This window comes from Spea bombifrons, chromosome 5, assembly GCF_027358695.1.
Source record: "Spea bombifrons isolate aSpeBom1 chromosome 5, aSpeBom1.2.pri, whole genome shotgun sequence".
NCBI classification, from domain to species: Eukaryota; Metazoa; Chordata; class Amphibia; order Anura; family Pelobatidae; genus Spea; species Spea bombifrons.
The window spans coordinates 1158810-1229482 of record NC_071091.1 but is presented as its reverse complement, the minus strand read 5'-3'; the positions used below and the strand labels follow the sequence as shown (position 1 = coordinate 1229482).

General features: G+C 51.6%; 4 protein-coding genes across 5 annotated transcripts in view; all 4 read right to left on the bottom strand.

The window, feature by feature from the left end:
- Positions 1-215, bottom strand: part of ELP6 (elongator acetyltransferase complex subunit 6) — a 3663-nt gene extending 3448 nt beyond the window's left edge. The window contains exon 1 of the mRNA XM_053468063.1: positions 95-215. Within this exon, the coding sequence (XP_053324038.1) occupies positions 95-148 (54 nt within the window). The 5' untranslated portion in view covers positions 149-215. The remainder of the gene's footprint in view (positions 1-94) is intronic.
- A 6085-nt stretch (positions 216-6300) lies between these two features.
- On the bottom strand, positions 6301-23013 carry CSPG5 (chondroitin sulfate proteoglycan 5). Its single transcript, XM_053466636.1, has 5 exons — positions 22966-23013; positions 21690-22891; positions 12012-12200; positions 10123-10279; positions 6301-6767 (listed from the first exon to the last, which is right to left on the bottom strand). The coding sequence occupies exons 1-5, from the start codon at positions 23011-23013 to the stop codon at positions 6606-6608; spliced, it is 1758 nt and encodes a 585-aa protein (XP_053322611.1). The 3' UTR covers positions 6301-6605.
- Positions 23014-34139: 11126 nt separating this feature from the next.
- On the bottom strand, positions 34140-48113 carry SMARCC1 (SWI/SNF related, matrix associated, actin dependent regulator of chromatin subfamily c member 1). 2 transcript variants are annotated; one of them, XM_053468057.1, is made up of 28 exons: positions 47625-48113; positions 46805-46924; positions 44514-44599; positions 44281-44362; positions 43556-43648; positions 42995-43064; positions 42695-42764; positions 42175-42250; positions 41671-41796; positions 41165-41280; positions 40913-41037; positions 40651-40710; positions 40280-40317; positions 40057-40175; positions 39742-39813; positions 39413-39526; positions 39181-39334; positions 38977-39090; positions 38781-38840; positions 38257-38515; positions 37884-38045; positions 37551-37612; positions 37014-37128; positions 36442-36587; positions 35929-36063; positions 35208-35457; positions 34771-34938; positions 34140-34535 (listed from the first exon to the last, which is right to left on the bottom strand). In XM_053468057.1, the coding sequence occupies exons 1-28, from the start codon at positions 48075-48077 to the stop codon at positions 34462-34464; spliced, it is 3519 nt and encodes a 1172-aa protein (XP_053324032.1). In that variant the 5' UTR covers positions 48078-48113; the 3' UTR covers positions 34140-34461. The 2 variants fall into 2 exon arrangements, with proteins under 2 accessions (XP_053324032.1, XP_053324033.1); XM_053468058.1 differs by having other exon boundaries at positions 37551-37609.
- A 5108-nt stretch (positions 48114-53221) lies between these two features.
- Positions 53222-68342, bottom strand: LOC128496827 (KAT8 regulatory NSL complex subunit 1-like). The gene is made up of 14 exons (XM_053466634.1): positions 67228-68342; positions 60877-61021; positions 60228-60389; positions 59367-59485; positions 58038-58239; positions 57641-57806; positions 57368-57526; positions 56545-56670; positions 56308-56444; positions 56094-56212; positions 55849-55903; positions 55511-55623; positions 54370-54625; positions 53222-54161 (listed from the first exon to the last, which is right to left on the bottom strand). Exons 1-14 carry the CDS (start codon positions 68031-68033, stop codon positions 53853-53855), a joined length of 2874 nt encoding a protein of 957 aa, XP_053322609.1. The 5' UTR covers positions 68034-68342; the 3' UTR covers positions 53222-53852.
- Between the last annotated feature and the right edge of the window lie 2331 nt (positions 68343-70673).

Below are 70673 nucleotides of genomic sequence, written 5' to 3'. Positions count from 1 at the left end.
AAGTCACTTCCCTGAGTGACAGCTCCCTCCATTCGAGTGCCATAGTTACTCAGTCACAGAGCAGGGGCCCTTTCCTTTCCTTTCCTTTCCTCACCCTGTCCACCGAGTCGGTGCTAGCGCCCAACAGGCTGTTCAGTTCGGGAAACATGTTCAGCCTCAACCGCCCTTCTCCCTCACATGCCAGGCCGGAAGCTTGCGTTCACACGAGGTTGCCATGGAGCGGCGGAAAGAGAATTCTATGAGGGACATTCACGCGTTCCTTGCCGCACACTGACACCTGCCGGTAAGAGCAGTCATTACACGCCATATACAGCCGCCGCCATATTTTGCTTGGTTGCTTCCGTCATCGTAATGCCATCGTGTGATTGGCTCCTGCTGTTGCTAAGGCGAATGCGCCGCAGCCAGTTAAAGCTTCTGTTCCACCTCGTACCATTTTACTAAATACAGCATCTGCAGCGTCACCCCCCTCAGAGCCGATTACCTCAAACCTCAAAACCACCTTTCCCGCCATTTTTAACTGGACTTGTTTAGTTTTAAAAGGAGGGTAATATTATTACAGCTGTTCCATAATAAAGCGCAACTGGAAGAAATGTATTTGCGGAGAGAACATGTAATACGCCAGCTCTAAACATAAACATTTTCTCCATCCTTCTATACCTTATCTTATATCTTAGAAGGGTCGGTTTAACACGTAAAGACCCAGAACTCCAGCGCCCACAGTACTCCGGCCCACTTTCTAGAGCACCAAATAATATTATTATTGAGTCACAATAAGGACGACGTACAAACTCTGAACGAGGTCCCTCGGTGCTTCCACATTCCTTTACCTACTTATACCCCAGTTTATATCAGTGGACGGAAAGTTTTAAGCCGCTGCATGTTTTTCATGACGAAAACGAAACAATATCTAAATAAAAACTAACTTAACCCCTTCAGTCCCAGGGGTTTTTGGTACCTCAAGTCCCGAGCAATTTTGCCATTTTTGGGGTATGTCGGTTCAGCGATGATTCTCTTTTCCTGTGAATAGAGCACCCATGTAAACTATATATTGTTTTTTCAAGGAGAGATAGCGCTTTCTTTTAATACCATAGTTGGATGAAAATTTAGAATGAGAAATTTAGTAAAAACTAGAGAAAATTTGAATTTTTTTTTGATAAATTTTCCCTCTGAATCCTCACAAAATTAGGTAAAGTGATGGAAAATCCCCTCCAAGTTTATCAATTCAGGTGTCCTGATTTCAGAAATACCTCAGTTATATAGATTTTCCACACTTTCCCAACACTTATAGGGAACATACTATGCTGTGTGCATTATTCATAGAATTTTTATGCTTATGGCTTAACGGGTTTGGGGGTTGTGAACGGGGGCAGGAGGGTTATACTGGCTAGATGTTGTGCTAGGGCAATCTAGGGTTTTTTATTATTATCTTTTTATATATTTATTTTTTTATTTTTTGTATTTAGAAATTTTTTTATATGGAAAGAGTGGGGGCGGTCCTGCTGTCGTCGCGGGACACGCCCCTGTTTAAGGGGTAAATGGGTGGGGGGTGCCCTAACTCCCGCTAGATTGTAAGCTCCTGTAAGTGGAATTGTTATGTTATTTACTACTTGTCCTGCTTAACCAGTCAGATATTTTAGACTTGAAGGCAGGTGTATTTATATTTCAACATATTATACAAAATGCAGTCAGAACCATCTTGTTTTCTGTAAATCATATAAAGGATTTTTTCTTTATCTCTCTATATTGCAAAATATATATTTATATATAAAATAAATGATTCGTTTCAATAGTATGAGGAATTTTAGGGAGTAGAAGCGACTTATCTCTACGAATGTAAATTCCACAGGTTTCCCAGTTTTACACCTAAAATATCTTTATAAGTCATCCCCGTGGTGTTTGAAGAGAGTTTCCTGGGGTACAGACGGGACATTTGGGGAGAGCCGGTCCAATGAGCACGCCCATTCCACTGGTTGCCATGGTGATAACACCACTTTTGAAACATTTGGGCTAATCTGGTCTCCAGGCGCTAATGAAGGAACTGCAGGCACTTTACTTAAATCCTCCCCGGCGAGCTGCCTCCCGGAATAATTCACTATGTGATTTTATCATTGAAATCCTTTGCCCTGCGTGCATTTAGTGCTTTTACGGCCTCGCTGGCGCCTGTTTAACGGCGTTATTGGTTCATTAAGCTTTCTAACGGGGGCCGAGTATTTATCGGTGATATATTCACACGTTGGCCGCGTTCCCTCGCAGCCTCCGCACCAATAATCACTTCCCAGACGCCTAGAACTTCATCTGTAATCTCTGCTGACCGTTGGAAGTATCATACCCGGGAACTCTGGAGCTGACCCTGAGACTCTTGAAAATTTAACCCTTTTAACACTCATTATGTAGCGACTCACAATGACTCTAACACTGGTCGTCATGGAAACCTTGATTGTCATTATTTAAAGATACACTTAATGGAGTCACCTGCATTCAAGCAGGGATATCAACCATAACATACTGTGAGCAAAGATAGTCAGATCTAGACTGTGTGACCCCCATAATCTGCTCCTTCACCCTGAGATTGGGGCAAAATCCCTGAGACTTCCCTGGTGTGCTCGTGTCGTAACTATCAATTTTTTTATTCACATCATTCATAATTAATTGCCCCTTAAAATTTGCATAAATATATCCAAATGTGCTTCCATTAACAAATATAAGAAGATTGACGGCCGTCAGGTACTCATAGGGTTAACTTGCATTATTTTCCAAAGTTTGTGTTAATCACTCATTCCGACCCTAAACGGATTTTTTTTTTTAACATCAGAAAAAACACAAAATAAAAATGTCTGCATTGAGTAAAGGTGGCCGCGGCGCGGACCGCCGAGGGGGTCTCCTGTCGCTCTGTATTAAGATGTCGCTCTGTATTAAGATGTTGCTCTAATTTCCGCGCTCTCTGATCTGACAGCGAGCGCCGCGCTCACTCCCTGCATCTCCAGCAGAGCATCGATCTTCGCAGCCACCCCGAGCTCCCAGTCGCCATGGAAACACAGCATCTCGGTGACCTTGGTACCGATACGTCGTTGCGAGTGCGGGCTGTGCCGCTGAACGTAGTTACAACTTCAACAATTTAGTTTGACCCATAAACTGAGCCGAGCGCGGCGCTCCTTAATCATTACCGTATGTACCGAACCCCGGGCTGTGGGATCTGGGCTGTGGAACCGGACTGTGAGACCCGGGTGTGGAACCGGACTGTGGGATCTGGGCTGTGGAACCGGACTGTGGGACCAGACTGTGTCTGATTGGACGCTGCCACCTTGGGCCTCTCTGAATTTTGTACATTTGCTGCAATGTTATAGCAGCCGCTGCGTCCGACACAATAACTGCCACCTTTTCATATTTATTACATGCGTGGCCCCCCTGCCAGTTTTTTTGGTGTTTCTGGCGATGTCGACCTGTTTGCCGCACCAAAAATATGGTCTTCGTGTGTCAAGCGAGGGCTTCGTGCCCCCCGGCCCCCTGGCCAAGCTGGTTTACAGAACGGTGAGAAAACTCATAGTGACGATCTTCGCGTAACTCCACGATGACAACATGAGACACCATTCCCAGACCTTGTTTGTGAACACCGCGGTGGTGCCTAAGCTCTGGCACACTATATGTTGCCGACTACAACTCCCATAATGCTCAGCTGTAGCTGGAAAGGCTGTTGTGGTCTCAAGCCTAATGCCTAACTCAACCCAGCACATGAAGAGCCACCTGATCCGGTATTACGTCTGATATCGTAGCCCAATCTACTAGGCAAACACACCATGTCCTTATTATATCACTAATAGAATGACTCAGTCTTAATCACCCAGCCGGACTCTCTGACTGATTAAAGTCTATGGAGGAACGGACTTCATTAGCATTGCCATAAAGCATCAGCTCAGTGTGGTGTTTGAGCCGGGAAAGTCACCCAAAATATCACATGACTGACAGCGACGGGGGCTCCGGGTCTGCAGATAAAGGGGGGTCCTCCCCGCTGCCGTATTAATGCAAACAGAAGAAATGCGCAAAGAAAAATGACAGACATGGAAATGGAAATATTTAATTTAAGCATCGCTCCCGGCATTAACACGCAGGCTTTCCACCTCCTATATCCCACCCGGACACGTCGCTGATTCATTATTTAAGGGCGATAAAATGAGTCGGCCGTTGGGGATTTTTTTGGTACTTTAATGTTTTCGAAGGTTTCAGTGGAAATGAGGACACTCGGTCCCCGATCTCCGTCTCCCCCGTCGCAGACACAAATATTCACAAATATTCACAAATAAAAAGAGGATACTTTAACTTTAAAAACGTTTTATTACGATTCTCGTCTTTTATTATCTTTATTTTACAGAATCTCCAAAAAAAGGTGGGTGAAAGTACAAAAAAAGTCAGCTGCGCACAGCAGGGTTTTTTCTTTCTTTTTTTTAGAAATCACACATGGCGGTAGAAGGGGGACACATGGCCGACTCGAGGGGGAAAAGGGGCACGCAGGGCACACACGCACACGCCAAACAACACACGTAGCATGTTCATTTCTTGTCTACATCTCAAAGTCTCCATGAAAGGCTGCGGCCCGATTGGTTAAACCAGCTTTCGTTTTTTTGCTCTGTTAGGGATTTTAATGCGGTTTCTATCGGGTTTTATATTGCTATCAGACAAAGGATCTGCTGGAACCGTGTCATACAATGGAGGAAACCTTCAGAAAGCCACCCATCAGGTCACCTCCCAACTTCCTGACAACTTCTCGATCTGGTGAGCTCACAGTGCAACTTCCTGTCAACTGCTTAGCCACTGAGGTCACACCACAACTTCCTGCCAACTGCTGTCATCAAGTGATGTCACAGTGCAACTTCCTGTCGAAACCTTCATTCAATGTAGCATGGAAGATCACATATTGTCTCATCAATCAAGAATGTCCAGCTCTCCTGTAACCAATCATCAAGACTGACCATAGGACAACATCCTGTCAGCTGCCCAATCACCAAAAAGCCTCCATTCATCTTCCTCCAAAACATTGTTAAATTTATCTTCCTGTCTAAAGACCAGCGGTCAACGGCCTCCTGGCTGGACTGTATTGTCCTCTCGACAGCTCTTGCCTGCCGCCTGCCCTGACCTGTGAGAAGCGTGGGGTTATAATAAAGTACCTTGTCTGACCTCCATCTTCTAACATCACAGATAATCTGGATTACATGATAAATAGTAACAGAGGATTTCTTAGTTCCTCCTGAATAAAGCCGTTAACCCGGCCGTCGCCTTCGCTGGATTACGGCTCGGCTCGTGGTGATTGGAGTGTCCAGGTGAAGCTGTTTTATTAACCCTGCTTTCCTTACTCAATAAAGAGGATTAACACCCGGGATTAACGCTCTAACCTTTTACGAGTTGACATCACTTTACGGCACCGTCCCCCCCGACTCCGGATTACCCAAAGCTCTTTAGTATTATTTTTAAGATGTTCCACTTATGGCCTCGGCGCGGCGTCTGCTCGGTAGATTATCTGTTGCGATAATTTATACAGAACCGGAACTTCTGACATCAGCAGACCTTGTTTATAACGTCGGATGATGTCATGTGACCTCACACAAGGTGCTGCGGTGCACTCTAATACCGGCAGCGCCCCTCCTGAAGTTGGGCTCTGGATCTACTGGATCAGAACCACATCGGTTCCCAACCTGGATTAGATTACGGGCCCTTTCTAAGGCATAGGCGTGAGACTCCTCCTAATAGAACGCGCCCGTAAGACTGTTTGGAACGCGCGCCGCTCTGTGAAGAGACGCCTCGTTATCAATTGTTTTTGTTCTCATTCAGTTAATTTTGTATCTAAAAATGTCCTGGTTTTGTGTCTTTTCTGGCGTTATCCGGTTACTTTGTATCACTGCGATTGGTGAAGTTTCAGATCACGGGGTTTATTAGCGATACTTTTATACCTGTCACTGTGTTTTGCTTTTGGGGGCGATGCCGGTCTTTTATTAATCAGGGGCCACCGAAAGCTCTACCGCGGAGCCGCCATGTCTACTAAACGGGTGAAGAAACGCAACACCTTCATCTACGGGGCAAAGCGATTCACTTCCAGAGCCGAGGACAGAAACCAGCCATTTAGAAAGTTCTACAATCAACACCACCGTATGAATGTCACACCTGTGCACAAGCAGGGACATCCATGGAACAGAACGCGGGACCCTTACTCTAAATCATTCAACTGCCTAGAAGGTTTTATCGGAATGACAATGAACGCTACGGTGACCGACGGGACATGCGAGAATACTCCGTGAATACTCGTTATCTAGATTGTTCTGCTTGAATGAAGCTTCCTCCTTGTACGACGTGTTAGTGAAAAGCGCCATAAACTGCCATCTGAGCCGCCATTGCTAGGCCGGAGCCGCTCAGGCACCTTCTCCGAGACACCGACGTTCTCCTAATCTCTGTACAAAACACAGCAAAGCATGCCGGGGGATGGGGGTCACACTAGAGGGGTGGGTAATGAAACACGAAGTCCCCCTCAGCGCTGGAGGTGACTGTGAGCCGTCCCATCACAGCCCCCTTCAGCATTGAAGAAGACGATGCAGGGGGTTTCTGGTGCTGGACGGGGGTCTTCATGTTAAGTTGTTCAGGACGCAGTTGACGTCCGCGATGTCCGGGTCCCCTTTCCCGCTCTCGTGCTTGGGCGAGAGGGAGTTCTGAATGTTGAAGGGCTCCTCGTCCTTGAGACAGGCCTTCGGGAGGTCCTGCACCTTCTGGGGCGCGTTGGGGTCCTCCTGTGAAAGTAGAGGGAGATAGTAAGGGGCAGTCAGGTTACATATAACGCGTCGAGCCGCCATTGCCGGAAGCCGGTAGTTCTACGATGTGTGAGGATGATAAATGACGTGAGCCGCCATCTTGGGTCTAGTCTTTGTCTTTATAAACATATTTCCAAGATCCCGGATCCCGGGTCGGAGCGAATCATGTGTGAAGCTAAGGGTGCGAAAAGGCTGATTGGCACAAATAGGGGGAATCCCATCCCTTGGAGCACTTTATGGGTTAAAGCTCTAACTGCTTGGGCGGCCATTAGCATCGCCCATCATATAACACGGCATGGAGGAGCGGTTTGTATTTACCCGGCCCCCATCCATGACATTTAGACAGGAGCTGAGGATGAACACGCCAGCCCGGCGTCTCCTCGCACGCTTATTACTATTATTATAGATTTTAAATGTTTTTAAACACTTTTTATATATATATTTATCGCATTAACTCATTCACTGACAGAGCTAGATCTTCACACGGACCCCATTATATAGTGTGTTACAGAACACACATTGTTCTGGGCGACTTATATGTCTCTGTATGAAGTATATTTAGGGCGGTGACACCCCGTCGTATAAATATAAATGCTGATATAAAGAAATATTTAAAAATGACTATTTTGCAGCTTGGCACTTACGTGTAAACGAGATTTTAATGTTTTTCTTTGTCGGAGTAATTACTGCAGTTAATGAAAAAAAGGATATGTGAGCGGTGGGGGGGGTCCGAGTCTAACGAGGAGAAGCGAGGGGGCTGCAGGCTAAACGGGCTCTAAACTAGGAGATCAGTAAGCAAAGCAGCGAGGAGACGACTGATTAAGGTTTGAGTCGTTACAGCAGGAAACGGCCGACTAGACGGGGGCCGGATGGGGCCGATCTGCCAGCAGGGTCTGGGTTTCTATGTAAGGAATTCTGATTCGCTGAGGCATCCTGACATGGGAACATCTACTGAGCATGTGCAGGAAGTGTACTGACGAATGCTTCCTGTTTCAGTCGAGGCAGCTGGGGGCGGAGTTAAACGACCAACAAGTCTTGCTTTCTACCTCCAATAACCTCAGAACGCCTGCACCGATCGGCATGCAGTAAAATGTATTGGCCTCCATGCAAAAAGGACTGCAACATGCATTCAAAAATAAAAGCGCAGGTTTAAGGTCTAGAGTGATGTTTTACTGAAGGGCAGGTGCATGCTGGGAAGCATTTAATCTCCTGCGCAGGGGCCATATGGGAAGCAGTTGTCAAAATATATTAAAATTTTATTGGATTTCCTTCCGAAATAACAGCTTTTGCCGTATAAATAATACAGGCGTTTGCTGCTGACGTGGGAAGGAATTGGCCAAATCACTAGAATTATGAAAAAAAATCTCCCGCCTTGAATTATTTTATTTAAAATGATGGGTAAATAGACGCAGCGTATCACCTGACACTGAATTAGAGAAGTTGGATTCATTTAACATTCTTATAAATCTGATGCGGTGCAATAAATGCGTCTGATTGCTTCTATAGCCTTTAAAGGGCCAGCGTCGCGCGGAGGGTTAACGCCGCGCGGAGGGCTAACGCCGTGTATCGATTCCCACAAAAGGTTAATCTCATTAAAGAGCGAGGTCTGCGCGCTGAGTCCGCTCGCTCTAAAGGTAATTGTTATCCCGAGGCCTGTTTTCCGCCGTGGAGTCTGGCTCTTGTTGCCTAGCAACACGGAGCTCTGCGCATAGAAACGGTCCACTGAGCATCTCGCGGTATTCGGGCCGCTCCCCGGAGCCAGACGGGGAAATGGAGCAGAGAATGGAAAAAATAATAAAAAACACACAGATCCCCCTCTTTCCGGAGGGTTTATAGTGTTTTTCATTTAGGTTTTTTATTGATCTTTCTCTATTTTACCAAAAACTGGTCAAAAAATAATTCCCCCCCTGGTGTCTATATGGTGAGTGTATGTATGATTTTCCACCCATCAGATGCCATAAAGAACCCCCGATGACCGATGGCTCTGGGTAACTAATTACCTTTTTCCTACCGAGCCCCAGGGGGTTATTAATCTCGGTGTATATATATATAGGTGTATATATGTATATATATATAGAATGCAGGAAGAGACCTCTGAGGGCCCTAAAGCTCATGCGATGACATCATTTTTTACATTTATGTATATATGGGGCGACGATGTCACCATTCCCTCCAGGTAGACGACCGGCTGCACGACGGACACACAGTGATGGAGGACGGCGGGCGATGAGACCCACAGGGAGGTAACAAGAGGGAGACATAAAGAGAGCGTATAGATACCAAGCAGACTGCGGGAGGGCGAGTGCAGAGGACGGGGGACGCGGGCTTACAGAATACAACCAAAAAATCAACAAAATGAACTTAAGGACCCCCAAATATTAGATGTTGGAGGGGAATTTGTGCTTGGGGTAAGAGCGGAGCGGCGGGAGATTAGAGGAGCTGGGAGGAGAGGGGTAACAGGGGAGCGGGGGGAGAGATTAGAGGAGCTGGGGAGAGAGGGGTAACAAGGGAGAGATTAGAGGAGCTGGGGGGGAGAGGGGTAACAGGGGAGCGGGGGGAAAGATTAGAGGAGCTGGGAGGAGAGGGGTAAAAGGGGAGCGGGGCAGAGATTAGAGGAGCTGGGAGGAGAGGGGTAAAAGGGGAATGGGGGCAGAGATTAGAGGAGCTGGGAGGAGAGGGGTAAAAGGGGAGCGGGGGGAGAGATTAGAGGAGCTGGGAGGAGAGGGGTAAAAGGGGAGCGGGGGGAGAGATTAGAGGAGCTGGGAGGAGAGGGGTAAAAGGGGAGCGCGGGAAGAGATTAGAGGAGCTGGGAAGAAAGGGGTATAAGGGGAGCGGGGGGAGAGATTAGAGGAGCTGGGAGGAGAGGGGTAACAGGGGAGTGGGGGGAGCAATTAGAGGAGAGGGGCAACAGGGGAGCAGGGGGGGAGATTAGAGGAGCTGGGAGGAGAGGGGTAACAGGGGAGTGGGGGGGGGATTAGAGGAGAGGGGTAACAGGGAAGCAGGGGGGGAGATTAGAGGAGCTGGGGGGAGAGGGGTAACAGGGAGGACTCGAAGAGTTAAGGGAGGGATACAAAGAGAAGTTGGTGTAGGGGATATTATGGGGGACAGGGCAGTAAAGGGCATAATTTAGGGGGCAAATTTAAATAAGAGAGCATACGGTTGCCATGGAGATTTAAACACTTCTCAGATCTGGCACCATCATCCCTTATTTCTCCCGTTTAACCCCTTGCTCTATGGCATTGTGGGCCCCGGGATGTCCTCCGGACCCGGCCTGCGCAGTGGGGAGGAGGCGTGGAGCATGCAGAACGGGGGAGACACGAAACGGGCGAGTTACCTGACAGATAACGTTATCATAGTAAGCCATGGCACGAGCATGGGGGGACGGGACAGATGGAGCGTCGCAAAGTTTCCTTACATTTGGGTGCGAGCCTTCGGCAATCGTCGAGAGAGAGAAATTATCATTGTGGAGCTCAGAGGGGGTCCGGTACCTGCTGGAGAGAGGCACCCGTGTGATCAGTTACCGCATGAACCATCAATGCACATCAATGAGACCCCCGCCCCCCAACGGCAGATCCCGGCACAGGAACCCGCGGACCCCGGGGATCACTTATCTCTAGACTGTAAGCTCCTGAGCTCAGGGCTCACTTGTTATCTCTGGGGGTCGTATATTACCTGTTAAGTCCTGTTTACACATTGTACAGCGCTGCGGAATATGATGGCGCTATATATATATAAAACAATAAATCTAAATATTAATAATTAAAGCGCAGAACTTCTAAACTGGGCGTCTTGGCAACGTAATAATAACTAACGCTAACAAAGTTTCTTTCGTGCTGACGTTTAGGGGTAACGGCTGTCACGGCCCCCGGGGGCCTGTGTTGGTTTTCTGGCCCACGTCTTTCTCTTTCTCCATCATACACTTGTCATCATCCTTTTCTTTCCCCGTAAAAGATGTCGCTTCCTTTTTTCTCTTGTCGATTAAACGGCGCACAGACGGGGAGCGCTCGGCGCTTGTACTTATTAATAACTGATCTGGAAGCGTGATGACGTTCCGGACCCCCGCAGCGGTTGGGGGTGGGGGGGGTCCTGTTGCGCTGTTGCTGCGTCGTTATAATGCGCGGTCTCGCTTTCTGTCGCATTCTCACGGTGCATGGACGTCGCCACCGGCCCGGGTCCCTTTCAGGCTCCTGGCTGAGCTCCGGGGTCACAGGACTGTCTGGGGTTTGTATAAAGATGCTAAATAAACTGCCCCCCCGTCCCTCCGCCTGGCAGCACAGCCACAATAGAGCCCCTCTCCCCCCGTCCCCCGTCTCAGCTTTAGTAAAGTCTTAGAAAGCAGCTGCTTCCCCCCGGGGGGCTCTTATTCCCGCGCAGGACAGAGGGGGCTTTGTCCGGCCAAAGAAAACTTTCCACCGACATCCACAGAAGATCGACTCGGCACAAAGAGCGTCCAAAACGTCCCATCAGTCGCGTAACCCTTTGTGCCCCGCGCCGGGGGGGAATAACAGAGCATCGCAGGTGATGCTGAAGCGACATTCCTCCGAAGTCCTCGTTAATCATCGACGTCTCCCAGCGGTCGCCGACCGACGAGCGCGCTCTGCCAGGAAAACCAACCCTGCTGCTGCTGCTGCTTCTCGCACCAAATTAACTCGTTTCTTCCACAACGGATACTTTTGTGTCTTTGTTACAATTTCCGCCTCATTTTATCCACACCCTGCGGCGACTGGCGGCTCATTTACCCTCCAAACGTCTTTTATCAAAACTCATTAACGTTCGTTATTAAGCTGCCCCCCCGTGAAATGCTTGACTTTAATTAGTGAAACGTGAGAAAAGCTCCGCCTACTGCAGCGATTACACCCAATGACATCATGCTGCATGTGATGCGCCTCGTGACCCGGGGAGGGCTGACGCCTTCTGGCCCAGGGGGGAAGATAAAGCTGAGTGGGTCCCCTGGCCCTATAGTAACATACACACTAGCACACATGCTTACACTCACTCACATGCACACTCACACTAACATACACTCGTGAGTGGGCAGATCCACTCAGTTTGTGGGATTTTGAACTGGGGGCCAATACACCCCCCCACCCCCGCAGTAACAAGGGTATTCTGGGGCAGAAATTGTCTCTACTCGGAATGACTCCGGAAACATCGAGGTTTCTTCTGCCCCACTCACTGCCCCTTGGGGTCGATATTCACCCCCCCGCCCCCCCGAATACTCACTTCCGTTTGCGCAGTTTATAATTCTCGGTTTTGAGCAGATAAAGTTTTTTGGCAAAGAAGACGGTCATCATGAAGAGGAGGAGAACGACCAGCGCCGCGGTGCCCACCGCCACGCACATCACCTGGAAATCCGTGATGATCGACTCGCATCTCAAGCCCTTGTGCCAGATATAATCCTGCGTGTTACACCTGCGGGGCAGAGAGAGGCCATCAGCACAAACCCCCCCCCGGGAGAAGACAACGGGGCAACAAGAACCCGCGGCAGATCGGCCCCCGTCCGGCCCGTCTGTAACGACTCAAACCTTAATCAGTCGTTGGTCTCGTCTTAGATTCAGGAGCCGTATGTCTATCCCATGCATGTTTAATACCCTCACTGTACTACCCTCTACCACCTCTGCTGGGAGGCTGTTCCACTTATTGAATACCCTCTAGTATACATCACACTGAAAGTTAAGTTTTTTCGGTGTGGTTACAGTGAGTTAGATCAGACCTGCAGCTCTAACAGACGGGGTGGTGACGATTTGGGGTAATTTCTGCAGTTTTCCCCGTTTTGTTACGTGACGGAAGCTGTTGGCTGTGAGGCGCAGCGTTATTATAAACGGGCTCTTTGTACCGCGGACGGGGATTCGCAGCGTTCGGGAGATGAATATTCATGCGCGGTGATCAGCCGGCCGAGACAAGACGACTCAGCGGAGGCTTTAAGATCCTCAAGGTGATGGAGATGAGAAAACAAACGGATTGATCCTCCTGATGAGGGGGAGAGGCGGCCGAGGGGGGCCGAATTCAAGGGCAACAGAAAGGCACCTAAGACTTTAAGCTCTATTTAACCCTTTTCACACCGCAATCTCAACAAACCCGGGGATGTCATCCCCTGCTGCCCTCCGACCGCCTGGTTACGCGCAGGGGGGCCACTTACCCCTGCCTAGGGGCTACCTATCCCCACCCAGGGGCCACCTGCTCCTGCCCAGGAATCCTTCTCTTAACATTAACCCCTTCACAACAAAGCCCGTACATGTACGTACGTCATTGTCATTAATGGGTTTAAGGACAACCCGTTGTCCTTAAGGGGTTAATGCTTGCGTTTCCATGAGACCTCAATACACGCCTTCCTCCGTTAACCCTCTAAATTAATGGGGAGGAATAATCATGGAGACACATGCTAGACGCACATAAACGGTTTATTAAGTGAAAGGTTCAGACATCTTATCTTTTGGCACAAAAAAGGATTTTTTATGCTAAATTTTAAAACTGGTCTTATCACCGTAGCAACGAACAGAATATCGCTGCTGATTGGTTGCCTTCCCTTGGTTGCCATGGTGCTGAGATCCCTGTTGTAATTTTTGCCCCATAATGACTTTGTTTGGGAACACGTTATTTATATGCGGGAATATATTATATATTATATATATATATGTTATAAATGACGGATGAAGCGAGCCTTTTAGAGTCCGGCGTGAAATATTCCCTCACTTTGCGGTAACGCCAATTACATTAAGATAGGTTAATACGGCCCCCGGCCCCCCTGGCCCCCGCCAAATGCAATTAAGATCTTGGCAGGAGTGGCGGTGGGAGCTCCCAGGGTCAGTTTGAAATCTCCAGTGATTAGCTGGCTTTGAGCTCCTGGCATCGCCGTTCTGTCTCTCCTACAAAGAACCCCGGCCCTCCGGGAAACGCGAACAATTACCCCATCTGCATGCGGATCATGGGAACGGCCACTCAGAGCAGCCAAGGCTACACTGCTCTAAAATACAGGGAAATTGGCACATTCAAGAACACTAATTATTGGCCATAGCTGCCAACACTCTGAAATTGACTGGGACAGTCCTGACACCTGGCCTTATGCCCCAGCTATTGGGTGTCCTGGCATAAAGCTGGTGGATTATGATGTCATTTTTCTATGGCGCTCCCTTTTCATTGGTGGAGATGTGTACGGCGTCACACGCGCTCTGACGCCCAGAGTTGGTAATCATGGAGCCGCCTCGCAGCAGCGATCCCTTCATCCGCTCTGCGTTACGCCACTGGGAACCTTAAATAGACTTATTATTGTTATTTGCCCCTCATCAAATAAATATTATATATTATAATTTATCAATTTCCAAAATGAAAAGGAAATCTTCTGGACTGAGGAACGTTTGGAAATCGCTTCACTGCTCATATTATATATTATATACTCTCCCCCCGTATAACTAATCCCGTCCTTATAACCCGTTATATCCTGTATATTCCTCATATTATATATTATATACTCTCCCCCGTATAACTAATCCCGTCCTTATAACCCGTTATATCCTGTATATTCCTCATATTATATATTATATACTCTCCCCCGTATAACTAATCCCGTCCTTATAACCCGTTATATCCTGTATATTCCTCATATTATATATTATATACTCTCCCCCGTATAACTAATCCCGTCCTTATAACCCGTTATATCCCTGTATATTCCTCATATTATATACTCTCCGGCCGTATAACTAATCCCGTCCTTATAACCCCTTATATCCTGTATATTCCTCATATTATATATTATATACTCTCCCCCGTATAACTAATCCCGTCCTTATAACCCGTTATATCCCTGTATATTCCTCATATTATATATTATATACTCTCCGGCCGTATAACTAATCCTGTCCTTATAACCCGTTATATCCCTGTATATTCCTCATATTATATATTATATACTCTCCCCCGTATAACTAATCCCGTCCTTATAACCCGTTATATCCCTGTATATTCCTCATATTATATATTATATACTCTCCCCCCGTATAACTAATCCCGTCCTTATAACCCGTTATATCCTGTATATTCCTCATATTATATATTATATACTCTCCGGCCCGTATAACTAATCCCGTCCTTATAACCCGTTATATCCTGTATATTCCTCATATTATATATTATATACTCTCCCCCCCGTATAACTAATCCCGTCCTTATAACCCGTTATATCCTGTATATTCCTCATATTATATATTATATACTCTCCGGCCATATAACTAATCCCGTCCTTATAACCCGTTATATCCCTGTATATTCCTCATATTATATATTATATACCCCCCCGTATAACTAACCCCGTCCTTATAACCGGTTATATCCTGTATATTCCTCATATTATATATTATATACTCCCCCCCCGTATAACTAATCCGGTCTTTATAACCCATTATATCCTGTATATTCCTCATATTATATATTATATACTCTCCGGCCGTATAACTAATCCCGTCCTTATAACCCGTTATATCCTGTATATTCCTCATATTATATATTATATACTCTCCGGCCGTATAACTAATCCCGTCCTTATAACCCGTTATATCCCTGTATATTCCTCATATTATATATTATATACTCTCTCCCCGTATAACTAATCCCATCCTTATAACCCGTTATATCCCTGTATATTCCTCATATTATATATTATATACTCTCCCCCCATATAACTAATCCCGTCCTTATAACCCGTTATATCCCTGTATATTCCTCATATTATATATTATATACTCTCCGGCCGTATAACTAATCCCGTCCTTATAACCCCTTATATCCTGTATATTCCTCATATTATATATTATATACTCTCCGGCCGTATAACTAATCCCGTCCTTATAACCCGTTATATCCTGTATATTCCTCATATTATATACCCCCCCCGTATAACTAATCCCGTCCTTATAACCCGTTATATCCTGTATATTCCTCATATTATATATTATATACTCTCCGGCCCGTATAACTAATCCCGTCCTTATAACCCGTTATATCCTGTATATTCCTCATATTATATATTATATACTCTCCCCCCGTATAACTAATCCCGTCCTTATAACCCGTTATATCCTGTATATTCCTCATATTATATACCCCCCCCCCGTATAACTAATCCCGTCCTTATAACCCGTTATATCCTGTATATTCCTCATATTATATATTATATACTCTCCCCCGTATAACTAATCCCGTCCTTATAACCCGTTATATCCTGTATATTCCTCATATTATATATTATATACTCTCCGGCCGTATAACTAATCCCGTCCTTATAACCCGTTATATCCTGTATATTCCTCATATTATATACTCTCCGGCTGTATAACTAATCCCGTCCTTATAACCCGTTATATCCTGTATATTCCTCATATTATATATTATATACTCTCCACCCCGTATAACTAATCCCGTCCTTATAACCCGTTATATCTCTGTATATTCCTCATATTATATACTCTCCGGCTGTATAACTAATCCCGTCCTTATAACCTGTTATATCCTGTATATTCCTCATATTATATATTATATACTCTCCGTCCGTATAACTAATCCCGTCCTTATAACCCGTTATATCCTGTATATTCCTCATATTATATATTATATACTCTCCCACCGTATAACTAATCCCGTCCTTATAACCCGTTATATCCTGTATATTCCTCATATTATATATTATATACTCTCCCACCGTATAACTAATCCCGTCCTTATAACCCGTTATATCCTGTATATTCCTCATATTATATATTATATACTCTCCGGCCCGTATAACTAATCCCGTCCTTATAACCCGTTATATCCTGTATATTCCTCATATTATATATTATATACTCTCCCCCGTATAACTAATCCCGTCCTTATAACCCGTTATATCCCTGTATATTCCTCATATTATATATTATATACTCTCCCGCCATATAACTAATCCCTTCCTTATAACCCGTTATATCCCTGTATATTCCTCATATTATATATTATATACTCTCCCCCGTATAACTAATTCCGTCCTTATAACCCGTTATATCCTGTATATTCCTCATATTATATATTATATACTCTCCCCCGTATAACTAATCCCGCCCTTATAACCCGTTATATCCCTGTATATTCCTCATATTATATATTATATACTCTCCGGCCGTATAACTAATCCCGTCCTTATAACCCGTTATATCCTGTATATTCCTCATATTATATATTATATACTCTCCGGCCGTATAACTAATCCCGTCCTTATAACCCGTTATATCCCTGTATATTCCTCATATTATATATTATATACTCTCCGGCCGTATAACTAATCCCGTCCTTATAACCCGTTATATCCCTGTATATTCCTCATATTATATATTATATACTCTCCGGCCGTATAACTAATCCCGTCCTTATAACCCGTTATATCCCTGTATATTCCTCATATTATATATTATATACTCTCCGGCCGTATAACTAATCCCGTCCTTATAACCCGTTATATCCTGTATATTCCTCATATTATATATATTATATACTCTCCCCCCGTATAACTAATCCCGTCCTTATAACCCGTTATATCCTGTATATTCCTCATATTATATATTATATACTCTCCGGCCGTATAACTAATCCTGTCCTTATAACCCGTTATATCCTGTATATTCCTCATATTATATATTATATACTCTCCGGCCGTATAACTAATCCCGTCCTTATAACCCGTTATATCCCTGTATATTCCTCATATTATATATTATATTCTCTCTCTGTAAAGAATCCTGTGTAATAATGTGTAATAATTTGCTTGTCTTTCCTCTTATAATGTTTGTAAAAAGCGGCTGTTCCACCGACTCTCTGCCTCTGTAACTAAACGCAGCTTTAGGAGAATCTTTCCAGAACGAATTCTGTAAAATTAAAGTGAAATTTGGCCTCATTCGTGTTTTTTGCCAGGAACATGTAATTGAGGCACTGATAGGTTGTTGCCATAGAAACGGAAAAAGCTTCTGAAACATTTCCCTTTTGTGATTGAAGAATACGACGACAGATCTGCCGGGCCTTATCTGCTTAGCGTGTCACAGCACAAGTCACGCTTTGTGTCAGCGGAACAGCAGCTTCAATAAGTGCTTCACATGTTTAATATCTATTATTTCTATTTTAGAAATGTTATAATTTATAAGAAAAATATATATTTCTCCAAAATGGAAGAAAATACTCGCTGAAGCAGCGGACAGAGAGTATTGACCTAAATCTGTCAAAATCAATCAGCGCTGGTCGATGGCACGCGGGCAACGCCTGGGGGAACCAAAATCTATACGTATATAAATGTATATGTATGTAAATATATATGTATGTAAATGTATATGTATATAAATGTATATGTATGTAAATGTATATGTATGTAAATGTATATGTATATAAATGTATATGTATGTAAATATATATGTATGTAAATGTATATGTATATAAATGTATATGTATGTAAATGTATATGTATGTAAATGTATATGTATATAAATGTATATGTATGTAAATGTATATGTATGTAAATGTATGTAAATGTATATGTATGTAAATGTATATGTATGTAAATGTACATGTATATAAATCTATACGTATATAAATGTATATGTATGTAAATGTATATGTATATAAATGTATATGTATGTAAATGTATATGTATGTAAATGTATGTAAATGTATATGTATGTAAATGTATATGTATGTAAATGTACATGTATATAAATCTATACGTATATAAATGTATATGTATGTAAATGTATATGTATATAAATGTATATGTATGTAAATGTATATGTATGTAAATGTATGTAAATGTATATGTATGTAAATGTATATGTATATAAATCTATACGTATGTAAATCTATACGCATCCGGAGCGACTATCATCGGCTGTGATTCTTGGTCTAAAATAAGGGACTGTTTCAGCTCAGACTCGCTGCGGTCCGTGGCAGAACCAGCACAGCAATTATTGGGGTCCTGATATATATAATTATACATATCACATATATATATACATGCTTTATACTTTATATATATGTTACTATCCCATATATATATATACATGCTTTATACTTTATATAAGATACTATCCCGTATATATATACATGCTTTATACTTTATATATGATACTATCCCGTATATATACACATGCTTTATACTTTATATATGATACTATCCCATATATATATACATGCTTTATACTTTATATATGATACTATCCCGTATATATACACATGCTTTATACTTTATATATGATACTATCCCATATATATATACATGCTTTATACTTTATATATGATACTATCCCATATATATACACATGCTTTATACTTTATATATGATACTATCCCGTATATATATATATACATGCTTTATACTTTATATATGATACTATCCCGTATATATATACATGCTTTATACTTTATATATGATACTATCCCGTATATATACACATGCTTTATACTTTATATAAGATACTATCCCGTATATATATATATACATGCTTTATACTTTATATATATGTTACTATCCCATATATATATACATGCTTTATACTTTATATATGATACTATCCCGTATATATATATATACATGCTTTATACTTTATATATGATACTATCCCGTATATATATATACATGCTTTATACTTTATATAAGATACTATCCCGTATATATATATATACATGCTTTATACTTTATATATGATACTATCCTGTATATATATACATGCTTTATACTTTATAAATGATACTATCCCGTATATATACACATGCTTTATACTTTATATATGATACTATCCCGTATATATATATACATGCTTTATACTTTATATATGATACTATCCTGTATATATCCTCCCCGATTCCCCTTTTTCCTCCCCTGATATAAAGACTACCCCCTTTAATCTCTGTGTGACTGCATCCAAACCCCGGTGTGCCGATAGATCCGCCATACCTCCCAAAAGCCCTGTTTTCTGCAGGACAGTCCCAGTTTTCAGGCGTTTCAGTGAATGGGAGCGCGTTTGGTTTAAGTCATCTATTGATTGTCTCCGGTCTCCGTTTGAAGCGAGGGGAGTTCTGGCGCCCGCACAGGAGTCTCTAATTAGAGAGTTTGGCCGCCATAGACGTCCCCGGCGGGGGGCATTGAGACCGATTCTTAGTTCAGTTTAACAACCCATCAAAGAAGCAGATAATCCCCCACAAATAGCTGACCCCCCCCCGTGCCCCCCGACTCCGTGCCAGCGCACCGGGAGGGGGGGTGCCTGCAGAATATTTCACAAAGAAACCCTCTGCAGAGCACCGGACGGCCCCACAGATTTTACAGGAACCGTATATAATAATATATATAATTATATATATATATAATAGCACGTAATACGGTAACGCGTAGAAAGCCACAACCTGGCAGCGGATCGGACCCATTCCGCCCGACTAGTCTGCACTGTGTCTGCTCCTCTACCACTTCTGCTGGGAGGCTGTTCCACTTATCCCCCACCCTCTCAGTAAATTAAAACTTTAGAAGATAATTTAATCGCAGAAACATTAACAGCCTTTTTAGGATAAAAGGATCGATCTGCGCGGCGCGGGGTTCAGCGAGGACTGCGGGGAGCAGCGTTTGATTTGCTGATTGCTTCGATTATTCCTCCCCGCGTGGGTCACTTCCGCACGTGGCTCGGTGACACCGGGGGGCAGATTTGCTTCCTCTCCGTACCCCAGGAGGCAGGGAACTGGGTCCTCATTGATCATACCAGCAAATGTAGGACAGGGAGGGCAAAACATGGCACACGCTAACTCCCATGGTACTCAGGCAGCCTGCAGGACGGCTGAGCATTGTGAGAGTAGCCGGTGAGCGCAGCCCTTCATCGATAAACGAGCGCCACTCATCGGGTAATAAAAACAACTATTATTCTGCTGAGAGAATTCCGAGAGAAATGCGCTAAATAACACCGGGAGTTATGTCGAGGTCCGTAGATCAGCGGGCGGGGGTGGGGGGGGGGGATTTTGGGGTACTTGGCGGGTACATTGTGCAGGACAGTCCTGATTTTGCCCCACTGTCCCGGCGAGCTCTAGCGGGATTCAGGTTCTGGGACACATGCGCAATAGCGCTGCCAGTTTGAGTGACATTCTACCTCCCAAGCTCCTCTCCCGGTTTTCTGATTTGCCGCGGGGGGGGGGTAGAAGTTGGGGGGGGGTGCTATAGCACACACAGGGTTAAATGCTAGTGTCACCTCCTGGAAGCTCAGGAGCTCCGCGTTGGCCGGCAGTGAGACCATCTCTGCCCGGGACCGGATCCAGACGCCGCAAATTCCTTCCACTTGGAACTGGCCAAAAAATCACGGAAGGGATTTCAAGAAAAAGCAGAGAATTTCCTATCCGGAGGAGAGCGAAATGTGGGGGCTGCGCAGGGACGGGGGGCTGTGAAGGGGCGGGGTCTGCGCATGGACGGGGGGCTACGAAGGGGCGGGGGCTGGGCATGCATGGGGGGATGCGGAGGCTGCGCAGGGATGGCGGGCTGCAGTGGGGCGGAGGCTGCAGAGGGACGGGGGGCTGCGGAGGGGCGGAGCCTGCGGAGGGACGGGGGGCTGCGGAGGGACGGCGGGCTGCGGAGGGGCTGAGGCAGAAGAATTAATGCCACGAGGTGTGACGGTGCGATAGATGCCAGGGCAGCCGCTGGCACAAACCTGATGATGCCGACATCCTATCCCATAGACCCAGCATGATTTAATACTGAGAGGGTGGTGGATAGGTATAACAGCCTCCCAGCAGAGGTGGTAGAGGGTAATACAGTGAGCCTATTAGACATACGGCTCCTGAATCTAAGACGCGGCCGGCGGGCGGTTAAGGTTCGAGTCGTTACAGCGGGAGAGTTTCTGTTGGATTATAAAACGTTCTTCTTACCTGCAGAAGGCGCCCATGGTCTCCACGATGTAGCATTGCCCCCCGTTGTGGCAGTACGCGGGGTAAATGTCGCACAGCGACTTACAGGAATTGTTGCGTTTGACGTATCCGTTCCTGCACTCGGTGCTGTTGTCCCCGGCCCCCGGGGACGTCTGCGTGGAGTCTTTGTGGATATCGGGGTGGATCTTGGGGTGCAGTTCCCCCCCGTACAGAATGAAGGTTTGATGCGGGACGTGCTGCCGGCTCGTCGGCCTCTCTTCCACCATCGCTGTCTTGACCTTGGGCGCCTGAGTAGCGTCCTTGGCAGCTCTACCGGTCTCCGGCTCCCTAACGCTGACGCCGTCATCCTTCAGGTCGTCGGGCTCCTCGTCGTCGTCGTCCTCGTTCTCCACGTCGTCGTCTCCGTCTGCGTAGAACGAGGTGGTGGGATAGAAGTACGAGTCGTCGAAGGGTGAGATCTCTTCTTCGTAAAGGTCCGGCTCCCTGGGTGGGTGTCTGCCGTGGAACCTCTTCGTGGCGTCCCCGCCGGGGAAGTGTCCTAGAGGTCCATGTGCATCTAAAGAGTCATAGTAATCGATATCTATGAGGTCGGTGACCGGCTGGTGGAACGGCGGATCTGAGGGCTTCGCTGGGTTGATGGGTGGAAGGCTGGCGGAGAGAGGACCTCCGGGAGTCCCCATCGCGATGTCGCTGCTCCCTTGGGCTCCTCGCCCAGCAGATCGACTCGAAGCTCCTTCCAAAAGTCCGTCGGGCTTTCCTGCTTCGGCGCTCTCCTCCTTGTTGGACCTCTCTGGTTCTGGTCCCGACGGGGGCTGCAGGGACGTTTCTCTGGAGACTTGCAAGAGGTGGTCGATTTCCGCGGAGTCTGGGCTGAGGGCCTTGTCCGTTGAAGGCCTCGGCAGTCCTTTGCTCCATGGAGCGGTGGTTCTGGACGGGGAAGCGGTGGCTCTGTCCAGAAACTCCTCCTCCGTCCACTGCTTGCCCGCGGAGCTCGTGTCTGTGATCTGACCGGCCGGCATCCTGACGTGGGGATCTCCACTCCCGGAGTCCTCCTGGCTGTCGGCGACCGAAGCCGCCCCGCGTTTCACCGGCTTCTTTCTCAACTCAATGCCGCCGGCTTCTCGACGAGCCGGCCAAATCAACCCAGTGACGGACTCCACGCCGCGGTGCTCCCCCGAGTGTGAGTGCGATGGGAGATCACACTCCACGCAGAGCGGTGACTCTCGTTTCGGCAGAGTTACCCCGGTGGAGGGGTACTTCACGGGGCTGCCTGTACTGGAGAAGCCGTTGTCTTGGTCGGATGCCGTGGTAGAAGATGTTCCATCGACAGGTCCTGTTGGCTGCGACCTTAATGCTTCGTTGTCCGAAAATGTGTCTCGTCCTCCAGGACCCCGTTCCAGATCCCTGTCAGATTCATCTACCCATCCCTTCTCTACAAGCGCAGGAAGGACCGTGCTGGACGTACCGACTTGAGGACCGGAAGTCGGGATCCCGGTGCCGTTAACGGGGTCTGAAGACGAGAGAAGAGACAAATCAGCAAATACCTAAAGCACCGGCATTTAACGAGGTCACGGCGTGCCCAGCTCACGCGACGATCGCACTAACAAAGCCCTTTGATTCACGTTGGGGGAGAAGCCGGTGAAAAAAAAGCCAATGATTTAAAAAAACAACAACAATTGTCCCCAAAAAAGCCCATTGTATGAAAAAAACAAGCGGTTAAAGATGCCGTTCCACCGACTCTGCGGAATCTAACGGTTTATAAATAATAATAATTATTATTAGAAACATCGCTCCTGCGCAGACTTTCCCAGGAATCATTCTTTCATCGTCTCCAATTTTGCCTCATGTATAGATTTTTTCAGGGAACGCTTAACTGTCACATGACACAAAAACAGCCGCTGATAGGCTGTTGCCGTAGAGACTGAAGTTTTTTTTTGGTCATTAAAGGAGCGAATGAGACGACAGAGCGGCTGAGGGTCCCGGGGAGCGGAGCGGCAGCTTTAACGGCTTCAAATATTCACTATTTTCATAATTTTTGGTTTTGAGGCTTTATTAGTACCGAGTTTGTGTGTTTTTAGCCCATTATGCCGGGGGGGGGGTCTCTAACCCTCCGAGTCTTGAACCGGTCACAGGGTGAAGCGGGCAGCCGGGACGAGGAGGTCTGTTGCATGCTGGGAAATGTTTGTTTGTGGGCCATTTGTAATAAGAAGCAAAAGAAACAAAATATCCTTCAAACCCCCAAATTCCTATTTCCTTTGCCAATAATTTGTAATTTTATAAACGGTAATTATCAGTAAAAGTGAATAAATTAACATTATTCTAATAAATCCTCTAATGAGTCATTAACCCCTGAGGGTCAGACTCAACCCCCCCCGCCCATTAACCCTTTAATAGCCGATTGGTTCTAATAACGGTCGTTATGGAAACCGTGACTGGTCAGGAGGTGAAGAGATTCCGAATGGAGTCACCTGCGTTCAGGCAGGGATTCCAGCTGTGATAAAGCAGGGAGAAAAGCACCAATCAGGAAGCTCAGATATCATTAAATCAGAGGAGGGTCGGCTCCAGACTGTGTGACCCCAGAATCTGCCCCTTCACCCCGAGACTGGGGTAAAAACCCAGAGAATCTGCACAAGACGACCTCGAGACCGGGGTAAAAAAACCTGGAGACTTTTCCATACCCTAATACTCCTGTAACAGCGAAAGTATTGGAACCGGTGCAGGACTCAGGAGGGAGAAGGCCTTTCGTGGACCTGGCGGGGATTGCCAGGCGTGTAACGTTCATGCATCACGCGTGTGCGCTGTCTGTACCAAACCTTCCCTCACTGGGCTCAAAGCCACGCAGCGTTTTCACCAATCGTTCTAACCGGCTGGCATGTAGGGGGCATCTGGTCTGTGGGGCTGTTAGGGGCCCTGAGCTGTGGGGGGGATTGTAGGAGGCCTCTGGTGTGTTGGATCTAAGGGCTAGGATGTGAGGAGGCCCTGGAGTGTGAGGAGTGGGGTGTAAAGGGCCACTGGAGTGTGGGGTGGGATGTGAGGGGCCCTTGGAGTGTGAGGTGAGGTGTGAGGGGCCCTTGGAGTGTGAGGGGCCCTTGGAGTGTGAGGTGAGGTGTGAGGGGCCCTTGAAGTATGAGGTGGGGTGTGAGGGGCCCTTGGAGCATGAGGCGGGGGGTGAGGGGCCACTGGAGTGTGGGGTGGGATGTGAGGGGCCCTTGGAGTGTGAGGCCGGGTGTGAGGGGCCCTTGGAGTGTGAGGCGGGGTGTGAGGGGCCCTTAGAGTGTGAGGCGGGGTGTGAGGGGCCCTTGGAGTGTAAGGTGGGGTGTGAGGGGTCCTTGGAGTGTGAGGTGGAGTGTGAGGGGCCCTTGGAGCGTGAGGCGGGGTGTGAGGGGCCCTTGGAGCGTGAGGTGGGGAGTGAGGGGCCCTTGGAGTGTGAGGCGGGGTGTGAGGGACCCCTGGAGTGTGAGGCGGGGTGTGAGGGGCCCTTGGAGTGTGAGGGGCCCTTGGAGTGTGAGGTGGGGTGTGAGGGGCCCCTGGAGTGTGAGGCGGGGTGTGAGGGGCCCTTGGAGTGTGAAGTGGGGTGTGAGGGGCCCTTGGAGTATGATTCGGGGTGTGAGGGGCCCTTGGAGTGTGAGGCGGGGTGTGAGGGGCCCTTGGAGTGTGAGGCGGGGTGTGAGGGGCCCTGGCATGTACTGCTGTAAATGTAATTGATATTCAGGTCACGTGGCAGCCGAGCACCCCTTACCCAGTAATCCGTTATATCTGCCCGGTGACTGGGGCATCACCGACTACCCCGCGGAATTTACCCCGACGCGACGCGCTGGGAGCATCCATTAGATAGACGAAGCCAAACGCACCGAATATCGGGGGATTTGGATTTTTCTTGTTTTCTAAGACAAAAGATGGCAGATTCTGCTGGGATTTACCCCTTTTCTGGGCAGTTATTGGCGCGCGCGGAGACCCCCAAAATGCCAAACGTACCCCTCAGGTAGCCAACCTAATAAACAGGGCGAAGATTAACCCTTTCACTGCCAGGTACAGCTAATGGTGTCAGCCGGTACCGATCCGGCGGCACGGGGGGGGGCTCGGTACCTTCCCGGTGCATCAGACGCACGGCAGGGGGAGGCTCGGTACATCTACAGCCAATGGATATTGGAGGATGCATGCAGGGAAGGGGTTAATAGGGGTGTTAATGGGGCAGAAAACATTACATGGAGGGGCATCTACCCCGCAATCTATGGGTAGAACCCCCAGTAACCTGCCCCAGAATCTGACAGCTAAATGGTTAATGGAGATCCAGACGATCCCAGTTAGGGATCCCCCAGCAGGGGATTTAACCCCAGGATCTGACAGCAGCCCCTCCGTCTAACGCATCGCTGGGTGGACTGTGGCCCCCAGGGGCCCCGGCACGGAACCCACACTGCGACATGCTCCGATCGCGCAAACATACGCCAGATCGCAGCAGATCCTTAGACCTACCTGCAGAGATCCCTCCGGGGCCGCTGAGAATCGGTGCAGAGAGCAGAGCCGCCAGGATCCAGCGAGTGATAGAGGAATCCATGGTGGGTATGATCTGGGCATGTGATCTGCTGCAGGAGGCTGGCGGGGAGGGGGTTAATCAGCGATCCCCTGCAGGATCCCGAAACAGAGAGCAGGAACGGGCTGCAGGGACATGCTGTGCCCGGTGCCCCCTACACGCCCGGTGCCCCCTACACGCCCGGTGCCCCCTCTGCCAGTGCCCGGGGTCCTCTCCACCCACTGCAACTCCGCTAACAGCCCACGGCCCCCCTCTCCAACCTGCTGTCCTCTCTCAGGTACCCAGGGTCTCTCCCTTTAGTCCGGTGGCCCCTGCGTCTGTAGCCCGGTGGCCCCTGCGTCTGTAGCCCGGTGGCCCCTGCGTCTGTAGCCCGGTGGCCCCTGCGTCTGTAGCCCGGTGGCCCCTGCGTCTGTAGCCCGGTGGCCCCTGCGTCTGTAGCCCGCCTCACACAGCCCAGCACTGCCGCTGCCAGAGAGTAATCCTTCGCAGGCAGATGGAGGGTGGGGAGAGGGGCTGAGGATGGATGGAGGAGGGGGCTGTCTGCGGGGGGCTTTGGACCATCTCTACCCTCCACCGACCGCCTTCTCCGCGCTAATCAATTGCTCTTTAATTAACCGCCAATTACTGCTCCCGATTTACGGCCGCAGCTCGCCTGGGAGGGCAGCGAATTCACCTCGGCCAACCCCGGGTGTGCGGGGAGCAGAAATGCCTCAGCTGTCCGTCTGTGGGGGTAAAGCGGCAGCCCCAGAAACCGCGGGACCCCCGTGATCCGAGGTCTAATCTCTGCAGCGAGATTGCAAGCTCTTCAGCCCAGAGCCGTCAGACACCTCATGCTCCAACTACCACCGTACGGGTTCCCGGGGTCGCACCTCTGCCCCTCGGGTGTTACCGAGGGGCAGGCGATTCACCCCCACCTGCTCCATCACACATCTGCATTAATAGGGCCTGAGGGTGGTGGGGCAGGAAGGTATTTGCCCCTCATCATACCCCCCCACCCTACCCCTCATCATACCCCCCCACCCTACCCCTCATCATACCCCCCCCCACCCTACCCCCCCATCATACCCCCCCCCCCACCCTACCCCCCATCATACCCCCCATCATACCCCCCCCACCCTACCCCTCATCATACCCCCCCACCCTACCCCTCATCATACACCCCCACTCTACCCCTCATCATACACCCCCACCCTACCCCTCATCATACCCCCCCCACCCTACCCCTCATCATACCCCCCCTACCCCTCATCATACCCCCCCTACCCCTCATCATACCCCCCCCACCCTACCCCTCATCATACCCCCCACCCTACCCCTCATCATACCCCCCCACCCTACCCCTCATCATACCCCCCCACCCTACCCCTCATCATACCCCCCCACTCTACCCCTCATCATACCCCCCCACCCTACCCCTCATCATACCCCCCATCATACCCCCCCCACCCTACCCCTCATCATACCCCCCACCCTACCCCTCATCATACCCCCCACAAGACTCAAACCTTAATCAGTCGTTGGTCTCGTCTTAGATTCAGGAGCCGTATGTCTATCCCGCGCATGTTTAATCCCCTCACTGTATTACCCCCTACCACCTCTGCTGGGAGGCTGTTCCACTTATCTACCATCCTTTCAGTAAAGTAGAGCTTAGGTGTAAATTCAGCGTGATGAGGGAATGGTTAAAGCCCCGGGGCAGTTACTGGGTGTCGGGGTATCTTCGGGCCCCCGGGGAGGCCGCGTTTGGGCTCCTGGAGTCTGGGAGGCAGGAAGTTGGGTGAAGTTCAATGTTGTGAAGACTCAGCGTGAAGATTCGTTAACAACAAACAAAGCCTCCAACGCAGCAGACGCTCGCAGACTCCGCGCCCCCACGCAGCTGGTAGAAGAGCTGACAAGCAGCGCCGCCGCGTGCCGAACCGACAGGTAGCAGTCCGTGGGGGCCAAGGAGTGGAGGCCGGATGGGCTGGTGCAGATGGCAGTGAAATGGGCTTTTCCAGCATGGAGACCCCGCAGTTCTGAGCGTCGCCGCGGGAATCGCGGGGCAGGAACCCTGTTTATTGGCCGAAGGGACTACAGGGGGCTCCGAAACCGAGGACGACGGCACCAAATGGGTTAATAACACTAACTCGTGAGTGGCCCCCGAGGATCGACCCTCTCCGGCAAAATGAACGCATTTAACTGCAGTGGGAGGGGGTAACTAGGCTAGTGGGGTATTAAGGGGCAACTGCAAGCAATACAGGGCCCTTCATTAACAAGATGCTCCCCACAAGGGCCGGGAGGACGGGACGGGGCCCTACGTGGCCATGCGGGCCGCTGTGTGGGTATCGGGGGGGGGCAGGTGGTTCTGCCCCCGGGGGTGTGTGGGGATCACGCTGGGCGGTGCGCGGCCGACCGCATTGTGCTGCACAGCTGCGCGGGGAGACAATTCCGTGGGTCACGTGGCTTCTTCCTCCCCACAGCGGGGGGGGGGGAGAGTAAAGGAATCTGCCTGGGAACAGGTTGGAGGCAACTGCCCCCTCCCCACGGGCAGATACAGGGGGGGGGCACTAGAATACATCAACCCCACCCCTCCCCCGGTATAAAGACAGATACGGGGGGGGGTTATACGGTGGATTTGGGGCAGATAGGAGGGGTAAGTGCAGCATAAAAACCCCCCAGAGCTTCCCTGGGACCCCCGGGAGGATTCGGGGAACACGATGAAGCTGCCACCATTAACCCCTTACATTCCAAACCACGCAGCCATAAGAACCCCAACCCTCTTTATTCCGCAGTTAATGTCGGTGAGAGGGCGTCATCCCCTGACCTCATGCAGGTGCAGTCTGACATCACTGCATGCTGGCCACACCCACCGCGCCAGCCCAGACGTAACCAATGGGGGTCACCCCAAGTCCGCGGTGCCCCGAGAAAAAAAAAGATTAAAGGGGATCCATGTCACCTGTGGTCAAGCAGAGACTTCCGGAGCCTCCGCATCATAAAGAATGTCCCCGGGGGTCCGAAGGAGAAGAATACGAAGGCGTCGGCTCCAGACTGTGTGACCCCAGAATCTGCCCCTACACCCCGAGACTGGGGTGAAAACACGGAGAATCTGCCCCTTCAGCCCGTTATACATAATTCTGGTGAAAAATTTGAAAATGGTCTTATCACCATAGTAACCAATGCAACATTCCTGCTGATTGGAGCTTTCCGCTAGTTGCTATGGTGATGAGATCACTTTTTAAACCTTGGAACAGGATCCGTTTCAATGCGTTACCTCCGCCCCGGAGACGGTATTCATCCGGTAACATAAAGGGTTAATTCTCCTTCCTCGGTAATAAAATACAGAATTATTCGCATTTCAGAGAAATTGGCCCAAAAAAGAAAAAATGAAATGAAATTTTCTGACACCTCGAAAAAGAAAAAGTGAATTATTCAAAGAATAAAATATTTATTCTCCCAAATGTATAAAAAAAGGAATTCTCCTGGATTAATTAATAAATAAACAATTTCTTACAGATTAATAAAGAAAATCAATAAATTCTCCCAAATAAATACATTTCCTGGATTAATAAATAAATGAATAAATGATATAATAATAAATTCTCCCGGATTAATAGATTTTCCTGGATTTTAATAAATACATTTTTACAGATTAATAAATAAATGCATTTCCTGGATAAATGAAGAAATGTCCGGGTGGGGGGGGTGCTCGTTTCATGTCGTTTGGGGTCTTTTTCCTATTCTGTCCAGAGCTGTGCGGACCGCCATTCACTGCCTGGGACACAAAGGAGCTTCGGGGGGCTACGGGGAGGGGGGGAGCGGGGCAAAGAATCCCGTGAATAGAATTAGGGTAAAAGGATGGGAAGTGGAGACGTTATGGGGGGCTTTGGATGAAAGGGTTAAATATATATATGTGCAGGAGACCCCGATGGCGTCTCTCTAGCCAGCGGTTTAATCGCATAAAACAACAAACATTAAAGCAGCTTTTTTTTGGTTTCTATGGCAACAGCCTATCAGCGTCCACTTTTGTGTCATGTGATAATTAAAGGGGCCCCGCCTGCTTTTCATATTAAGGACCCTGGAAATATTAACCCTTTAATGGCCAACTGTGAAGATTTTAGCAGCGTCTCGCCAAACGTGTCACCCAAATGACTCTAATGCCGGTCGTCATGGAAACGTTGTCATTATTTAAAGATACACTTAATGGAGTCACCTGCATTCAAGCAGCGACATCAACCGTACATACTGGGGACACCAACTGGGGGTCTATATATGATCCCAGCAGGGGGGGGTCAGACTGCGTGACCCCCACAATCTGCCTCCGAGAGAGGGGTAAAAACCCTGACAGGAAACGTCCATCCGGTCCTGCAGGGCTCCACGGTCTCCGTTTCCCGTGAGATTTCCCGGCAGTAAATCCGGTGTTTCGCACACTAAGAGCCGGTACCGGCCTGAGCTGCCGGCAGACGCCCCGCACAGAAAGCCGGCGATACATTTTGTGACTTTCTGGAGCGCACGTCGGACGCCATTTGGGGCATCCATGTTTATTTGCACGCGACGCGCGAGGACCGGTTCCGGGCGGGGAATATTTTCCGGCGAGACGGTTATTGTCGCCGAAGAAAGAGCTATTGGCGGGACGGGTCCGACTCTCAGCAGGGTTGGCCTTTCTAATGCTGCGTTTAGTTAAAAAGCAGGTGGAACTGCAGCTTCACCCACAAACGACTCCTTAACTCTTTCCTCCCCGCGGGGTTCCCTTACATTATCGCGAGGAACGACCATTCCTGCAAACTCAGCGGTAATTCGGTTATCGGACTCCGCTGCCGGTGGTCACGGCGTCCTCTCATTGGCCGCACCGAGCGGCACCGGGAATTATCACGGGGCGTAACGTATAGAATGGAATGCTCCAGTCAGGAGAAATGTTTTGTTGCTATGGTGATAAGGCCAGGATCTCTTGATGCATTACTGTATATATATAAATGTTTCGGGACGATCTGAGGGGATTAAACATGCATGGGACAGACATCCGGCTCCTGAATCTAAGACGAGACCAACGACTGATTAAGGTTTGAGTCTTTACAGCGGGAGAAACGGGCGACTAGACGGGGGCCGAATGGGGCCGATCTGCCGGCGGGTTCTGGGTTTCTAAGGCCAGTAAAGACTACGCTGGCAGCAGATGTTTTCTGAGGTTTTCATTTATTTTGGACGCGTTTGAAGCTCAGGATGTGAGGGGGGGGGGGTTGGGGGGCGAATTCTCTGCGATTCCTGAATTTCCAGATGTTTTTAGACTCGGACGTCACCCAAAATCAGTGAGGGGGGGGGCGGCAGTGGATGGGGGCCGGGGGGGCCACTATTTTTTTGTATAAAGATAATGAGACAATCTCGAAAGAAGCTTTACAGTTAATCAAGATAATTAACCCTTAACGGAATCCTAGGCAGCGGGGTAACAGAGCTGCCCCTCTCTAAGGCGCGTAGCCGGCGGATCCTGGGAGTCGGATCAGGGTTTTGGCGAACACCCCACCCTGGAGAGCCTTAAAGGGACAGACAGACCATAAAAGTCATGTGACCCCCCCCCCCCAGCTCCACAGACTGATGGAAGAAAGCAGTGAGCGGTCAGGATTACACGCAGACAGACACGCGTGGCACACGCTATGATCTTACTGCAGCGTGCGGTCTCGTGTATCCAGCAGTTACACGGGAGGTGCCGGCCGGGGCTGCCTGGACAGGCGGAGGATCTAAAAAGCAGGACGTTATTCCCACGCTTCAAAAATTGCATGAAAATTAGGACTTCCTGGCAGAATCTGGGACTGTTGGGAGATATGCATGACGACATAACCACTGGCTTTGTGGCATACACCCGCCGGCAGGACTTTGGGCCGGACACGGACACCCTGCTCAATAACCGAGACCCATCTATAAATGTGAAACTGCAGCCCCATCCGATGTCGAGTTACAACTCCCATGACACTCAGCCAGCCCTTAATAGAGCATCCGCTGCCCGCAGGCTGTGGGAATTGGACGGCTGCTCAGAGCCACCGATACAGAATATTCCATCCAACGTCTCCAAACAAGATTTAGGGATTATGACATCATCAGAATAACTTCATTTATAATAAAAATACCAATACGGCTCGCTGATTTATCTATACATTATACAGGGGCCGGTCACTGATTTATCTATACATTATACAGGGGGCCGGTCACTGATTTATCTATACATTATACAGGGGCCGGTCACTGATTTATCTATACATTATACAGGGGGCCGGTCACTGATTTATCTATACATTATACAGGGGCCGGTCACTGATTTATCTATACATTATACAGGGGGCCGGTCACTGATCTATACATTATACAGGGGCCGGTCACTGATCTATACATTATACAGGGGCCGGTCACTGATCTATACATTATACAGGGGCCGGTCACTGATTTATCTATACATTATACAGGGGCCGGTCACTGATTTATCTATACATTATACAGGGGCCAGTCACTGATTTATCTATACATTATACAGGGGGCCGGTCACTGATTTATCTATACATTATACAGGGGCCAGTCACTGATTTGTCTATACATTATACAGGGGCCGGTCACTGATTTATCTATACATTATACAGGGGCCAGTCACTGATTTGTCTATACATTATACAGGGGCCAGTCACTGATTTATCTATGCATTATACAGGGGGCCGGTCACTGATTTATCTATACATTATACAGGGGCCGGTCACTGATTTGTCTATACATTATACAGGGGCCGGTCACTGATTTGGCTATACATTATATAATGTATAATGTGCAGCGACAGCCAGCAGAGGCCGCAGGAACCGTCTCCCTGTGAATCCGGTGCATGACTCACCACTAGGTGGCGGTGCCGGGTAACGATGCTGATGTCAGCTGCTTGCTGTAATTAACCAATCACAGACGATCAGACGTCCCCCTCGGTACCGCCCACATCATCAAAAGGTGACAGTAACAGAGTACCCAGAACGCATCGTTACAAATGAGCGATTCTTCCCCATCGCAGATTTTGGCACTAATTTTTTTGGTGGATATTCAAAGGGTTTTGTTTTTTTTTTTATATAAATTTTTTTTTTTTTTACATTTTTTTTATCGAAGCGAGAAGCGCGTTCGTGTAACGCTGTAATACAAACCAAAAAAAGTCACACGAAATATGTGTTTTTTTTTTATAAAAGAAACCATTTTATTATATTTCACAAGTCTGGGGGGCCGAGATCCAGGAGTCCTAAACACGACACCTAAACTAGAGCTGAGAGGAGCGCAGCGGCCGCAAAACCCCAAAAAAACTCAAAGTACCGCCAGAGACGGCGATTCCATTTATAAAAACATTCAACCGAAATCCTAGAAAATTCAACGAGATTCCGCAGGGAGAGGGGAGGACACCGCTGGGGGGGGGACTGGGGCGGCATTGCCCCCGCGGTGCACGGCGTGGGGTAACGGGGACCTCCAGCCTCGCAGGCAGTTTTCAGAGGGTTTCCATATAGAATCACTTTTTCCTCCCCAAGTTATAGGTGGTAAATGGGCTTTTCCAGCATAACAGCTGCATTGGGTGATTCCATTTAAATGCCCGGCCCGCTGCCCCCGTATATCGCATTCATATAATATAATATAATATATATGCAACGCGTATGCGGATAACATTCTAAGACACCGCATGAGGGCACCGCAGGCTTCGGCGGAGACGCCGGGTACTTTTGCCGCCCAGTAGAGGTAGATTACAGACATTTACCCCACCCCGAGAGACGCTACCCGACGAAAAACCCCCCTCTAACGCATTTTACCCCTAAATCCTGAGAGGGGAGCGAGTCGTTACAGACTTAAATCCCCTCGGTGCCGGGCTGAGAGTCATGGGAGTCGCAGATCTAAAGAGAAAGCGGCAAACCTTTGGAGGACCCAAAACCCAGCAAAACGAGGCGACAGCCGACGGCTACGTGAGGATTTATTACAAAAGTCATAAAAATGAAGCAAAAGCCTGTGAAACGGGAGCGAACGCTACAACGAAACACGCAAACAAAGGTCGGGAGAAGAAGAGGCGGCTGAAACGTCGATGAGATCCCGGGGGGGTCAACGCACGGACCCCCGACCCACTGCGCCCCAATAAATACTCAAACCATACCCGAGAAAACAAAAAAAAGGTATGCGGAAGAGCCGTATTTATCATTTGGTCGATTAGAGACATTTACTGTATAAAAAACAACCACTCCGGGGAAGCGGCCGAGCGGTTTGAGTCCTCCGAGGGTCTGCTTAGGGGGCAGATGGGGCAGGAGGCACCATGGGAGGGGGAGTCGGACCCTCGGCGGGAGGTGGAGGCCCCGAATCTGAAAAGAAGAAGAATTGAGGAAATTAAAATCAAAACAGAAAATAAAAAACAAACGCGGGTTCCAAGCTGTTTGGGGGGCCGCACACAACGCTAATCTCTCCAATCAATGGGTTAATAGTTGGGATTCAGGGCAGAATAAGGTGTGTGCGTGGGGGGGGAGGTACCGGCAGCGATAGGTACGCCCCCCAAATTCTTTAAATTACATTGAGCTGAGAATGATGGGAGTTACTTACACATGCCATTGGGGGCCACCGGGGCCCGTGGACCAGCTATGTTGCCAGGGATTGGGGGTATGCCCGAGGGAGGAGGTGGGTGAGGTCCGCTAGCTGGGTGCATGTTGGGCATCATACGTGGGGGCATGGGTGGTCCGGACATCACGGAACCCGGTCCTGGCATCTGGCCTGCAGGACACAAGCGTGAGCAGTTACCCCACGGGGGCAATAACCATAAAACCACGAGAGCAACAACCGTGCGCAGGTCACACCATGACAACCCACCATCCCATACGCTAAAGACTACCCTGAATATATAGAGGATGGTAGATAAGTGGAACAGTCTCCCAGCAGAGGTGGTAGAGGGTAATACAGTGAGGGGATTAAACATGCATGAGAGACATACGGCTCCTGAATCTCCACCATTGGCACCAAACACTTATATTAGTGCCTCTCACCCGGCTGTGTCAGATGGGGGGGTGGCATCGGGTGATGGACCCCGTAGGGTGGTGGCTGCTGCTGCCCCATCATCCCCGGCAGGGCAGGAGACCCCATGTGACCCAGGTTGGGTCCCGGCGCGCCCTGGTGCTGCAGGCTCTGCTGCTGCTGCTGCTCCAGCTGCTGCCGCGCTCTCATCTCGGCGTACTTCAGCTGCTCCATGTGGAAGTTCTGCCGCTCGGCGAGAAGCTGCTGCCTCTGCTGCTCCAGCTGGGAGGGAAACGGAGAGAAGGTTATCGGGGGACGATTGAACGTCTATCCAAAGCAAGCGAGTTTAGCGCCGCCGCGTTCCCAGCCTCGGATTATCCGAGCACCGGAGTCCTCACACCAAGTGCAGCGAAGACGCCGGCCGCGCTCTGAAACGGTAATTATCCCGAGAAAGAAAGTCCCGCGGCAGCCATAACTTGGCCTTAACGCCACGGAGAAGCCAAAACCGGCGCACTTGGCGTCTCCACCGTGAAAACACGGCACGGATTAGAGATCGGACTCTGGACCCCCAGCAACCGCAAGACGACAAGCGCAGCGGTAGCGAGCGGCCACCTCCGATGAGCGGCCGGCGCAGGCAGACAGCGGCTACCTCCGACGAGCGGCCGGCGCAGGCAGACAGCGGCCACGGCTACCTCCGACGAGCGGCCGGCGCAGGCAGACAGCGGCCAGCAGCGGCCCGTATTCATCACTCACAGCCTCCTTCTCTCGGTCCATGATGGTCTCCAGCTCCTCGAAGTGCCGCAGCTTGATCTCCAGCTTCTTCATCTGGGTTTCCACCAGCAGGGCCACCAGCGACTTGATCTTCCGTTCCTCCACGGCGGCGAGATGCTACGGGGAGAAGCGAGGCACAGAGGAGCCTTAAGTGACGCCAAACGGGAATCAGCCAAGAGAACACTTTACAGATCGCAAGAGATACGGATACCTCACACTGCGTCCAAAACCGGCCCTTCAGCAACATCACGCAACAGAACGCTGGACAACCTGCCCCAGAACCAGAGGGGGGATCCAGCTGTCTTTCAACAAACTCCAAGCCCCCCCCCGCCATCTCAAACGGGGGCAGCATCCAGCTCTTGCCCCCCCCCCATCTCTCACACAGGGGTGGGCCCAAGGCCCCCCCCATCTCATCTCTCACACACAGAGGTGGGCTCCAGCTATCTCTCCCCCCCCCCATCTCTCACACACAGGGGCAGCTTCCAGCAGACCGACCTTCGCTTTGGTGGCAGCGGAAGCCAGGGCCGCGGCGGCAGCCATCGCGACGTTGCCCTCAGAAATGTCGTTTTCGATTTTCTTCTTGGCCGGGTCGCTTTCCTTGGCGGCTTCGATGTTCTCCTTGTTTTCCTCGGAGTCGTCTTCTAAAAGTTACAGGAATAATCGTGAAAGCGAGTCGTGTCTGATCTGCACGCTTTAAGGATTTATTAGCCTCGCATTAGCCGCGTCTCCCCCACGCAGGAATCAATCCCCTCACAGTATCAACCTCTGCCACTTCTGCAGGGAGGTGGTTCCATGCATCTTCCACCCTCTCAGTAAGTTAAAACCCATTCCATTTACGTCGGACTATCCAGGATATATTATAAGAACACGGGATAAAGATATAGCTACAGACGCCGAGAGCAAACATGTTTCTATACGCGAACGGCGGCCCTGGAGATACGCAGATCAATCCCTCGCACTGCGTTCGAGACCACCGAGAACAACCGGCCCCAGTCCTAAGGGCCCTTAGGGCCACTCGCCGGGACACCCTTTGTAAACGCAGCATCCAATCCAAACCCAAGACGTACCTGGCTTCTCCTCGTCTCCCGGCTCGGGTTCCTCTTCCTCCGGCTTCTTCTCCGTCGCGCCCTCCGGCTTCTCGCACGACTCCGACTCTCCCTCCTTCTCGCTCTTTATCTCGGCCTGAAAACATTTGGCGCACAAATAAAAAAACGTCCTGTAACCGGGCCGGGTCTCCGTATGACGAAGCAGGGCCCATGCGCAGCCGTATTACCAGGGCAGGGACCGATAGGAGCCGGGCAGTCATGTGATCGCTTGCAGTCACATGACAAAGGCCCCGGGGCTGCTTAGGAGTAGAAGTAATGGGGTCAGCAACCCACCCCCAGCCCCATTAATCCCATACCAACAGGGGAGGGACCGGGTATTTAAAGAGAATTAATGCTTATTTTGGGGCAGAATTAGAGCGACATTGCTGGGGGGGGGCAGGGTTAGGGAATCGATATAAAGACCAATGTTAAAGCAGACAGGATTTCGGGATTTGTCTATCTTATATACCCCCCCACCATATAGCTGAGCCCCCACTCGCTCCGCACACTCACACTCACTTTTTCAGCCGGTGCGGCTTCCGACGGCTCAGTTTCCATTTTGTCCTCTTCGGCGGCATCTGCTGTACAGAGTAAACGAGCGTCACTTCGGGGGAACATGTATAAATCATAACGCGGGCTAAAGAGTGCCTCGGCCGCCCGACGCACGGGATCCGCGATCGCTTTAATCTTTCTGGTTCGTAAAACCGTTAAACGCTACACAAAGTAACCCGCTGGGGTTTATTCACTAAGGAAGCTGTATGAGAAATAACATCTTAACCCCGACAAGCGGACGAGGAGCGTTTTACTTCTACAGGCTCCGCTTTACCCGCAGGCCGTCACAGAACGACTCACCCGTCTTCTCCGGCTCCTCGGGGGCGGTCCCCGCTATGCAGCTGCTCTCCAGCCCGTACGAAGGGTCCACCTTGCCCAGGGCTTTGGCCGCTTCCTGCACTTTTTTGATATGAGCCTCGACCAGTTCCAGCGGCACTTCTTCCCGGACGCGCGAGAACTCCTCTGCCGGGAGAAGGGACACGGTATGAGAGCACGGACTACACCCGGCAAGCGCCCGTCTGCCATGCGGCATTATCTCTATAATAAACGGCTGCCCGTCCGTGGATCGGTTATTGTGTTTGTTGACCATTATTCTGACGCAGGCGCCCGGGATTTAAGCGCCGTCACACGTTTGTGGAGTACGCGCCGTGGCATGTGTGTGTTTTTGGAATACCTAAAGCAGCTTTGGCGGCGGCCGCGGCCACTCTCGGGTCCACCACGGAAGCCAGGAAGGCCACGGTGCTCATGACCGGGTTGCCGGACTGGCTGAACGGGACAGGCTGGTAGGCGAGGGGCCCGAGGGACGCGTTCGAGTTCTCCAGGTACGGGTCCTCGATGGGCAGGCGCAGGAAGTGGAGGATGCACTCGTCCTGAGTGCGGCTCCCCACGTGCTCAGACACTTTGTTCCAGTCGTCTTTGTACATCTCCAGGGCCTGGAAGAGAAGGACGACAAACTGAACATCCGCACCTACAACAGCGGCAAGCGGCCCTTCGCTACACGTGCAGAGCGAGTGGGCTGCGTAATGTACATTTTTCTTAAACAAGAGGGTCGTAGAACAGTGGAACGGCATCCCAGCAGAAGTGGTAGAGGGTAATACGGTGAGGGTATTAAACATGCATGGGATAGACATACGGCTCCTGAAACTAAGACGAGGTTTGGTTCTCGCTCAGGAAGAATTAACCCATTCAAAGCCTCACCTCAAGCAGCAGCAGCGTCTCCTGCTCCATCCACTCCCGGCCAGCGCTGCCGGCTTTACTCTGCGTACAAAAGAGAAGAAACGCGGATTAAGGCAGGGAGTCCAAACCCCTGCACAGCGCATGCTCACAGGGTCCTCGGTAACCCCCACCGCAGCGAGAACACAAAGACATTAACGTTACCCCCCAACAGTCGCACCTTAGCCAGAGTCTTCTTTGAATAGACGTCCGTGCGCAGACCGAAGCTCTGGAGGTCCATCGGTTTGTCTTTGTTTTTCTCAGGAAAATGCAGCATCTGCTGAGCCGAAGGCACCTGAGAAGCAAGCGACCGGGGCAGTTAGACATGTCAGCTAAACGGCGCACGGCGACAGACGGGGAGACCGGCAAACATCCAGAGCCGTACCTGAGTGGTCCTCATATGCAGGGGCACGAGTCCGGAAGGAGTGTCGGCAAGCACGTTGAAGTGGGGTGTGGGTGGAGGGCCCATGGCCATGGGGCGAGAGTCTGCATCCACTTGGTAATTCACCAGACCCCACTGCTCCAGGAAAGCGTGGACCCTGCAGAGACACAGAGGAGTTACGCTGCGATAGGAGTTTGATGATGTCGAGTTACGCAGATGTGACATCACAACCGACCTCATGACGGCGCACACGTCTCCGGTGAGGTTCCTCCGGCACGCCGTGCTCGTCAGGTACTCCTGGGGGTTCAGGCGGTAGGTATCTATAATGAAGTTCCGGTACGCCAGGTATCTGCAGGAGTTACGTTTTAGCAAAGTTATAAGATCGTCAAGGTTACCGCGACAAGAATTAGACATTAAAATACAATTTTTATCCGATATGTTTTTTCCGGATCAGTTAAAGCCGGGAAGATGCAGGAGGCTCTCCGTCTGCTCTGGAAATAAATCCCATGAAGCTTAGCCAGCACCGGACACCGTAAAGCTCCTCTCCTCATCCCGTTTACTCACATTTCGGGGGTCTTCGACTTGTTCTTTCCGTTGAAGAATTCGGGGACGGCCCGGCGCTCGATGACGTGAATGCTGCAAAGTATTAATATTCTGGGTTTAGTTCAGAGCCGATTGGGTCGCTAGGAGGGGAATCTTTACAAAAAGCGAGGGACTTGCTGTCCAAAAGGCGAGTTTGGGGCAAAGTCACAGAAGTGGTCCTATTGCTATGGCAACCAACGGAGGGTCAGATGAGCGGCGACGTCCCACCGGTTGCCTCAGTGAGAAGAGCCCTTTGAGTCCTTCATGAGCACAGCGGACGTTACCCCGCGGCTGTACCTGTTATAATCAAACCAGGCGGCGTAGCTCGGGATGATGATGTGGTTCGTCTGCTCGGTGACGTTATCCTCCCCGTTATCCATCATCCTGCTCTGGTCTCTGCCGGGGTCTTCATCCTCCTACGGGGGGCACGAGAAGGGAGAGAAACAAATTACACGGACGCTTATTACCCAGTACAGAGGGCATTTATACCGGGGAGTCATTAAATAACAGCGAGGATTACCTTCCCGCTGGCAGCGACCGCGTCCTCCTCCTGCTCATCTGAAGACGAAAACAAGAAGAGGTTACATTGTGATCTCCGCAAATCAAGCAGACTGTCTGCCAGAGCGAGGTCCGAGCCGGAGCACCCCCGAAAACATCACACGGCAGAGTAACCGGCTCTCGGCCCCCCGGCTGGCGCGAGGATCCCCACGAGCCGATGCGTCGTTACAAGCGGCGGAGACTTCGTGCCAAACGCGGGGTATAGAGAGCGATCGGCAGAAGCGGCACCAGACTGAATATCAGGACGCCGAGACACCCATGCAGTACGTACCCAGCCATGCGTGTTCTAAACATGTTTACCACAGTAAATGAGAACGTCTAGGAAGTCCTTACCCAGATCCGCCACCAGGCCGCCTTTCACCGGCGTGTGCTCGCTGTCCTTCTTGGGATTCACTAAAAACACAAGAGTCGCAGTCAGTGCCCGTAGAGCGCTAAACACGGAGAGGACCTCGCTGTCACTTTACAGACATCTTACTCCGTGATGACATATGTGTTACATGTGTGTGTGTGTGGGGGGGGGGGCACATGACCAGTATGTAACCCAGAGCTGCAGCTGAAACCGACCGGCAGCCGTTATTTCCGGACGATCGCTCACCGTTTTTTGGCAGGATCACCTCCTCCATGTTTGGGACCGGCGTGGGGTCCTCCATATCCTTGGTCAGATCCTCCTGCTCCTCCTCGTCCTTCTGTCCTCTCCGCTTCCCATACAGATTCCCCGGCCTGAAACCAAAGCCGGATATTAAACAATCGCTGCCATCATCACAGACCCCACGCGCCTTCCCGGGGTACAGAACCGAGTATTTGTGGATGAGGAAGCGCGGCCCCCCCGGACGGGTTCTGCTCTTACCCTTTCTTGCCGGGCTTTCTCCGGGACTCGGCCGGCGTCTGCGGAGACGGCGAGCGCTTCCTCTTTTTGACGCTGGCGAGAGATTTCCGGTCCTTCCGCTCGGGGCTTCGGACGGCCTGCAAAAAGACGCCAAAAATCCATGAATAACCCAGCGATGGTGATAACACCATGTGACCTGCCGCCCTCGCCTCCATAACCACCGGAAGGTTTTACAATTTGTGCTTTTTGTTAATGGCTGTAATTTTGGAGAAATTTAGTAGAAGCAGCAACTCAGTGACTTCCTGTACAGAAGGAATGATCACCAACTGAACAGGGAGGAATAATTATACCGGTCGCGAGGCTATTTAAGCGTACAGAGCCGTAACACGTAGGACTTGATGAAACCAAGACGAGCTTTAATACGGAGCAAATGCCAAGAGGAAACCAGTGTAAAGGGATATTCTGTTTCCATGGAAACAGACCATTTATTCGCGCATACATTTGACGATATCGCTCGAATCCGTTACCTCCTCGCTCTTCAGGGAGATCCTCTGCCGGAAATTGGTTGCTTTCTTACTTTCATCCACCTCGTAGTCTTCCTCGTTCATCCACTCGTTGAATAAATCCGTGTCCAGAACCCATTTAGCATGAACCTAAACGCAAAAATGACACGCGATAAACATATATAACATAAGAAAACATAACATAACTACACGCTTCCTGCATTCAGAGATAGATAACATTTTACAGCTCGAGTCTGGACCGTCCAAGAGTCTTATTTTTGGGGGGGCACACAGTCTATAGGCGGAGGCAGATGGGAGAAAGCCCACCCAGGCTGCTGTGGGGGGCACTAAAGCAGAAAAAACAAGCTTCGTGTTTTAAACGAAACCAAAGCAATTCTAAGGTGGGGGAAGGGAGAGATTCGCGCGGCCCTTCTCTGCTAAATGGGTCGTTACAGACGGATTCACAAAGAATTAGAAGCCTGCAGCGCATGAAATCTTTTAGACGAAGCTGCGCTTCTAACCAATTACCTTCCACGGTTTTTCTGCTATCGGAGGATCTTCCACGTCGGCGTCTAAATCCGCGGCTGAAATCCAGGTGTCGTAGCTGTCAGAGAGCAGAGCGCGTTACGGGGGGTCCCAGGGGCGGCGGGCAGGCGGATTCATTAACGCGCGCAGAAGGGCAGAACTCCGGGGTCCGCTGACGCCGGGTATTCCCGGCTCTATACAGAAGAGATGACCCCGGCCGCGCGCTTCCAACAAACCCAAGAGTTATTACCGGAATCGCCCGGGGCTGGCGAGATTTAACCCTTTAATAACAGACGCGGGGCTCGGAGATTTTATGCTGCCCTAGTTTTTAAAAACTAGATTTCCCAACCCAGAGTCCGATTACAACGGAACGAAACTTCATGAAAGATCATTTTTAAAAAGCCTAGCGTTACATTTTGCTCAATCCCAACGGCAGCTTTTTTTCCAGCAAAATAACCCATAGAGGGCCGGGGGTGGGGTAAATAGCTCTCCTCCAGCAGTCAGCGCACGCGCGGCACGTTACCTGTCCGGGTGGTAGCCCCAGTGCACCAGAACCTGCTTGTCCTTTTTTATTACGGGTCTCAGCCAATCATCTGAAACAGAGAGAAAGCGATCAGCGCCGGAGAGCGAGAGACGGCGAGTCGCAGAGGAAACAGAGCCCCCATAGTAACGATTACACAACCGGCGGACCCCCACCGGCGACAGAGGCCTACAAAACGAGCTAAAGCTGAAAACCTAGGCTTTTCAGCCAAAAAAGTTCCTTAAAATCGCCAGCATTTAACCCGATTAACCCTGCAGGCGCCAGGGCCGATTCATTTCTTACCGTCATCCAGCGAGGCGGGAATGGGGTAGACGTGATGCGAGGCCTTCTGCTTCTCCTCCGTCACGGAGCCCTAATAAGAAGATTAGTTACTTCCACTCCCATCATGCTTAACAAACACGCGGTCGCTGCAATACGAAGGCTTGATCAGCCGTGTGCGTGACGGAGGGGATGCGAGGAGTAAGACGGGGAGGATTACCCCGGCACACGCTTATAATCTCTCCCTACCGAGCGCGTGCCTGAAGCGTAAGCCTCCTGGGTTCAGTGTTCGAGGGAAGGGGTTAAACGAGACTCCGATAAAATCCGCATTATATGAAAATCCTTTAAACTCCATTTTTCTAAGAGAAACATAGGAAGCGACTAACAGCAACCTATCGAGAGTCAGATCCCCAGCAGGCGAGCCTGGAGCTGGTGGAGCGACCATGCGCGGCGGTAGGAGAGGCGTCCGTGGGGACTTCGGGACGGGAATGGGGGGGTTCTAACGAGTCTCTACACATTTGCAAGTGGCGGAAGAAATAAAGGGACGGCTATTATACACATTAAACGCACGATCCGCCGACCCACCTGATGACGCTTCACGACATCCTTTAACTTATTGGCCAACTTCAGGTCGATTTCAGGCACGAGGTAGACTGTCGGCCGCGTCAGGCAATTGTTCTGCAACAGGAAGCGCAAACATCGTATTCATAGAAAGGAAGAAACCCGCTGCGTACGGAGCAGCAGCCGGTGAGGGGGCCGCCGAGACCTCGTCACGTGTAACTCTGCACTCACCCCCCCCACCGCGAGGGGGCCGCCGAGACCTCGTCACGTGTAACTCTGCACTCACCCCCCCCACCGCGAGGGGGCCGCCGAGACCTCGTCACGTGTAACTCCGCACTCCCCCCCCACACCGCGAGGGGGCCGCCGAGACCTCGTCACGTGTAACTCCGCACTCCCCCCCACACCGCGAGGGGGCTGCCGAGACCTCGTCACGTGTAACTCCGCACTCACCCCCCCCATCGCGAGGGGGCCGCCGAGACCTCGTCACGTGTAACTCTGCACTCCCCCCCCACCGCGAGGGGGCCGCCGAGACCTCGTCACGTGTAACTCCGCACTCCCCCCCTCCACCGCGAGGGGGCCGCCGAGACCTCGTCACGTGTAACTCAGCACTCCCCCCCTCCACCGCGAGGGGGCCGCCGAGACCTCGTCACGTGTAACTCCGCACTCCCCCCCCACCGCGAGGGGGCCGCCGAGACCTCGTCACGTGTAACTCCGCACTCCCCCCCTCCACCGCGAGGACCTGCAATTACCTGCATTAAGGTTTTCTCGATGCTCATAAACATCTCGACGTTCCGATCCATCCGCGACGGGTTTAGCAGATCGAACCTCCTCCTGAAAACAGAAGACATGTTAACTCTTTACTTTCTGCAGGGATTAACCATCGCACCACCCATTCACACTCAGCGGCCAATGAGAGCCTGACGGCTGACAGCGCCAACCAACAGTGTAAGAGTTACAGAGCCGACGACCCCCCCAATCCTACCATCCTTGGTCGGTGCGGTGCTTGTACGCGGCCCCCAGTATGTGGCAGAGGGCGCCCCCCGCTTTGAAATCCAGGAAGCATTTTACCTGCAACGACAGAAGACATCATTGACATCGCAACAAAACAGAACGTTAACGGGGCGGCGGAAACTTCCCGACATTAACGCATTCTTCACGGGGGGAAAAGGGCATTTAACGGGACGGAAAAAAACGCAGATCAAGCGGATTAATAACCTGCAGACAAGAAACGCCAAAAACCCACGAGACTGCCCCAAAATATTAGAGCTGAAACAACGAATCGATAAAATCGATAATAATCGATAACGGAAATCATCGATAACGATTTCCGTTATCGATTAATCGAGTGATCAATTCGTTGTTGGAGCACTCGGCTCCTTTTACTTACCTCCGCGAGCGTTCCCCGCTTCTGCTACACGCTCTGCAGTCTCCGCCTTCTTTTAGCTACGTGACGGATGTGACGCGTTCCGGAGGTAAGTATTCTTCATGTCTATGTGCACGGATCGCACAGAGCCACTCGCACAGAGCGAATCGCTCTGTGCGAATGGAGCCACTCGCACAGAGCGGTTCGCTCTGTGCGAGTGGCTCCACTCGCACAGAGCGGTTCGCTCTGTGCGAGTGGCTCCATTCGCACGGAGCGGTTCGTGAGTGTGGGTGCAGGGCAGAGTGGGGGTGGGGGTGCAGGGCAGAGTGGGGGTGGGGGGTGCAGGGCAGAGTGGGGGTGGGGGGTGCAGGGCAGGAGACTGGGTGCAGGGCAGAGTGGGGGTGGGGATGCAGGGTGTGAGTGTGGGTGCAGAGCAGAGTGGGAGACTGGGTGCAGGGCAGAGTGGGGGTGGGGATGCAGGGCAGGGTGTGAGTGTGGGTGCAGGGCAGAGTGGGTGCAGGGCAGAGTGTGAGTGTGGGGGCAGGGCAGAATGTGGGGGCAGGGCTGGGTGCAGGGCAGAGTTAGAGACTGGGTGCAGGGGCACAGTGCAAAGTGCTGGGTGCAAAGTGCCAGTGCTGGGTGCAAAGTGCCAGGGCTGGGTGCAAAGTGCAAAGTGCTGGTGCAAAGTGCTGAATGCTGGGTGCAAAGTGCTGGATGCAAAGTGCCAGGGCTGGGGCAAAGTGCTGGGTGCAAAGTGCTGGGTGCAAAGTGCCAGGGCTGGGTGCAAAGTGCTGGGTGCAAAGTGCTGGGTGCAAAGTGCAAAGTGCTGGGGCAAAGTTTCTTGAACAGTAATAGTCCACCTCTTTTCAGAATGTTTGGGGTTATTTTGTTTCATAAATATTGTGTTTGGGTTCTTGTACTTTGAAAATATTGTTTTTTATTACATCATAACAAAATAAGAATGTTAATGTAAATTTTAAGTTGTTTTTTAACATCCAGTTCATTAAATTCTTTTAAATAAACGAAAAATTTGCATATTGTTTTTTTTTATCCGATTAATCGATTAATCGAAAAAATAATCGGCCGATTAATCGATTATTAAAATAATCGTTAGTTGCAGCCCTACAAAATATACAGCAAACAGCATTAAAATACGGCAGTAAAATCTCGCCTCCTGTGGGGCGCGGAGCTGCAGCTCATTATCCCTGACAGCGGCTCCAAATATCCCAGCAGAGAGATATATACACATTACACACATATATATACACATATTACACACACACACGTTATTACACACATATATACACACATTATATATACACATACATTATACATACACATATTACACACACACACACACACACACACGTTATTACACATTATATATACACATACATTATACATACACACGTTATTACACACATTTATACATACACATTATATATACACATTACACACACACGTTATTACACACATTTATACATACACATTATATATACACGTTACACACATATATATACACATTACACACACTATATATACACATATTACACGCATATATACATACACACTATATATATATACATATTACACACACACACACACGTTATTACACACATATACACTATATATACACATATTACACACACACACACGTTATTACACACATTATATATACACATACATTATACATACACATATTACACACACTATATATACACATATTACACACACACACACACATTATATATACACATATTACACACACACACGTTATTACACACATATACACTATATATACACATATTACACACACATATAGGACACGAAGAATAAGGTAGATGGTTGGCCCCCCGAACGGCCGTACGCAGCGTGCGCAGCCGGGGGCTCCGCGTATACCCCACACTCACAGGCAGTTTGGTGAAGGCCGGGTTGGCCACTTGTCTTCCAAAAGCCTCTTCCTGGAACTGCAGGAGTTGGGAGACCAGAACGGCCAGAGCTTTATTGGTCGGGGAATCGGCTTGGATGTACTGGAAAAAAAAATACATTCATCAGCAGCAGCACCCGGGGGCCGAGGAACGACGAGGGGAGCAACACCCGAAACGCTAACAGACGGCGATCCAAACCGCTTTTACTTAACAGAGCGGGTGGCAGATAAGTGTATTAAACATGCATGGGATAGACATCCGGCTCCTGAATCTAAGACGAGACCAACGACTGATTAAGGTTTGAGTCGTTACAGCAGGAGAAACGGGCGACTAGACGGGGGCCGGATGGGGCCGATCTGCCGGTGGGTTTCTATCTGCAGTAATATTTAATAAAGGTTTAAACCCAAAATCTTGCAGTATGGGGCACAGAACACATACGGGGGAGAGACGGGTGAGCGGTCACAGGCAGGAGAGCGGCACGGCCGGGCATGTGAGGGTAACAGGTAAAGATAACTGACGAAAAGCCCCAGGACGGGGGGAGACTATTGGCAGATCCTGACCCCCCCCCCCGGGTGATCCAGGTGAGGGGAAGCGATCGCCGGGCTTCATTATCCACCCGATCCCAGGGCTCTAGGATCCACCCCGTAGCGGGTAACCACTAGGCCCCCCCGGTAGTTCTAGGCCGCGCTCCTCCGTCAGGTAACTGCGAAGCTACCGCCATTAATCTAATCCCACATCCCTCCCCCCAGGTAAAGCTAGGCCCTAGACTGCCCGTCCCCGTCTCTCCATGCAGATCCCGGACCTTCTTGTAGTTCTTGCCGAGCCAGACGCGCACTCCGTCCAACTGGGACACGGTGTCCGGGCTCTCCCAGTACTTGGTGGACGGGCCTCCGTCCTTCCTTCGGGCCTGAAGAAGCGGAGTCCCGGTAGCCATAGCGTCCCCGTCCCGGCCCTCTGCCTCCTCGTCTCCGGCTTCCTCGTCGTCCTCCTCTTCCTCACAATCGTCCTCCTCCTCCTCGCCGTCTTCCTCCTCCTCCTCGGGTTCCCTCCTGGGCTCCTCCCGCCGCGGCCCGGCCTGCATGTGCCTGTCCCGCCCGGCTGGACTGCCGTCCTCCCCGGCGGCCGCGGCTCCGCCTCCCCGCCGCCTCCTTCTGCGCTGCCTGGCTCCCGCTAACCGGGACTCGCCACCGGCGCCGCTACTGGATCCGTTACAACCGCCAGGGGCCCCGGGCCCCCCGACCTGCCTTTGTTTCATGTTCTGGTAGGGAGAGATGGGCAGAGCGCGGGACACAACCACGCCCCTTCCGCTAGAATTGGACGCCTTTACCCTGCGGCTGAGTGAAGTGAGCGCAACAGCCACTCCCACCGAGGCTTCAGGCCCAACCCCGTTCTTTATGTTGCAGTTGTAATGCCGCCCGCACACGCTAAGGCCACGCCCTTCTTCACACAATGCGCGACTTGCAATTGTCGAAACTTTATCGACAAGGCGTGTAGAGACAATAAAGCGCGCATGCGCCTTGCGCCCCCCCCCGTTTTTACTCAGAGTTTGGCGCACGCGTAGAGTGAGTCCCGGTGTTCGCTCGCAGACTGCAAACCTCTCCTGTTCATCCAACGACCAGGGCCGGACTGGGACTGAAAAGCAGCCCTGGAAAAATTTGGAGAGCAGCCCCATATAGTTTATCTCACGGTCGCGCTCTTATACCCACACGCACCCCTTATACACACCCGAGTCACACTATGTGCCATTCTTTTTATCTCATTATTTGTATTAAAATGCCAGAAAGCAAAAGTGTTAAAAGGCCCTAATAAATGAAATACATTACACATAATGGGATCAAAACATTTACTACTGCGAACATTTTAGATGAAAAAGTTCCATTTTATTCAGTGGAACAAAACACTGATCACATTATTCTTCACGATATTCTGGTAAGAAACTTTTATTTCTTTATTAATTCATGTAGACTATTTTTTTCCATATTTAATAAAAGCTATGATTGAGACATGTAGGGGGTTAAAAGGCATATCATGGGACAGAGTGGCATATAGTAGGTATAAGGCATTTCTGGAGGCAGAGTGGCATAAAGGGGGTTAAAAGGCATATCATGGGGCACTCTGCCTACAGAAAAGCCTTATGCCCCCTATATGCCCCTCTGCCTCCCCAATATGCTTTATACCCTCCTATATGCCCCTCTGCCCAATGACATCCCTTTTAACTCCCTTTATGCCACTCTGCCTCCAGATATGCTGTTGACCCCCTATATGTCACTCTGCATCCAGAAATGCCTTATACCCCTATATGCCACTCTGGCATATAGGGGGTTAAAAGGCATATCATGGGACAGAGTGGCATATAGGGGGTATAAGGCATTTCTGGAGGCAGAGTGGCATGAAGGGGGTTAAAAGGCATATCATGGGGCACTCTGCCTCCAGAAAAGCCTTATACCCCCCCTATATGCCACTCTGCCTCCCTGATATGCCTCAACCCTCCTATATGCCGCTGTCCCATGATATGCCTTCTAACCCCCTATATGCCACTCTGCCATATAGGGGGTTAAAAGGCATATCATGGGACAGAGTGGCATATAGGGGGTATAAGGCATTTCTGGAGGCAGAGTGGCATGAAGGGGGTTAAAAGGCATATCATGGGGCACTCTGCCTCCAGAAAAGCCTTATGCCCCCTATATGCCACTCTGCCTCCCCGATATGCTTTATACCCTCCTATATGCTCCTCTGCCCCATGATATACCTTTTAACCCCCTTTATGCCACTCTGCCTCCAGATATGCCTTTTGACCCCCTATGTCACTCTGCATCCAGAAATGCCTTATACCCCTATATGCAACTCTGGCATATAGGGGGTTAAAAGGCATATCATGGGACAGAGTGGCATATAGGGGGGTATAAGGCATTTCTGAGGCAGAGTGGCATATAGGGGGACACACTTACATACACACACATGCCGATTTTTTTTGTTCTTAACAAATACAAAAAACATACAGTACAAAAAATACATTACTTTACTCACCTTCTACTTCTCTTGACTTCCGTCCTCTGATAGCCGCACACTGTTCTCTTTTCTCTCCTGACAGGAAGTCACTGACCTGACATCCGGTGCTGCAGCAGTCTGAGCGCGAGGGGGCGGAGCTTCCACCTCACGCTGCTCCCATCACTATGCAGCCATCAGACTGCTGGGAATGTAATCTGAACGGCCGGTGCGTGCTGATGCCGCCGGCCGGAGCTACTTTAACACTTTTTTTTTTATTTATATGGTAAGCTGGATCGGCTCGCCATATAAAGTAAAAAAAAAAAAAAGTATTAAAGCAGAGGCGGCCGGCGGCATCAGCACGCACCGGCCGTTCAGATTACATTCCCAGCAATCTGATGGCTGCATAGTGATGGGAGCAGCGTGAGGGGTGAAAGGTCAGTGCGAGGGGGCGGAGCTTTCACCCCTCACACTGCTCCCATCACTAGACGGCCATCGCACACGGCTGCTGGGTGCTGATGCCGGCCGGCCGCATCAGCACCCAGCGGCCGCTTTGATTAGATTTCGGGCAGCCTGGGGGGCAGCTCAGCGGCTGTCTTCATGGCCGCCCAGCCCCCGGACCTTCCGGCCCACCGGGAAATTTCCCGGTATCCCGGTGGGCCAGTCCGGCCCTGCCAACGACCCCCAAACTTTATTCGCTGCCGCCACCAAGTTCTATTTAAGGTTTTAAAAATACATAAGGAGTCTTCGGTAACCCCCTGAACTGCTCAAACTATAGAAAAACACAATCTATAAAAAAAAATAGCACTTTCAAATTATAAGAAACGGTAACGTGATAACAACGGCTATCCCCGGAGCCAGGAGTTCAAACTTAGAGCACAGACAGAACTGATTCATTTATATTTAATTTGACAAAAATAGTCACAGTGCTTTACAAAAATAATGGTAAAAGAGACCGGCAGAAATACACACAAAACAGCCTAAAATAAACCGGGATAAAACACAGAAAACTAAAGTAAAATAATCCGCGGGAATTTCTTGATGTTACGGTTCCTTATCAAAATATAAAGAACTTCTCTGTTTTAATCCCAGGTTATAGAATTCTGGTTACTTTGTCTCTGAGCGACGCCCATTTGGTGTCACATGGGGCGGGGACAGTGCGGTGGAGCACTTTACGGCCAGGGACGTAAAACCTGGCAGCAAACTCCTGCCTGATATCTGAATATCTAATATTTTGCTGGCACCGTGTGCGTTTATAACTCTGGGGTGACCGGGCCCACCGTCTTATCAGAAGCGTACAGGTACCAAACACCCCCCACCCCCATGTGACCCCACCGCCCGGGTCCCCTGTGTGACCCCAGGTCTCCTGTGTGACCCCACCGACCCGGGACCCCTGTGTGACCCCAGGTCACATGTATTATTTGCAGAGCGTTCAGGAAAGTGGCGACTTCTCCCCCGGTCCAGAGAACTTACGATTCCTTAGCAACGGGGCACTTAGTGCAAAAACCTATCGCAGATACACATTAACCCATTCATACAAGACAAAATGGCGGCTGTTTAATGGCAGCTTCAAATCAGGTAATCTTCAATTTTTAGACATATATTTTTTATTTTTACAGACTCGGGGTCCGGTGGAGCTGGAATCGGGCCAGTTCTGTGGTCCTTGCTCCTTCTCATGAGGATCTTCAAAACATGACATCATCCAGAGTCACCAGAACTCGTCATCACAGTCATGATCATATTCTGCCTCCGGGGGCAGCCGCGGCTCTCGTTGCTCCAACACACTTCTGGATCAGGGTCTTGCAACAAACGACAGTAACTTAGATACACAAACGCGGCAAGCAACAATAACTTAGATACACAAACGCGGCAAGCAACAATAACTTAGATACAAACACCGCAAGCGACAGTAACTTAGATACACAAACACCGCAAGCAACAATAACTTAGATACACAAACGCGGCAAGCGACAATCACACACCAGACACGGGTTTTTGCTATCATGTTTCCTGGGTTCACCATTACCGGTGTCTACGACGCACACGCAACATTCATCCCGCATGAGCGCTGCCGGCGACCCCAGGAGCCGCCCCTGCCGGCTCGTAAAATCCTGGCTCCAAAGCTGCTGCATAGCGCATACCACGTTAACGCCGTATTAACCCCTTCTACAAAAAAAAAAATAATAAAACTAAACGAAAGTCCATCAAAATCCCGACATCTGGTGATGTAGATTAAAAAAAAAGATGTAAATCCTGTTTAGTTACCATGGAAACTAGACATCTAGTGATAAGAATTACCATAATAGTTATAAATCCTTTCTAGCAGGAGACTGCACTATACATGGTAAAGGGCCCTCACTCGCAGGTGCCTCTTGCCGGAAGAGCCGAGCTGCTCCTGTATGGAGCAAAATTACCAAGGTCAGGGGTTTTGTGGAGAAATCGCGTTTTCTTAGTTATGTGTTATACATGGCACTCCAGCCAGCTTTTAATGGGGGGGGGGAGGGACGACAGACCCCATTCCAGTCAGATTTGATCGCTCCCGACTGACAGTCACCCAAGGCCCTTTGACCAAATCATTCATATTTATTGCTACAGCGCTGTCATTCTCGGAGTGTGTACTCATCGGGTCCGAGGCCGCACTACACTCCCCGGAGTATCCGGAGACCCGCATTTGGAAGACACTTGCGGGATACAGAAGGGTTCCTGAACCCCTCGCCGAGCGCTTGTTGCACACAGAGGGGCCTTGGGTTCTGCGAGCGCAGCCATTTTGTTTTATATTACATCATTAGTTGTGTTTGATTTCCCGTTATGTCTCGCTTTGATTTCAGAAGCGCGTGAAATTCACCGCTCTATCCCGGTATAAATCACTCGTTTCGACCGGAGCGCTAAAGATGCCATTTTACTGCCCGTCCTGGCCAAAGCACTTCATCCCACTGATGATGTCATACTTCATAGTATGACACGACATAGTACGCGCACCTGCAAATTCCCCATCATGCATTCGGGAGCCGGGGCTGAGTAACAGGACCAGCAGGGGCTCGATAAATACCCGAGCCTGCACAGTACGGAATCATAACTCTGCCTATACCCAGATGGGGAAGGTTTTGCCAACCGATTGGCACCCTGTCCTCAGAACACTCTATAACCCCTCACGGGGAGGAATAATCACACGGATCCTGAGAACAGGAGGATGGCGGCTCCTACATCTTCTGCGTTCGTTTTGTTCTGTTATATTGAAAAGTCCATGTCTGACCCAGACGAGAAGCCGCGACGGCTTCCGTGGCTACAAGCGCCATGTGTAGGACTGCCATGTTACCATTAACGTGTTATTAGCGGTGTGCTACCGGGCGCGCGGCGCATGCACATCATTCACCCAGCAGCCCATCCCAATGAAGAGAGTCAGACGAGCCGGCGGATTGTCTAACAGGATTCAGAATTTATTACTTTATTCTAATTTAAGAAATGTATATACATCAGGCTATCGCCAGACACGAGCCGCTCGCCCGTGTATTCAATAATTACAGATTTCTGCTCGGGGAGGAATAACCCGGCTGCAGGTTTCGGCTCGTAGGATAGACGTCATTCCGCGTGAGCCTCGGACGATCCGCGGAGAACCGTCGGTGATTAACGGCATTCCGGACGCAGCGCCGGGGAGTTTATAACCTGATTCATAGATTTCTTTTTAATCCTCCATCCCTGGAATTTGACAGTTTATAATATCTTTTACTTAGAATTCTCTATAGATTTTCTCTTCTCTCTCCTGCCCCGTATACCTATCCTGCGCGCACGGCGCTCCGAAGGAGTCCTCCACCACCCGGCGCTCGCCCCACGGCCTAGCCGAGCGTGTCGGGCTCGGCGAGTGGCCGTTAGCTCTGAGCTTCACTCCATCTCAGGCCTTCCTCTTCAGCGGGCAGCTGCTGAGCCCTGGACCCCTAACTTATGGTGCGCCCTAGTGCCCCGACGGGGGCCGCCGCGCCAGCCAAGTGCCTGATACCGGAATAAAGTATGCGGTCTGTTCTGCGTCACGTCGAGTGAAGATGGCGTCTCATCTCTTGGTGACCGGCCTGGCTGGGAAGTACTCCAAGCTCGCGATTTTCTCGCCGCTGTTGGCGCGGAAACGAACCACCGAAATGCTGTTGGGGAGAGGGGGGTCTTTGGAAGGGGGGCCGAGGTTCTCTGTTGCCGCGCCAAAGTCTGTGTTTTCAGTTCGTGGACCGGGCTGGTCCGGCGGGGGCCACGTGACGTCCGGGGGCTGCTTGCTTCTGCCTCTGGTGGGGGTGTCAGGCAATTCCTGCAGCGCTCGCAAGTCTCTGTCTGAGAGGGGAAACGCTCGGCGCTCCCACGGCAGAACGGCCTGAAATAAACCGAGAGAGCGTTAGCGCAAGAATGTACGTTCCCGACAGCCACGTCACTGATCACGTGACAACGGACGGCTTAGCGGCCATCTTCCCAACGCTCAGGTAAACGGGGCTTATTGCAGAACGTCGCCGGCGCAAAGGATGTGAACTCCAGAGCTGACAATCTACAGCCCAGGGGTCGGAGAGCCCTCCTGGGAAACCCACCTGCTCTTCTTCATCGGGAAGCTCCGGGGTGGAGGACCGCGTCTCTTCGCTCCAGGAGAACACTCTGGTCCTGTTCCGGAAGGAGAGGCACGGGACTGTGCTGTAAGGCTCTGGGCTGTCGGGTGCAGTGGATGTCAGGGTAAGCGGGACATCGTTAAGGCTCTGGAATCCGACATCCGGAGATGCTGGCTGAAGGGACCCCTGGCTGTGGGAAGGGGGCTGCGGGGTCCAGCGGCCGTCTGACCTGTTGGAAGATCTATAGAGACAGGAAAATGGCTTAAGTACCAAACATGCCGCAGCTTGAACCGTTATCAACCCTCACTTGGCATTTATACCCCCAACGAGGAGCCCGGGGCGTTCACTCTTACAGCCATTCCACGTTCTTCTGTGTTATAACGTTCACGATCTACCGGCTTCTACAACCGGCAAGAGGAACCAGGCAGCCAGCGCCGGGGGGCTGCAGGAAGCCAGCGCCGGGGGGCTGCAGGAAGCCAGCGCCGGGGGGCTGCAGGAAGCCAGCGCCGGGGGGCTGCAGGAAGCCAGCGCCGGGGGGCTGCAGGAAGCCAGCGCCGGGGGGCTGCAGGAAGCCAGCGCCGGGGGGCTGCAGGAAGCGAAGCCAGCGCCGGGGGGCTGCAGGAAGCGAAGCCAGCGCCGGGGGGCTGCAGGAAGCCAGCGCCGGGGGGGCTGCAGGAAGCCAGCGCCGGGGGGGCTGCAGGAAGCCAGCGCCGGGGGGGCTGCAGGAAGCCAGCGCCGGGGGGGCTGCAGGAAGCCAGCGCCGGGGGGGCTGCAGGCATCCCCCCCCAATGGTTAGAATTCTCTGTATGCCCCAACACGGCCGCATTACTTTATGTTACGTTTCTGACAGCTGCCGTACTGCGGGACCCCTCAGGAACCCAACGCGTTACTCAGCTCAGTCCCCAGGAGTGCCCATAATGCTCAACGAGGAGGGCGTCCTATTCCGGGAATAACAGGGATTTGATCTCTGAGGCGAATAAACGACCGCTGGCCAAATATTTGACACCCAAGGTCAGCCTCTGAAGACCGGGGGGCTTCCGCCCGCGTCCCATACAGCCCGCTAAAATAAACAAGCACGTCGTCGCCATCACACCCTGAAACACTGGCAAGAAAGGACCCCCCATACCTGCTGCCGCGTCTCTGGGGGTACATCGAAGCCCAGGAATCCCAGCGAGATCGTTCCTGCTCCTCATGCGCGTTGTGCCGATTCAGATAGGTCTCGTCAGACAGATCTTCCAGCTGCGGAATAAAATCACCGGCAAGTGAGCGGACCGTAAACACCCGGAACGCATTCAAGCGCATTTGTCTCCGTGTCAGACATTGACCCCATGCGGCATCATCCGGACATTTAAAAGTCTCTACTTCTCCAACGATATAGGGAAGCGGATGAAGCGCATGTTCGTAAACGAGCGGAGAGCCTCCCATCTGCGTAGAGGCCAAAGAACGCTCTCGACGGACAGTTACCTGCGGATCGGCCTCCAGGAACGCGTCTCTCTCCGCAGAGTCCAGGACCCGCCAGCTGTTTGGGGGGAGAAAGAAGAGAATTGGTTTTATAATCAGACACTTCTTATAATCTGCAAACATCTCAGAATCCATCGGCGTAGAAACGTCTACGAAAAACCCGATTATTGCGATACTTTGGGGAGTCTCATCTGCTGTATAAAGCAGAAGCGTCACAGAGCGCGTTCCGGCCCCCGCGGCGCAGATACCTCGGAGTCAGGATCTCCTTGTACTGCAGCTTCTCCACCCGAGCGGCTGCCGCCATGGACATGGGGATGACGATGTTATTGATGTCGTACGAATTCTCCGCTCTTTTCCTTTTAATGTTCTGCAGAAGGGATGAAAACGTAGTTATAAGCAACGAAAGCCGGCCGTCGAGCGGATCGCCGGGTGAAACCCCCTCCGAGGACGCGCGAGTCTTACCGCCGAGCCGGCAGATGAGGCAGGAGAGGTGTCGGGGAGAGAGGACAGCGGGTGGCACATGGAGCTCGCTCTGGAAGGGGTGGTGGATACATGGCTGGAGAACGCTTTGTGCGGCCGCTCCTCTTTCAACAGGGACCCTGCACAATACATCGAGGGGTTAAACGGTTAAGATCCTGCTAGCAGCGGCTATTAAGGAGGGACAGGTATTCTAAGCGCAGCGAAAGGCTTATTACTCACCTTGGGAGGCGGAAAACGGAGCGGATCTCCTGAGCTGGGACCGGACTCTATCGGCGCTCCGCTGCCACGTCTCCAGGCGATACAGACACAGCTTCTCCTGGTCGAGTCCCGCGTGCGAATAACCTGCTGGATTAATCAGGAGCTGTGAGAAGGCCATCTTTAAGACAGACAAGAAGTGAAAGCAGAATCAAGGCATAAATCGGGAGAAAACAGAAGCGCAGAGATCCGCCGCTCAGCCGAGTATTACCGAAAACGGCAATCGCTAATAGACACTCAGCAAGGACAAGGAGAGCGGAGATCAACACTGAGGCAATTATTCACTAAACAGAGAGTTTCAATACTTCATTCACTATTCATTACGAAGGGCCAACATGGACAGGGCTCACCAGCAAGAAGGGCGGAGCCGGCCCTGCATAATGTAGAATTCAACGGGTTACACTGATTTAACTAATCATTATACAGGGGGCCGGTCACTGATTTATCTATACATTATACAGGGGGCCGGCTCGCTGATTTATCTATACATTATACAGGGGCCGGTCATTGATTTATCTATACATTATACAGGGGCCGGTCACTGATTTATCTATACATAATACAGGGGCCGGTCACTGATTTATCTATACATAATACAGGGGCCGGTCACTGATTTATCTATACATTATACAGGGGCCGGTCACTGATTTATCTATACATTATACAGGGGGGGTTATAGTTGATTAAGCTCTTCCTGCAGCAGTTGTTCACGGGGGGCGACCCTGGAAACTCTCCAAGTCTTCCATAAGTGAACAGCAGCCACACATCGGGGTCTCGCGCCACTTACCGGCTGCAGGGTCCGCCGCGGGGCTCTGCGGTTCTCTCTTCCCTCTGTCCAGCGGCTTCTTGTTAAGCTGGGAGAGCTTCAGAGCCCTGAGCCCGGGGCCGAGCCGGACTCGCCGATCATCTTTCAGCAAAGCTTCAAAGTGCAAGTTAAGGGATGTGTCTGAAAAAAGCAGAGCGGCGTTAAACCCCCTGAAAGCTTCCGTATCCCCCGTGACACCGAACCAAATCACCCCGGGGGGAGCGGCGAGGGCCGGGGGGGGCCGCATTCACTTACCGTGAGGGAAGGAAAGGATGGGGTGGAAAGCGGGGTCCGTCAGCGCCATCTGCTCTCTCGGCGTCATACAGCCGGGGTCCGCATCTTTCGCGTGGGTTTTACAGCCGCACAAAATGCACGCGGCGGGGGCCTCGCAGCCGCACCTCACAGACAGCAGCTTCTGCGGCTACTCAAGGAGAAACAAACGGTTAATTATCAAAATAACGCAAAAAAACGTAAACTTCTAGGTTACCGACAAAAGACTGCATTAAGTGAAAACATCAATGAAATCCCCATTAATCCTAAAACGACTGCCTAGGGGGTATTTGGTACGGGGGGCAGCAGAGTAACAGGAATTCTCACACCTTAACACTTAGCATTTACCGCTAAACCCCCCCCCCACACCCCCCCAGCTCACCTTCCGGCTCAGGGACGACACCGCGCTGGATCGGACGAGCCGCCGCTTCTTGTACCCGCGGAGAGGTCGCGTTCTCGCAGCCACGCAGCCGGACTCTGTAAGTGCTGAGGCGGGAAGGCCGGCGGCGCGACGTTTCTTGCCCAACGCCTCGTCCGGATCCAAATCCCCCGCGGAGCCGTTACACGCCGGGCCGGAGCGCACGCTGCAACGAGAGTACACAACACCTGAGAAAACTGCACTACATGCGGCAACAACCAGCCGGCGCCAACGGCAACAACCAGCCGGCGCCAACGGCAACAACCAGCCGGCGCCAACGGCAACAACCAGCCGGCGCCAACGGCAACAACCAGCCGGCGCCAACGGCAACAACCAGCCGGCGCCAACGGCAACAACCAGCCAGCTACTAGTATCCACTACACAGTAAAAGTCTAAATTGAAACAAAGCCAAAATATCCTGAAACCATCGACGTTTGAGGGAAATCTCGCCAGAAACCTCAACCAAAATCCGCTCGTCCCGCCGACCTTTAATCATTTCTTTAAATCCCAATCGCACCGAAACGGCAAACTCTGAACATCTATACATATTTATAAATTCTACGAGGGTCTCAGGCTTGTTTATAAGAGCAGACCCCGTAACATGCGCCGACAACCACGCTTTACATTTACCCCAAACGCACCCTAAACACCACAGCCGCCGATCCAGCAAAGCGGCACCGTACTTCAGCGCCTAATAGAAAGACTGGGGTCGAGTGACCTTTCAGGCCGAACAGGGGGCCACATTATAAACCCCAGAGAACGCTTTCCTGGAGATCGAGACGCTGCGCCCTCCGATGGGATCTGCAGGCGGAAAGGGGGCAAATTCCAAGACCGACCGGGGCCAAAGACGCCAAACAGTAAGAAGCCACGCGATGCGAAGCCATCCGCCGACAGCGGTACCGGCAGCCAAATCATCACCCCGGGCAGAGGAGGACATGCAAGGCTGCTGGCTACAGCGTAGAAGGAAGCTGCAGCAGGCAGAGCAGGTTCACGAGGCGCAGGGGGCAAAGAAGGGAACACAATGGGGTGAATTCATTATAAGGCACAGGAAGCAATGGCAGAAAATAATCAGGGAAAGGCAGAATTTATCAAGACTCAGGGATCGGGTCCGGGTCTCTCCAACTAACTGGGACGCGTTACACGCAGACATTTAACGAGCAGAGGACGGCCACGTTTAAGACACGTTAAGCAGAAGCGTCTGCCGCCAAGTGAGAAGCCAGCACCAGAGCGACGACGGCCGGCGACATTAATGCCTTAACTCTTTAAGGGTCGAGAGGAACCCGAGACACTAACCAATTGACGAGTCCGTTGACTTGGCGAGATGGTTTTTGGGATCCGTGGGATTCAGACGCCGGTGTAGCGGGGGGATTTTGACACGAAACATTTCCAACAGATTGGGTGAGGCGGGAACACTGCAAGAGAGGACGGAGAATGAATAAAACGTACAGCGGGCTGCCCAAAAGCGCCACGAAAACAGCTGAACATTCAAACCTTACCGACATCCCTTAAAGACATTGCTGGAAACCCAGAAGGCCTGTGAGAATTACCCCGGCCCGCGCAGAGCTTCGGAAAATGCCCTCCGAGCAACACAGCTCAGGGCGCACGTTAACTAAACGCTGAGTGGAGCAGGTAACAGGATGAGCTTCCTGGGTGTATTTTCCACATACCCCGTACCCCCCCCCCGGGCTCCGGCTAGGATCAGCACCTTCCGGGGGCATTCCCCGCGTCTATCATTCACACAGTGAGCCGGGTGCCAGCCACGAGTGCAGAGTAGGACCCCCCATACAGTTTTGCAGGGTCCCCTTAAGCCCCCGCTCCCCGTGTGAATCCCTGCAGTAAATCCAGCGCTCAGATCAACGTGCGCCGTACGTGAAGCCAGAGTATTTCCCAGGCATATTTTGCATGAGGGTATTTGGGGCCATTTGGGGCTTTTTATACGCCGAGTGTAGACATTTACACGATCCGGCTGCATGCGACTTCACGAGACTTCCAGGTCTCCAATACAGGATTATCAATAATATGTATAATATTGCAAGAAAACAATCGAAATTACTATTTATGCAAAATTCTGTTTAGAAAGGAGTGCTGGTTACAGCTGGGAGGCGAGTAATTCAGCTGCCCCCAGCCACAGGACGCGCTGCCCCCCGCACCAACCTGTTTGTCAGGGCTGACCGCCTCGGCACCCGGACCTTCCCCGGAAGCGACTCGTCCAGCAGACAGGGAACACGAGGGAGGCAGGCGGCCGCTTCTCACACCTCCTGCGGGCCGATTCGATCCGTCCTCAGACTGGGCACCATCCCCGAGAACAACACCACCCTGCAACGCAAACCCATGAATAAACACGGAATACACAGCAAGAAACGAGGCTCTGACAGACGCAAAACCAAAAACCACCACTAGATGGCGCCTGGAACACACGCCGGCGACATCCAATCACGCTTCGGATTCCAGTGAATGAGATTTTTCCATTGGCGGATTCGGGTTTCCGAGCGCCGCTGCGTATCCTTCTCACGCCGTGGACTTTCCTATCCCCGTTACTGATTGAAGCGGATCGTGCGCTCGCCACGTAGTGGCCATGTTTTTTGTCAGTGCTAACCCTCTCTTCCGGGTACTTCTGCGACCCCCACCCCGGCAAACCCCCGTATTCATCCTCCTTATCCTACACCTACCACAGGCCCCCTGGCCACCGACGCCGAGCGCAGGCTCACTACAGAAGGCAGAATGTGCCCCTTATTGGGGGTAGAACGGGGGGGGGGGTAGCTGTGTGGTAAATGATTGGCTAGCCCCCGGGTTAACCCTTTACCTTGGTACACCGGATCTGTTTGTAGATCTCAGTCTGCTGCCGTATCCGGAACTCGAGGTCAGACACCTGCGCCTGTAACCAGGTCCAGCGGCAGATGATGGCCGCCCTCTCCACCGTCCACCTCCAGTCCGCACGCTGCTTACACCTGGGGGGAGAGAGGAAAGGTCTGAGCCCCGCAGTGTAGACCCCCGGCGCTCGCTGGCCTTTAAACCAACAACCCCCCGCTGTATAACCTTCCGGGGAGCGATCATCCCGCGGGATTTGCCCGGCTTCGGGGCGATTCATAGAGGCAGCATTTCAGTGGCAGGAGGCTGTACGCGGGGCAGCGCGCCGGTGACCGGAAGGGGCAGCACCCTCTGCCCACCAACTCGCCAAGTTTACCCATTAAAGATTCTCGTGAAGCCAAGAAAAGCCCACCGGGAGCCCTCAAGCCAAACAGCCAACAAACCAAAGACTTCCTAAAGGGGCCACACAATACAGGGGCCACACAATACAGGGGCCCCTCCTGGACACACACAATACAGGGGCCCCTCCTATACAAACATACGGCCCGGGCCGCGTTCTCGGATACACAGCAGGCGGATCGCTATTCTCCGTCTCCTCGCAGGGGCAGAAAATGCCGACGGACGACTAACGGGACCGGCCTGTGAAACGCGAACAAAACCGGCGCGGCATCCGGATATCATATATAACAGTCTCCAATCCGCTTACCCCCCGTCTCAATGCACATCACACCGTACAGCGCCGTCCGCTTACCGCCCATCTCAATGCACATCACACCGTACAGCGCCGTCCACTTACCGCCCCGTCTCAATGCACATCACACTGTACAGCGCCATCCGCTTACCGCCCCGTCTCAATGCACATCACACCGTACAGCGCCGTCCGCTTACCGCCCCGTCTCAATGCACATCACACCGTACAGTGCCGTCCGCTTACCACCCGTCTCAATACACATCACACTGTACAGCGCCGTCCGCTTACCGCCCCGTCTCAATGCACATCACACCGTACAGCGCCGTCCGCTTACCGCCCGTCTCAATACACATCACACCGTACAGCGCGGTCCCCTTACCGCCCGTCTCAATGCACATCACACTGTACAGCGCCGTCGGCTTACCGCCCATCTCAATGCACATCACACCGTACAGCGCCGTCCCCTTACCACCCGTCTCAATGCACATCACACACCGTACAGCGCCGTCCCCTTACCGCCCGTCTCAATACACATCACACCGTACAGCGCCGTCCCCTTACCGCCCGTCTCAATACACATCACACCGTACAGTGCCGTCCGCTTCCCACCCCAATACACATCACACCGTACAGTGCCGTCCGCTTACCCCGCCCCCCCCATCTCAATGCATCAGGGAACCGGTCCGGAATTTCACAACAAAACAGCCGATCCCGGCTCCTGCAGAAAGCGACGCTCCTGAGCGCAGGCAGCCGGTCCAAACGCCACGAGAACAGCGGCATCGCGCAAGCAGACAGCACGGCCGCTGGTTTGTTCCAAAGGAGAGCATTTAATATTAAATATTATTATATATTATGTTATTTTAGGCACGGACAGCGTCCATTCATGGGAAAAGTGGGGAGTCAGACAGAAGTAAGCGCTGAGCGCTCAGTGTTGGATGCGGCCGGTCAGATGAACCCGCGGGGTGCGGCCGGTCAGATGGACCCGCGGGGTGCGGCCGGTCAGATGAACCCGCGGGGTGCGGCCGGTCAGATGAACCCGCGGGGTGCGGCCGGTCAGATGAACCCGCGGGGTGCGGCCGGTCAGATGAACCCGCGGGGTGCGGCCGGTCAGATGGACCCGCGGGGTGCGGCCGGTCAGATGGACCCGCGGGGTGCGGCCGGTCAGATGAACCCGCGGGGTGCGGCCGGTCAGATGAACCCGCGGGGTGCGGCCGGTCAGATGAACCCGCGGGGTGCGGCCGGTCAGATGAACCCGCGGGGTGCGGCCGGTCAGATGAACCCGCGGGGTGCGGCCGGTCAGATGGACCCGCGGGGTGCGGCCGGTCAGATGGACCCGCGGGGTGCGGCCGGTCAGATGAACCCGCGGGGTGCGGCCGGTCAGATGAACCCGCGGGGTGCGGCCGGTCAGATGAACCCGCGGGGTGCGGCCGGTCAGATGAACCCGCGGGGTGCGGCCGGTCAGATGAACCCGCGGGGTGCGGCCGGTCAGATGGACCCGCGGGGTGCGGCCGGTCAGATGAACCCGCGGGGTGCGGCCGGTCAGATGAACCCGCGGGGTGCGGCCGGTCAGATGAACCCGCGGGGTGCGGCCGGTCAGATGAACCCGCGGGGTGCGGCCGGTCAGATGAACCCGCGGGGTGCGGCCGGTCAGATGAACCCGCGGGGTGCGGCCGGTCAGATGAACCCGCGGGGTGCGGCCGGTCAGATGAACCCGCGGGGTGCGGCCGGTCAGATGAACCCGCGGGGTGCGGCCGGTCAGATGAACCCGCGGGGTGCGGCCGGTCAGATGAACCCGCGGGGTGCGGCCGGCCCGATGAACCCGCGGGGTGCGGCCGGTCAGATGAACCCGCGGGGTGCGGCCGGTCAGATGAACCCGCGGGGTGCGGCCGGTCAGATGAACCCGCGGGGTGCGGCCGGTCAGATGAACCCGCGGGGTGCGGCCGGTCAGATGAACCCGCGGGGTGCGGCCGGTCAGATGAACCCGCGGGGTGCGGCCGGTCAGATGAACCCGCGGGGTGCGGCCGGTCAGATGAACCCGCGGGGTGCGGCCGGTCAGATGAACCCGCGGGGTGCAGCCGGCCCGACGATTCCGGGAACCTGGTTTCTACTTTTAGGTCAAATCACAAAAAATACAAGCGAACGGCACGGCGGAGGAGAGCGAGCGCGTGATATACACACACCCCGTATATATATATATTATATACACACCTAACGCTGCCGACCAGGCTTTAGATACCGGATCCTTTCATAGAGGGCATTTCCCGCTCATTACTTTGGAATTAACCCTTTGGATGCACACATCAGTAGTTGTGTTGAAAGAAGCTGCTATTCCATGTCACAAGGTGGTGGTGGGGGGGGGTGTTTACGACGTTTTAACCCATTAAATGCCGCCGAGCGCGTCTGTCTGCTCCGCTCTATAGACACAAAGCAGCCCGACGAGGCCTCCCTACACAAAGCTTCTCCCAACTTTAACAAAGAGCTCACTGAGGCTCCAGCTTCCACACACATTCCCCAAACCCGCCGCACGGCAGAGCTGGAGCTTCCCTTTAAATCACATGACCACTCGCCTCGCGGCAGAGCTGGAGCTTCCCTTTAAATCACATGACCGCGCCGGGGAAACCATCAAAGGGCAAATATATACCAAAGCGAACAAATCGCAACAAAGACCCGGAGCGGCGCCTCAGCTGGTAATTCCTCCCCGACAATTCCCAAAGTATAAGAATCACCGTTAACGGTTTATACTGAACCGGCCCTGGCGGTACAGCCGTAACCCTGGCACATGCGCAGAACACACCAGCGCCGGCACTTGTTCGCCCTCCCCTCCCCTGCTACCAACACAGGCAAAGAAGTTAAGGGGGGGTCCTACAGAAGGAAAGTCACCTAAATGTTGTAATATGGACCAGAAACAGTTAAAATAACTCAGGATGTAAGAAATGGAGTATAAGTCACATGACCACGAGCCGCAGCCACAGACAGGTCAAAAATCACTCAATGCCGCCATGCATGTAATAACACCCTTTACTCACCAGCCTCGTGAAACGCAGCGGAGGCGGCCTCACCGTTTATATTTATGGCGGGGGTTTTTTTTATATTTTTCGGGTTTTTACAGTTTATGATGTCACCGAACTGAGCGCTCGGACAACCGCATATACCCCGGCTGGGGCATTTGATCCCCGTCATCCCCCGTTAGTCGGCAGCGGAACCCTCCTGTGAGACCAGCAGGAAGTCAGAACCCACTTCCTGTACACGTTTCAGCAGATCGTGGCCCCAGCGCTCCGCGGGGGTGGTGCAGATAGGGGTCATAGCCGTGTTTAACATTAACCATGCGGCCGCAGGGTGCCCAGACCATTCCTGTGCAAATCACCCCCGCAGGGCAACACCCCACCCCCCCCCCCGGGCCCCCGCTGGGCAACCATCAACAAATACTACTACTACTACTAATAATAATAATAAATCTCTCCGAAAGACGTCACACGGGTCTCATCTCAGCAAATCCACTAAGAAAAGCTACAAGCCAATGGAATTGTTTAAAGCCGTATTATACCCAACTGTATTTGCCACTTCTGCTGGGAGGCAGTTCCACTTATCTACAACCCTCTTGGTTCCTCCTGAATAACACTTGCTGCACAAATCTGTTTAGGACCGAATGGAGAATCTAAGAAGCGTTCCAAATACCGCGGGCACCGTGCGCTCAGCGTGGCAGCCATACCACGAGCCCGACACAAAACCCAACTCTCCCGACACAGTCCCTGTATTCCCGGCACATTTTGACACTTTTACAGGAGTTTCTCTGTTTAGGCTGCGAGGCTGACATTCACACACCTTCCCCGGGTGGCGGATTTACTTCCTTGTACTTCCTCGAGCAGTTAAAGTCCTCTGATGTATGCAAATCGAACTCACCGAGAGCCCGCCTCCACGTAACTCCTCCCCTGCTGCCTGTAGTGAGCGCAGGAAGTATACTGCAGTACGCATGTCGCACGCGCATTTTAATCATTGGGAGTAACAGCAGCCAATCACATGCATGCTGTCACTTTCTCTCACACGTCATTGGCTGGTGCTTGGATGGGAGAGGCTACTGAGCATGTGCAGGTTTACATTCCACAGCTTCCAGGGTCGGGCAGACACAGCCAGGAAGAAACAAGTGGCACTTTTCACAAAACATGCAGCAAAATGCACTGAAATCCACCCAAAAAACTCCAGCTACAATAAAAATACAATCCGAGCAGCCGCCACGAAACCCCCCTCACCATCCAGCACATTAACTCGCTCCGCAGCGTTTCCTTCCTGGAGCCGACCGGCGCGTTACACGAGAGCCACAAAGCCTAGCAGTGACCCGCAGGCTAATAACCACGTTAGCACCACGATCCCACCCACAGCCGTGGCGGTGTACACGGCCCCCGTCCAGAAAGCAGACGGCACAGAATATTCACGGAAACGTTCCTGGGGGACGAGGTCCCGGAGATTGCGCCGCGCAAAACCGCAGAGGATTTTAGCGTATTGGAGGGACGACCACCACCAATTATAGATTCATCTACAGACTGCTGGGGGAGGGGGAGATTACCGGTACACGGGCGGACGGGACAGAGGTTACCGGTACACCGGGAGCATCCACCAGCGCATGTCCGTACACAACGTACACAGATACCACGATTATAGGATTAAACTCAAAAGAGCGCCTGTATAATACCGCCACAGGTGAGCATTTAACCAATCAGGGTAAAGCTATACAGACCAGCGAGCAGGTAACTGCCCCGCGCCTGGCTTCAGGTAAACGCCTTTCCAAACCACAACACAAACGCCCCGGGAAATCAGCTTTGGATAACGAGGCTACACATTAGCACTCCTTGAGCACAGGTGGGAAAAGTGAGCGTGGGTACGCACTGGTACGGATAGCTGAATGGTGAGTGCCTATACCTGTGGTAACCGGAAGCAGCGCGGAGCATATGGCATGTGTACAGTAAACGCTCCCATGCGCGGTGGGGCTGCCCTTAGCGAGGCGTGCCATTGGCCGTTCGTACGGTAAGGGCCTGGTCCAGGAGGGCCGTCCAAGAGCAGGTACCGTTTCCACACGCAGAACCCAACGTACAGGCAGCTTAATGTGGCACAAGGAGCAAAGTCTGCGCCTTTTTCCTCCCCATTTAGTTGCCAAAGTCTGTAGAGCTCAGACAGCGCCGTTCTGGGTCCCCGTCTGACCCCGGTAACAGATAACGTTTCCACGCACCGAGCCAAGCGCCCCAGACAGGCCATTTCAACACATTACTACCGGGCATGCAAACGGGCGCTCCGCTCACCAGCATTGTGCACAAGGCAGCGGATTTCACACCGCGGTGACCCGGGGGCCGCAGCTGGAATTCACTTCTTTACGAGCCGCGCGCCGTACACAAAAAGTTCTCACAGAAACCTGAATGCCGGCATTACAGACATAACACAGAATACGTGAACGTACGCGCGTGACACGCTAGTGACCGGCAACACACGCTAGTGACCGGCAACACACGCTAGTGACCGGCAACACACGCTAGTGACCGGCAACACACGCTAGTGACCGGCAACACACGCTAGTGACCGGCAACACTCCTATCAGCCTCGGCGGGGAAACCTGTCGTGCAGGTGGGTGGCTTGGCCACTATAAGGGCAGAGACTGCGTGCACTTACCCCGCAGCCAGGCGCTGCTCTCCCGCAGGCCGGACGGCCGGATCCTCGCAGTCACTCTCGCCTCCCGAGCTGCTCTCCGTGGCGTCCGAGTCGAAGCCTCCTTGCGCCGCCCGCAGCCTGGCCGTGGAACTCTCCGCCAGCCGCTCCAGTTCTAACTGGGAAGACCCGGACAGGCCAGTCGCCCCTCTGTCCGAGAGCAGCTCCGCCAGTCCCGACAGCTGCTGCCGGACATGCCTCTCTACCTGCTTGGCCTGGATCACCTGGAGCCGCCGACACAGCTTCCTGGCACGGGCTCCCAGATCCTGCTGCCGGCTGCACATGCGGGCCGTCCTCAGCGGGCACAGGGGTTCCTCTTGCAGACACACCGGGGCTTGGGGCCCCTCCTGCAAGCACTCCGGTGCAGGGGTCTCCTCCTTCGGGCAAAACGGGGGATCCTCCGGTACACACAGCGAAACCGGGGGCTCCTCTCCACCATGCGGCCCAGGGGCCTCCATCGCGCGCTGCTCCTTCCCCTCCCAGGGTGAGGGCTCCCCGTTCGGCCCTGCTCTGCGCACCAGCCCCTCGATCGGGCTCTCCCGGCCTACGTTGAGGCTGCTTCGCCGCAGCAGCAGGAGGGGAGTCCCTGAGTTTGGCGGCCTCCGCCGTGCACCCGGCCGCACCCCGTTCAGCTCGGGCGGTTTCCACACGGGCAGCAGCGGCTCGGGCTGGGTGACGGAGGGCGTCGAAGCGGGAGACGATGCGGCCAGCTTCAGCCTGTGGTGAGCTTCGGTGGCGGCTTCGGTCAGGGCCGGGGCCATATCCGCCATACAAGGGGCTCCGGAGGGAGGCGGCGGCGGGACACGCGTCACGGCTCCGGGGGCCCCGGGCTCTTCATGGCCCGGCCGGGGGGTCCCAGTTCCCAAACCCCCGGTCACACACTAAGAAACGGGTGGAAACAAGGCGAACACCCGCCGCAGCTAAAGGCGCGATATGCTGCAGCGGCGACGGCCTCCTCCCCGCCCGGGCTGCGAGGGGAACAAAGCTCGCGTTACTCCTCCCCTCACCACCGCCTCCTCCTACTCTGCAGGGGCAGCCATTGCGCGCTCACACACATGGCCGCCATCTTGCCTCGTGCCTGTCCTGTCACTCGGAGCACAGCCCCACCCAGCAGCCCGCGCCTCTAGGCGAGCCCAACTGCCCGTCCGGGAGGCTAGTGAACGGCGAATTGCGCCTGCGTGCCGCCAAACCAGAAGACTTTTATTATTTACGGTTTAAACGCGTTACATTTCCCTGAAAAATATAAAGGGGCTCGCTGAAAAGGAAGTATATTTGCCAGAACTACCCCCTCTTTCTTAAGTGGTACGTTCCCGCAGGGTGAGCAGACGCTCTGTTTCCCAATTGTTTAGCAAGATCCTCATTTTTTTCTTCTTCTCCCGATGGAAAGTCCCGCCCCTCGCATTCGATTGGCCAGCTAGTGCACTCCTTTGTCCTGCCGCTTGTTTTTTCCCCCTATTTGTTTCTTTTGGTTGGCATCAGAGCGGCCACGACCCCTGCCTTTGATGAGTTTGATCGACAGTAAAAGTAACCAATCGAATACGAGAGCAGCATTCCCGCCCTTTCTTCTCACCTTCGAACAGTGTTTATTTGAGGCTCCAGACGGTTAGCGGGAGGAGGTGTTGGCGGTGGCTGTAGGGAGCTTCCCAAACACTTACTGACAGGAACGGAACATCAGAGCGGCGATGTATTGTCATAAAACTAATAAAACCATTAACTTTTATTTACATCTTTTCAGATATATCGACAAAACTAGTTTTTTTAAAAAATCTTAATTAAAACGGATCTACCTCCATTTTATTCCCTGTGTCAGATGAAAAATCATTTTTAATAAACAGAAGCAAAAACACCTCCACGTGATAAATATAGAAATGTAAATACCCAAATAAGGTTAGCAGCTCCCAAAAACAACACTCCTCATAAAGTGTACAACAGCAAATATATCAAGGAATGGGGCGCATAAACATGTAAAGAAAAAAGAACAAAACACAATAGTGTAATATGTCCAAATAATAAATATGAGTGATAACAACGTGATGCACTCACAAAGGTAGTTGTTATCACTCATATTTATTATTTGGACATATTACACAATTGTGTTTTGAAAAATCATTTTTACCCCAGTTGTAGTTTTTGCCCCATAATATAACGTTTTAAGGCAGCTGCGTGTCAGCCATTTGTATGCGTTCTCGATTATCCCAATCTACTAAAGACCCCGGCTCCTTATCATACTGCATGTGGGGAACAATAGAATGGCTCAGTCTTAATCACCCGGTCAGACATTCTGACTAATGCAGGTCTATGGAGGAACAGACTTCATTAGCGTTGCCATAAAGCATCAGCTCAGCGTGGTGTTTGAGCTGGGAAAGTCACCAAAAATATTTCACGGTAATAGCGGTCTGCAGATTTTTTTGGGTTATAAATCGGTTTTGGAAATATTGTAACAATAAAGTCTCAAAAGATGTGCAGAGCTGTTTTCAAACTAGAAGTTGTTGACTTTACTAACCCGCGGGTGCTTTTGGGATTTTACCCCAGGAGGTGGTATTACCGTATGTTACAGTATAGCAGGGATGTGACGTTACGTCCCCGGTAAAGGGTTAAAGACACAGTGAAGGCAGTGAATGTATGGCTGGAGGTAATAGTGGTAGAAATGTCAGTCAGGGTCAGGCCTGAACTCTTTGGCCCGCTAGGTATATTACCTGCAGTTCCACATACTGCCACAGGGGGTGTCTCAGGCAGTGTTTACCCCCTGATGGGATTCGTTCTGTGCTTCCTTTTGTGTAATTGGCACTGTAATAGTGACCGTTAATCACTCTGCTGCTTTATCACTGGGCCCTTGTTCTGTGGACTGGCCCTTTTGGACGGGTTGTATGGAGGATTCTGGTCCTTCTCCAACTCTCCAGCTGCCCAGACCCTACGTGACTCCTAAAGTGAAATTCCTAGACGCTATACAGACAGAATTAGGTCACAGGCTGTTCCTTTAAGGGTTATGACATCACACGGCCGCGACCTCAATCTGTCACTAATTAAAGCAAATGTCGCCAGTGAACTTCTGTAGATTCACGGACTGAGAATAAATGAAACCCCCTCTCAGGAGCACAAATCCCCCAATTCTCTTTTCTGCCCCGATACCCCATTTTCTACTGCCTAATCGGCTTATAAGTAATGACATACCTGCCAATCAACCCTGTTTAGTTTGGACAGTCCCACTCCTGGACCCCTAATCCCTGATGCCCCTCTCTCTTACCCTGATGCCCTTCTCTCCCCCCTGATGCCCCTCTCTCTTACCCTGATGCCCTTCTCTCCCCCCTGATGCCCCTCTCTCCACCCCTGATGCCCTTCTCTCCCCCTGATGCCCTTCTCTCCATCCTGATACCCCTATACCCCTAAAAGCCCCGATAATGTGTATAGAA

Bases quoted from the DNA above. Each gene is read 5' to 3' on its own strand.
- SMARCC1 (XM_053468057.1), bottom strand. From the start codon at position 48,077: ATGAAACAAAGGCAGGTCGGGGGGCCCGGGGCCCCTGGCGGTTGTAAC. The intron at 42,765-42,994 runs GTAAGAAATGAA...TCTCTGTTTCAG, and splicing joins TCCCGCCTCGCTGGATGACG to ATGATTGGCTGAGACCCGTA. The intron at 41,038-41,164 runs GTAAGAGCAGAA...CTTTGGTTTCAG, and splicing joins AGAAAGCCCGGCAAGAAAGG to GCCGGGGAATCTGTATGGGA.
- LOC128496827 (XM_053466634.1), bottom strand. From the start codon at position 68,033: ATGGCGGATATGGCCCCGGCCCTGACCGAAGCCGCCACCGAAGCTCAC. The intron at 58,240-59,366 runs GTTAGTGTCTCG...CTCTCGTTGCAG, and splicing joins GTCAACGGACTCGTCAATTG to CGTGCGCTCCGGCCCGGCGT. The intron at 55,904-56,093 runs GTATCTGCGCCG...CCCCCCAAACAG, and splicing joins AAGGAGATCCTGACTCCGAG to CTGGCGGGTCCTGGACTCTG.
- CSPG5 (XM_053466636.1), bottom strand. From the start codon at position 23,013: ATGGAACATCTTCTACCACGGCATCCGACCAAGACAACGGCTTCTCCA. The intron at 10,280-12,011 runs GTGAGTATTCGG...GCCTCTCTCCAG, and splicing joins TATAAACTGCGCAAACGGAA to CAGGTACCGGACCCCCTCTG. The intron at 6,768-10,122 runs GTAACTCGCCCG...CTACTTTCACAG, and splicing joins ATGATAACGTTATCTGTCAG to GAGGACCCCAACGCGCCCCA.